Genomic DNA, 72,089 nt, shown 5'->3' with positions numbered 1-72,089 from the left:
ATTTAAAAAATCATCTGTTTTTTTGCTTGAGTTATGCTAAATCATGGTTTCAATGCAAGTTGAAATTTAAATCAGGTTTTTTTTTTGGGTTGGATTGAGGTAGGTTAGTCGGGTTAGTTTTTGATATCTCTAATGTGATGAAAGATTGGAAGGCAATATTGTATTTTTTTTTTTATTTTTTTTTACAAAGGCAATATGTTAGAGATATGAGATATCGAAAATATTTTCCAATATCTCATATCTCTAACACAATACTCTATTTAATTTTAACAACATTATCTAACCTAATTTATTGTCGTAGTACACTAGTACTCTTCTATTAACAAATTAATTTTTATATTTGTGTATTTTATTATTCTAAAAATAAAATCATATGGAGTACAGAGTACGTACGTTATTTGTGTAAAATCTCCTACTTTCTTCAAATTATATGAGTTTCAAGAAATTCATCTTATTCGAATTCCTTACTTTTTCATATTATTTTATAATATATATATATATATATATATATATATATATATATATATATATATATATATATATATATATATATATATGTATATTTGATATTATTTCCAATTCATAAGTCATAATTTAGTACTCCAACCCTTTATTCACAATATTCGTAAAAATTTTCTTAGAAAGAGATACAAAATTAAACAAAATAATGGAGTTTTGCTTGGATGTTTGTCTTCATAAATTACAAGAGAAGGCAAAATCAAATAAGGATAGTAACTCTGATCAAGAAAACATTGCGATTTCGCCTTTCGGAATCTGCGTAATATTTGTTGGCAGATAATTAAGAAACATAAAGAAAAAAAATAAATGGTTATTAAATAACCATGCATTACCATTGAAAATTAAAGGTGTTTCCAAATATAGGGAAAAATAACTAATGGTAATGAATATTGCAGGCTAAATTTTAAATGGCTTAGGTTGTTTTAGGAAAACTATAAATTGAGCATTTCCTTCATTTGTATGTAATAATTTTTAAGAGAAAATCTGAGAGAAGAAAAATAACTCAGAGAAAAGAGGGGTTGTATTTTTTGCACTTTGGTATAAATAGACATTTTGTTTATGTAATTTATTTCTCCCTCAAATTTGATTAAATAGAAAATTTGCATTATTTTCTTAACAATTGGTATCAAGAGCTTGGTTGACAATTAGTCCACATTACGATAAAAATAAAAACGATCCTAAAAGAAAAAGTCAAATTTGAGTGGGAGAAATGGCTGCAGACAAAGGAGAAGTTAAACTTGAAAAATTCGATGGTAAAGATTTCGGATTTTGGAAAATGCAGATTGAAGATTATTTATACCAGAAAAAACTCTATCAACCTCTGGAAGAGAAAAAGCCAGATGGCATGCAAGAAGCAGAATGGAAGCTTTTAGATAGACAAGCACTCAGAGTTATTCGATTGACGTTATCACGCAATGTGGCGTTTAACATTGCAAAGGAAACCACAACGGCAGGTCTTATGAAAGCTCTCTCTAATATGTATGAGAATCCATCAGCCTCCAATAAAGTTCATTTGATGAGGCGGTTGTTTAGTTTGAGGATGTCCGAAGGTGGATCGGTAGCTCAACACCTTAATGAACTCAATTCTGTCACAACCCAATTGAGTTCTGTTGAAATCAAATTTGATGATGAAGTATTAGCGTTAATACTTTTATCTTCCCCGCCAGATAGTTGGAATGCTACAGTCACAACTGTGAGTAGCTCATCGGGAAATAACAAGTTGAAGTTTGATGACGTTCGTGATCTGGTTCTTAGTGAGGAGATTCGACGAAGAGAATCAGGTGAATCTTCATCCTCTTCAGTATTGCATACAGAGTCAAGAGGAAGAAATTTAATCAGAAGGAATGAACGCGGAAGATCAAACTATCGAGGACAATCCAGAGATAGGAGGTCAAAATCCAGGAATCCAAATAATTTCCAAAACTCAAAGACTGTGGAGTGTTGGAATTGTGGAAAGATTGGGCACTATAAAAATCAGTGCAAGGGAACACCAAAAGGCAAAGAAGTGAAGGCAGAGGCAAATGTCACTTCTACCGGAGAAGGTGATGATGCGTTGATATGCTCATTGGAGAGCAAAGAAGAGTCTTGGGTATTAGACTCTGGAGCATCGTTCCATGCTACTTCTAATAAAAACTTTTTTGAGAAGTATGTCCATAGAAACCTTGGACAGGTATACCTTGGTGATGACCAACCTTGTGATATTGTTGGTCAAGGTAATGTCAAAATTAAGTTAAATGGGTCAGCTTGGGAGTTGAAGGATGTCAAACATGTTCCCGACCTAAGAAAGAACTTGATCTCAGTTGGGCAGTTGGCTCGTGAAGGTTACACTATAATCTTTCAAGGTGATAATTGGAAGATTTCAAAGGGAGCAATGATAGTTGCTCATGGTAAAAAGAATGGTACTCTCTATTTGACAGCTGGAGCGTGTTATTCGATTGCATTTGAAACAGAGAATGAAAATTCCAAGTTGTGGCACCAAAGACTTGGTCACATGAGTGAGAAAGGAATGAAGATCATGCATTCAATTGGAAAACTCCCTAGTCTAAAATCTGTGAATTTAGACATGTGTGAAGAATGCATACTTGGAAAGCAGAAGAGGGTAAGCTTTCAGACATATGGAAGAACTCCAATGAAAGAAAAAATGGAGCTTGTTCATTCTGATGTGTGGGGACCAACAACCACCCAGTCTATAGGTGGAAAACAGTACTTTGTGACTTTTATTGATGATCACTCTAGGAAAGTATGGGTTTACTTTCTAAAATACAAGTCCGAAGTGTTTGAAGTTTTCAGGATATGGAAAGCTAGGGTTGAAAATGAAACAGGTTTGAAGATCAAAAGATTCAGGTCCGACAATGGCGGAGAATATGAGGACACCAAATTCAAGAAGTTTTGCTACGAGCATGGTATTAAGATGGAAAGAACTGTGCCAGGTACGCCTCAGCATAATGGCATAGCTGAGCGGATGAACCGAACATTGACAGAAAGAGCCAGAAGCATTCGTATACAGTCAGGTCTACCAAAACAATTCTGGGTAGAAGCAGTCAATACAACAGCTTACTTGATCAATCGAGGACCATCAACCCCATTGGAGTACAAATTACCAGAGGAGGTATGGAGCGGCAAAGAGATCAAATTGTCGCACTTAAAAGTATTTGGTTGTGTAGCTTATGTGCACATTAGTGATCAAGGCAGAAATAAGCTTGATCCTAAATCAAAAGTTTGCACTTTTATCGGTTATGGCGAAGATGAGTTCGGATACGGCATTTGGGATGATGAAAGCAAAAAGATTATTCGTTCAAGAGATGTAATTTTCAATGAGAGAGTCATGTACAAAGATAGGCATAAAATTGAGAGTTATGAAACAAATCAAAAATAATCTACATTCATTGATGAAGATTATGTCCCAGACAGTACGATGCAAGAGTACACTATCATAAGTACTCCGCAACAAGAAGAACAGACTGTACAGGGCAGTACATCGCAATCAAATGACATACAACAACCTTCTTGTCCAACTCCTACACTAAGAAGGAGTACTCGACCACATGTGACTAATAGAAAATATATGAATTATTTGTTATTAACTGATGATGGGGAACCAGAAGATTATTATGAAGCATCCCAGACCAGAGATGCTAGCAAGTGGGGGCTTGCAATGAAAGATGAAATGCAATCCCTGATTTCAAACCAGACATGGGAACTAACTGAGTTACCCATAGGTAAGAAGGCCCTTCATAACAAATGGATATATCGAGCAAAAAAGGAGCACGATGATTCCAAGAGGTATAAGGCTCGACTAGTTGTCAAAGGTTTTCAACAGAAAGAAGGAGTTGATTATAATGAGATATTCGCTCCTGTTGTGAAACTCAATACCATTAGAACAGTGTTGAGTATTGTTGCAATTGAAGATCTTTATCTCGAGCAGTTAGATGTGAAGACTGCATTTCTTCATGGAGATCTTGATGAAGAAATATACATGCACCAGCCAGAAGGTTTTATAAAAAGTGGGAAAGAGCAGATGGTATGCAAACTTAAGAAAAGTTTATACGGGCTAAAACAAGCCCCAAGACAATGGTACAAAAAGTTTGATAACTTCATGCACAAGGAAGATTTCCAGAAGTGCAACGCTGACCACTGTTGCTACTTCAAGAGATATCAATCCAGTTATATCATCCTATTACTTTATGTTGATGATATGTTAATAGCAGGTTCTGATATGAATGATATTATAAAGTTGAAGCATCAATTGTCAAAGGAATTTGACATGAAGGACTTGGGTCCAGCAAAGAAGATTTTAGGAATGCAAATCACAAGAGATAAGCAGAGAGGCACTTTGCAGTTATCACAATCAGAGTACATCAAACGTGTTCTTCAGAGATTTAATATGGGTGATGCTAAGCCTGTTAGTACACCGTTGGCGAGTCATTTTCGTCTATCAAAGGATCAGTCCCCTCAGACAGATGAAGATAAAGAATATATGGCCAAGGTTCCTTATGCCTCGGCTATTGGAAGTTTGATGTATGCAATGGTTTGTACAAGACCAGATATTGGACATGCAGTGGGAGTTGTAAGCAGGTTTATGTCCAATCCAGGAAAAGTCCATTGGGAAGCTGTTAAATGGATTTTGAGGTATTTACGAGGTACAATTAATAAGTGTTTGTACTTTGGTAAAGGTGAATTGAAAATACAAGGTTACGTTGATGCAGACTTTGGCGGTGAAGTCGATAATAGAAAGAGCACAACGGGTTATGTATTTACAGTTGGAAATACAGCCGTAAGTTGGATGTCCCAACTACAAAAGATTGTTGCTTTATCCACTACAGAAGCTGAGTATGTGGCAGTGACCGAAGCTAGTAAAGAGATGATATGGCTTCAAGGTTTGTTAGATGAGCTGGGGTTCAAACAAGTGAATAATATTTTGTATAGCGATAGTCAGAGTGCTATACATTTAGCAAAGAATTCGGCGTTTCACTCAAGAACAAAGCACATCGGTATTCGTTATCACTTTATCAGGTCTCTTCTAGAAGATGAAGTGTTAACTCTTAAGAAGATTCTTGGCAGTAAGAATCCAGCAGACATGTTAACGAAAACAGTGACGATTGACAAGTTGAAATTGTGCTCAACATCAATTGGTCTTAAAATGACAGAAGACTAGTTGAGGTTCTACTCCTTGGTGTGAAGACAGATTGAAATCAGTCTTCAAGTGGGAGATTGTTGGCAGATAATTAAGAAACATAAAGAAAAAAATAAATGGTTATTAAATAACCATGCATTACCATTAAAAATTAAAGGTGTTTCCAAATATAGGGAAAAATAACTAATGGTAATGAATATTGCAGGCTAAATTTTAAATGGCTTAGGTTGTTTTAGGAAAACTATAAATTGAGCATTTCCTTCATTTGTATGTAATAATTTTCAAGAGAAAATCTGAGAGAAGAAAAATAACTCAGAGAAAAGAGGGGTTGTGTTTTTTGCACTTTGGTATAAATAGACATTTTGTTTATGTAATTTATTTCTCCCTCAAATTTGATTAAATAGAAAATTTGCATTATTTTCTTAACAATATTGAACATAATTACTAATGGGGCTTAAGGAGATACCTTACAACAACAACTCCAATTTCTCAAGCTTCAAAGTTTTGATGATTTGGTTTCTCAAGCTAATCAACTTATACAAATCGGCAAATCCTCCAAACATAATGAAAATCCTATCATTTGCAATTTTAATGCTGTTTTGTTGAAGGAATCGATATTCACTCAATAAAAATCATCAGGATTTTCTTGAGAACGTATTCAAGGCTAAACTCAAGTAAGTGGATTTTCTTCGTAAGGTAATTAATTAACCTTAACTTTTTTTATTTTTTTTATTTAGGTTTTTGATTTATTGTATAATGGAGTATACTCTAATTTAACACGTTAGTTCTCTATTGTACATATTATTATTGATCCAATTTTGCTTTACAAGAATTACTCATACCGTCATACTTTTATATGTTTAGTACAATAATTTATAACGAAATCATCGTTTGAACTTAAAACCTAAAGTTACAAATCTTATAATCTTCCGTATTATATTACTCCGTTTCATAATCTTCTTTACCTATACGTATTGAAGTAGTGAATTTATAATTTATTTGCATTGGTTTTTATTCAAAATCAAGTCCTAGTTATATAATTATTAAGTACTTATGGAATTTGATCTTTGATTTTCTTATGTTCTTTTAGAATGAAGCAGTAGTTGAGGTGAATGAATGGATAAAACAAGAGACAAACGGCTATATAGAAAAGTTTTTTCTTGATGGAGCCTTTGATTGTAAGGACGAATCAAGTAATGGTTGTCCATGCAAAGGGCCTCTATTTCAATGGAAAATGGGAAGATGAATTTTAGGAATCAAACACGAAAAGGGAGAAGTTTTACCTTCTCGACGATAGTAAAATGGTTAAAGTGGCCTTTATGAAGGATTATGGAAGGTCGTGTTTTTATGGTACATTTGATGAATATGATGTTCTTAAGGTTTCGTATAAGCTAATAATTATAAAAACTTGAGGAGATTCTCAATGGTCATCATTCTTCCAAAAGAAAGATTAGGGCTACCAAATTTAGTCCAAAAATTCCGAGAGAACCCTAATCTTTTGTCGTAAAGGCATATGGTTTTAAAGAAAGAGGAAATAGCTCGGTTATGGATTTCAAAATTTAAATTCATGTATGATTTGATTCCTTCAGAAGAAATGAAAGAATTGTTAGAAATTAGGTGAGTGGAAGTAGTGGTGGGATAGAAATGTAAGGGCTTTATTGTTGCATGGGTAATTTACATTGCTTAGTTTCTTACATCACAACTACATCATAGCATATTTATAGTTGCATGTATGTCGGTTAATGCATGTTCACCGACTTACATTATAGCTTTCCTATGCATGCTCTAGAATTATCTAGGTTCTAGCTTAGATTAGTTATAGTCTAGATTTTTCTTAGGATAGTTTACTTCTAGATATTTCTTTTGACATAGAATAGGCTTACTCCTAGATTTTTCTAGATTATTAGTATTTTAACAAGAATTAGGGCTAACATTCCCTTTTCCCGAAAATAATGATGAATTCACTTGTATAGTTGAAGGGGGTGTTAGAAGAAACGTTTCGAAGATCCTTCAACGTACACAAATCGAATACAATGAGAGTGGTACAGAAGTATTTTTACTTGGCCAGTTATCAACTTCATTGCTAATCATCCCTTCGTATTTGTGATAAAAGAAGACGTACGTGACACTATATTTTTCCTAGGAGCGGTTTTTAATCCTCTTAACAAAGAGGACATTAATGAAGACGGCGATGAATCTGATGAAGAAGATGTGCCTAACATGACAAGTACAATCTTTCATGAATCCAAAGATGGAGAGTCCAATGAGGATTTATTAAGTCTTTTGTATTAATCGAACTGTTTTTTTTTTTCCTTCCTCTATTTAGTACAACCTAGTTCTATGATTACCAAATGATGAGCACCACCAAGAGGACTTTGACCAATTAAACTAGTTTGTTGATCATATACTATGAATATATTTTTTCTTTAAGTGTATTTGGCTTTTAAGGTTTAATTCTGAGTTAGCGAAAATAATAATAGAATTACCATATAATTTTGACATATTGAAACGCAATTTATTGTTGTTTGTTTTTTTAAATTTTCCTTAGCTTCAGTTTTCAATGATAATTATTATTTTATTTTTGTATTAATAATATGTCCTTTTTCGAGTTTGGGTTTCATGTGAGCTTTGAGATGTCTAACAGACTAACACAGTATGTGAAAAGTAAATTAGAGATATTTAGGAATATAATTGTTATAACATACAAGCACATTAATATTCACCTACATCATTTAAATCAGTATTATTCATGTTATCCGTTCATAGCATATGGCAGTTGGGTCATCTGCAGGAGTTTGGTTACTATTAATATCTTAGTAGTCACCTAATTGCAATTAAGCACGTTAATTTAAAAGTGAAAAATGTTTCAGATTTCTTCTAGCAATTATGGAGCCCAAGACAAAACCTATATGACTTCCCTCAAGGTTCTTTTGTCCATTAGAAACAATGTCTTACAAATTAACACTTCTATGTGTATAATCGTCAATATGAACATATCTTAAATGAGTTAAATCAGATAACTCGTACTGTTAGAGATATGAGATTAAATTATATCAGAAAATATATGTGTGATATATTTTCCATATAATATTGATATTATCATGTGAATAATGTATTTAGGTTTTAAGGATACACATATATTTTCCGATATGATTTAATCTCATATCTCTAACACGTACTTTCAAACAATTTCCTCGAGTTGAAAAAAGATGAGTACCTAATTCTTTTTACACTAGAACAGTAGAGCACAATAACAATATACGGAGTACTTTCTACATATACAAGCGAGAGTGTAGCAAATTGATTCACATTAATGTTTCAAGAGGAAAATTATTTGATGTATTACATACCCTAAATAATACTACTCACTGTAAAAGTATAAAACTCATGCATGTGCTTTCATATCTAAATTTGTTTTACATAGTCAAGTATTTACACAATATAAATGGTACATATTCTTATAATAGTAATAACTTTATTCGTTTCTTATTCTTAACTTAACTCAATAATCATTCAATTTCTATAGTCCAAGTCAAAAAAGCTTAATTTAATTCACCCAAAATAACATAAACATATAGGTAGTCATCATCTAACCACTAAAAACCCTCTTTTAACCATTTTGAGTATATGATAGTTGGGTATACTGCAAGTTTTTACTCGCTATTTTTAACTTTCAAATTTATTAAACTTCATTAAATTATTCTATATAATAAGATATATATAATGAGAGTTCATATAATATATAGTCCAATAATCTTATAAAATTATGGAACAACAAATAGCTGATCAAGAGAAAAATATTAGTAGTGAGTTACAAAGAAGGAGAGGTAGACCAAAGAAATTTAATACAATAATAATGAGCAAGAAAAATATTAATAATAGTGGTGTTATTATTGATGAAGATAAAAAGATTAGGACTTTGGATGATATTGATCAAGATGCTGCTGCTGTATTTGTTGCTGATACTACTCAAGCAGAAGAATCCACTTCCCGAGCTGGCGGCCGTGAGGTGGTTATTGCTATTGGAGATGTCACCAGCAAGCCTAGGACAACCAATGCCGTCCCTAAGGTCGTTGTTCCTACTAGACGACGTCGTAAGAGTAATCCTAGACGTTCACCCTTGGCTTAACTCCTAGATAGAGCATGCATTTTTATTTTATCTAATTATGATTTTAGTCATACTAGCTATTTACATAAACTTACATGAAATAGTTTTGTGTTAAGTTTCTTAGTATGTAACATGTATAACTAAGATTTCAACTCATAATTTAGGGTTGGAAGAGATAATTATTTGTAATTGGGCGATACAATGTAACATGATGGCATATCATCTAGGTGAAATTAACGCGATTTGATAACAAACTTGCTCCGTTAATTAATATTGCGTCGAATATTGGGTGATCAATCGTTGTATCCAAATTGTGAGTTAGTTTGCCTTACTTGTTGTATTGGTTATTTTTGCGTATTATGAATTTCTTAGGTCTTATTAGTAAGCTTGAACATTGTTAGTACAAGTAGTAGTGTAATGCTAATTTGTTTTTCGAATACTCATCCATCATCCCGCAACCATGAGCTAACTCACAATTACTACCTATGTTTCACATTATGCGTATTTTTCTTTTTTATATCTCACAAAGGATACTAATTGTTGCACATAATATAAAAAGGATGTTCACATGATGTGTTAATGAATGCTTCGTATGTAAGGCCAGAATTTTAGAGTTCACTAACTGAATTGCTTTGGCTCCTTTGGCCTGGATTCGATTAGGCTCAAATTTTTTCCTTAGGATAGGAATTAATAAAAAATAAATATCAGAAAATATATTGATGCGAGATACCTACCAAATTTGATATGATGAATTTAGAATATACTACGTATGCAATTTATGCAAACAATAATCTTTAGGCAATAGGTTATGCTAAATTCTGATATTAGAATCATATCTTTTTTTATGAAGATGATTTTTTTAAATTTCCTTCTGATTTCCACATCTTTAACATCACTTCCATTAGTCATATCGTTGGACAGTATCACCTATTGCGGCCTTGCGGGACACTTGATCTTGTTCTCTAAGGGAAGCGCGACAAAGTTCTTGGAAACTTTAATATTTGGAGGTAGGGTGGGTGCTCGAGGAGGGTAAAGGAATCCCTCTTTCATGTAGTCTCATTTAGTAGAATTCGAATCTTAACTTTTAAAATATAAGGTAAGATAATTTATCAAGTGAGGCCTACTTTATTTGCTAGACATTAGTATGTAAAGTTGTGTTTGATTACTTAAAGCATCATATTCATATACAAGTAATACTTTTTACTTTAGTGCAAAGGACATTATTATATCTTTAGGGGACAATTCTCTCCCTCATTTCCACCAACTTCTAATAATATTAAAACACGTGAAACCATCAAAACATAGAGTATTGATATGTTGCCATAAGCTTTTTTTTTTAGTCATAAAAAATCCAGAGAATTCAACAAATCTCGGCTTCTAGTGTCTCCCTTGAATGATTAGAACCAATTTAATCTGATTTGATCCGATCCGATCCTACCAATAATCCTTGTCACAATCACAACTCTTGCCTTGGCTATACTTGCTTGCTACTCTAATAAACTAATTACTACATGCTTAGCATGTACTTTAACAATGGCTGAAAATGTTCCTTTAAGAGCATCAAAGATAGTCCAAGAACTAGCTACTAAAGGAGACGATATACCAGAAGAGTACCTCTACAAAGATGGCTTCCCTAATTCCATTGACGAGTCATTTTCGTCTATCAAAGGATCAGTCCCCTCAGACAGATGAAGATAAAGAATATATGGCCAAGGTTCCTTATGCCTCGGCTATTGGAAGTTTGATGTATGCAATGGTTTGTACAAGACCAGATATTGGACATGCAGTGGGAGTTGTAAGCAGGTTTATGTCCAATCCAGGAAAAGTCCATTGGGAAGCTGTTAAATGGATTTTGAGGTATTTACGAGGTACAATTAATAAGTGTTTGTACTTTGGTAAAGGTGAATTGAAAATACAAGGTTACGTTGATGCAGACTTTGGCGGTGAAGTCGATAATAGAAAGAGCACAACGGGTTATGTATTTACAGTTGGAAATACAGCCGTAAGTTGGATGTCCCAACTACAAAAGATTGTTGCTTTATCCACTACAGAAGCTGAGTATGTGGCAGTGACCGAAGCTAGTAAAGAGATGATATGGCTTCAAGGTTTGTTAGATGAGCTGGGGTTCAAACAAGTGAATAATATTTTGTATAGCGATAGTCAGAGTGCTATACATTTAGCAAAGAATTCGGCGTTTCACTCAAGAACAAAGCACATCGGTATTCGTTATCACTTTATCAGGTCTCTTCTAGAAGATGAAGTGTTAACTCTTAAGAAGATTCTTGGCAGTAAGAATCCAGCAGACATGTTAACGAAAACAGTGACGATTGACAAGTTGAAATTGTGCTCAACATCAATTGGTCTTAAAATGACAGAAGACTAGTTGAGGTTCTACTCCTTGGTGTGAAGACAGATTGAAATCAGTCTTCAAGTGGGAGATTGTTGGCAGATAATTAAGAAACATAAAGAAAAAAATAAATGGTTATTAAATAACCATGCATTACCATTAAAAATTAAAGGTGTTTCCAAATATAGGGAAAAATAACTAATGGTAATGAATATTGCAGGCTAAATTTTAAATGGCTTAGGTTGTTTTAGGAAAACTATAAATTGAGCATTTCCTTCATTTGTATGTAATAATTTTCAAGAGAAAATCTGAGAGAAGAAAAATAACTCAGAGAAAAGAGGGGTTGTGTTTTTTGCACTTTGGTATAAATAGACATTTTGTTTATGTAATTTATTTCTCCCTCAAATTTGATTAAATAGAAAATTTGCATTATTTTCTTAACAATATTGAACATAATTACTAATGGGGCTTAAGGAGATACCTTACAACAACAACTCCAATTTCTCAAGCTTCAAAGTTTTGATGATTTGGTTTCTCAAGCTAATCAACTTATACAAATCGGCAAATCCTCCAAACATAATGAAAATCCTATCATTTGCAATTTTAATGCTGTTTTGTTGAAGGAATCGATATTCACTCAATAAAAATCATCAGGATTTTCTTGAGAACGTATTCAAGGCTAAACTCAAGTAAGTGGATTTTCTTCGTAAGGTAATTAATTAACCTTAACTTTTTTTATTTTTTTTATTTAGGTTTTTGATTTATTGTATAATGGAGTATACTCTAATTTAACACGTTAGTTCTCTATTGTACATATTATTATTGATCCAATTTTGCTTTACAAGAATTACTCATACCGTCATACTTTTATATGTTTAGTACAATAATTTATAACGAAATCATCGTTTGAACTTAAAACCTAAAGTTACAAATCTTATAATCTTCCGTATTATATTACTCCGTTTCATAATCTTCTTTACCTATACGTATTGAAGTAGTGAATTTATAATTTATTTGCATTGGTTTTTATTCAAAATCAAGTCCTAGTTATATAATTATTAAGTACTTATGGAATTTGATCTTTGATTTTCTTATGTTCTTTTAGAATGAAGCAGTAGTTGAGGTGAATGAATGGATAAAACAAGAGACAAACGGCTATATAGAAAAGTTTTTTCTTGATGGAGCCTTTGATTGTAAGGACGAATCAAGTAATGGTTGTCCATGCAAAGGGCCTCTATTTCAATGGAAAATGGGAAGATGAATTTTAGGAATCAAACACGAAAAGGGAGAAGTTTTACCTTCTCGACGATAGTAAAATGGTTAAAGTGGCCTTTATGAAGGATTATGGAAGGTCGTGTTTTTATGGTACATTTGATGAATATGATGTTCTTAAGGTTTCGTATAAGCTAATAATTATAAAAACTTGAGGAGATTCTCAATGGTCATCATTCTTCCAAAAGAAAGATTAGGGCTACCAAATTTAGTCCAAAAATTCCGAGAGAACCCTAATCTTTTGTCGTAAAGGCATATGGTTTTAAAGAAAGAGGAAATAGCTCGGTTATGGATTTCAAAATTTAAATTCATGTATGATTTGATTCCTTCAGAAGAAATGAAAGAATTGTTAGAAATTAGGTGAGTGGAAGTAGTGGTGGGATAGAAATGTAAGGGCTTTATTGTTGCATGGGTAATTTACATTGCTTAGTTTCTTACATCACAACTACATCATAGCATATTTATAGTTGCATGTATGTCGGTTAATGCATGTTCACCGACTTACATTATAGCTTTCCTATGCATGCTCTAGAATTATCTAGGTTCTAGCTTAGATTAGTTATAGTCTAGATTTTTCTTAGGATAGTTTACTTCTAGATATTTCTTTTGACATAGAATAGGCTTACTCCTAGATTTTTCTAGATTATTAGTATTTTAACAAGAATTAGGGCTAACATTCCCTTTTCCCGAAAATAATGATGAATTCACTTGTATAGTTGAAGGGGGTGTTAGAAGAAACGTTTCGAAGATCCTTCAACGTACACAAATCGAATACAATGAGAGTGGTACAGAAGTATTTTTACTTGGCCAGTTATCAACTTCATTGCTAATCATCCCTTCGTATTTGTGATAAAAGAAGACGTACGTGACACTATATTTTTCCTAGGAGCGGTTTTTAATCCTCTTAACAAAGAGGACATTAATGAAGACGGCGATGAATCTGATGAAGAAGATGTGCCTAACATGACAAGTACAATCTTTCATGAATCCAAAGATGGAGAGTCCAATGAGGATTTATTAAGTCTTTTGTATTAATCGAACTGTTTTTTTTTTTCCTTCCTCTATTTAGTACAACCTAGTTCTATGATTACCAAATGATGAGCACCACCAAGAGGACTTTGACCAATTAAACTAGTTTGTTGATCATATACTATGAATATATTTTTTCTTTAAGTGTATTTGGCTTTTAAGGTTTAATTCTGAGTTAGCGAAAATAATAATAGAATTACCATATAATTTTGACATATTGAAACGCAATTTATTGTTGTTTGTTTTTTTAAATTTTCCTTAGCTTCAGTTTTCAATGATAATTATTATTTTATTTTTGTATTAATAATATGTCCTTTTTCGAGTTTGGGTTTCATGTGAGCTTTGAGATGTCTAACAGACTAACACAGTATGTGAAAAGTAAATTAGAGATATTTAGGAATATAATTGTTATAACATACAAGCACATTAATATTCACCTACATCATTTAAATCAGTATTATTCATGTTATCCGTTCATAGCATATGGCAGTTGGGTCATCTGCAGGAGTTTGGTTACTATTAATATCTTAGTAGTCACCTAATTGCAATTAAGCACGTTAATTTAAAAGTGAAAAATGTTTCAGATTTCTTCTAGCAATTATGGAGCCCAAGACAAAACCTATATGACTTCCCTCAAGGTTCTTTTGTCCATTAGAAACAATGTCTTACAAATTAACACTTCTATGTGTATAATCGTCAATATGAACATATCTTAAATGAGTTAAATCAGATAACTCGTACTGTTAGAGATATGAGATTAAATTATATCAGAAAATATATGTGTGATATATTTTCCATATAATATTGATATTATCATGTGAATAATGTATTTAGGTTTTAAGGATACACATATATTTTCCGATATGATTTAATCTCATATCTCTAACACGTACTTTCAAACAATTTCCTCGAGTTGAAAAAAGATGAGTACCTAATTCTTTTTACACTAGAACAGTAGAGCACAATAACAATATACGGAGTACTTTCTACATATACAAGCGAGAGTGTAGCAAATTGATTCACATTAATGTTTCAAGAGGAAAATTATTTGATGTATTACATACCCTAAATAATACTACTCACTGTAAAAGTATAAAACTCATGCATGTGCTTTCATATCTAAATTTGTTTTACATAGTCAAGTATTTACACAATATAAATGGTACATATTCTTATAATAGTAATAACTTTATTCGTTTCTTATTCTTAACTTAACTCAATAATCATTCAATTTCTATAGTCCAAGTCAAAAAAGCTTAATTTAATTCACCCAAAATAACATAAACATATAGGTAGTCATCATCTAACCACTAAAAACCCTCTTTTAACCATTTTGAGTATATGATAGTTGGGTATACTGCAAGTTTTTACTCGCTATTTTTAACTTTCAAATTTATTAAACTTCATTAAATTATTCTATATAATAAGATATATATAATGAGAGTTCATATAATATATAGTCCAATAATCTTATAAAATTATGGAACAACAAATAGCTGATCAAGAGAAAAATATTAGTAGTGAGTTACAAAGAAGGAGAGGTAGACCAAAGAAATTTAATACAATAATAATGAGCAAGAAAAATATTAATAATAGTGGTGTTATTATTGATGAAGATAAAAAGATTAGGACTTTGGATGATATTGATCAAGATGCTGCTGCTGTATTTGTTGCTGATACTACTCAAGCAGAAGAATCCACTTCCCGAGCTGGCGGCCGTGAGGTGGTTATTGCTATTGGAGATGTCACCAGCAAGCCTAGGACAACCAATGCCGTCCCTAAGGTCGTTGTTCCTACTAGACGACGTCGTAAGAGTAATCCTAGACGTTCACCCTTGGCTTAACTCCTAGATAGAGCATGCATTTTTATTTTATCTAATTATGATTTTAGTCATACTAGCTATTTACATAAACTTACATGAAATAGTTTTGTGTTAAGTTTCTTAGTATGTAACATGTATAACTAAGATTTCAACTCATAATTTAGGGTTGGAAGAGATAATTATTTGTAATTGGGCGATACAATGTAACATGATGGCATATCATCTAGGTGAAATTAACGCGATTTGATAACAAACTTGCTCCGTTAATTAATATTGCGTCGAATATTGGGTGATCAATCGTTGTATCCAAATTGTGAGTTAGTTTGCCTTACTTGTTGTATTGGTTATTTTTGCGTATTATGAATTTCTTAGGTCTTATTAGTAAGCTTGAACATTGTTAGTACAAGTAGTAGTGTAATGCTAATTTGTTTTTCGAATACTCATCCATCATCCCGCAACCATGAGCTAACTCACAATTACTACCTATGTTTCACATTATGCGTATTTTTCTTTTTTATATCTCACAAAGGATACTAATTGTTGCACATAATATAAAAAGGATGTTCACATGATGTGTTAATGAATGCTTCGTATGTAAGGCCAGAATTTTAGAGTTCACTAACTGAATTGCTTTGGCTCCTTTGGCCTGGATTCGATTAGGCTCAAATTTTTTCCTTAGGATAGGAATTAATAAAAAATAAATATCAGAAAATATATTGATGCGAGATACCTACCAAATTTGATATGATGAATTTAGAATATACTACGTATGCAATTTATGCAAACAATAATCTTTAGGCAATAGGTTATGCTAAATTCTGATATTAGAATCATATCTTTTTTTATGAAGATGATTTTTTTAAATTTCCTTCTGATTTCCACATCTTTAACATCACTTCCATTAGTCATATCGTTGGACAGTATCACCTATTGCGGCCTTGCGGGACACTTGATCTTGTTCTCTAAGGGAAGCGCGACAAAGTTCTTGGAAACTTTAATATTTGGAGGTAGGGTGGGTGCTCGAGGAGGGTAAAGGAATCCCTCTTTCATGTAGTCTCATTTAGTAGAATTCGAATCTTAACTTTTAAAATATAAGGTAAGATAATTTATCAAGTGAGGCCTACTTTATTTGCTAGACATTAGTATGTAAAGTTGTGTTTGATTACTTAAAGCATCATATTCATATACAAGTAATACTTTTTACTTTAGTGCAAAGGACATTATTATATCTTTAGGGGACAATTCTCTCCCTCATTTCCACCAACTTCTAATAATATTAAAACACGTGAAACCATCAAAACATAGAGTATTGATATGTTGCCATAAGCTTTTTTTTTTAGTCATAAAAAATCCAGAGAATTCAACAAATCTCGGCTTCTAGTGTCTCCCTTGAATGATTAGAACCAATTTAATCTGATTTGATCCGATCCGATCCTACCAATAATCCTTGTCACAATCACAACTCTTGCCTTGGCTATACTTGCTTGCTACTCTAATAAACTAATTACTACATGCTTAGCATGTACTTTAACAATGGCTGAAAATGTTCCTTTAAGAGCATCAAAGATAGTCCAAGAACTAGCTACTAAAGGAGACGATATACCAGAAGAGTACCTCTACAAAGATGGCTTCCCTAATTCCATTGACGCTCCTGATGATCTATGGAGAGATGATCTTCTCATTGATTTCTCTCTTCTCTCCTCTTCCTCAGCACCAGAACTCGAAAAGCTCCGATCAACTCTTTCTCAATGGGGTTGCTTTTCTCCTAGCTCAAACGTGTGATTTTAGATTATACAAAGCACTACTACATTGAATAATCCCATAAAAAATACAAAAGCCTAGAAGTTGACTAAAAATTGTCTTATATATACTACTAGTCTATTACTACAGTAGCAATGACAGAAGTTCTTCCTTAAACAAGAATTAGAATCAATGCTAGTTCAAGAGATAGCTAAAAAGGCGATAAAATGGGAGAGGAATACCTTTGCAAAGATGGTCTTCCTGAAGCCGTTGATGCCCCTGATTTGTAGCGAGAGAATCTGGTCATTGATCTAAGCATGAGTTAGTTGTAATCCAAGCTGAAATGCTGGATCAAGAAACCTATAAGGGGAACCCAAGCATATAACTAAAATAGGCATAGATCTAAGCATGAGTTAGTAGTAATCCAAGCTGAAATTCTGGATCAAGAGGGAGGCAGAATGAGTGATGACATACCAGAGAACTTCCTGCACAAAGGTGGTTTTGATGAAACCATTGTTCATGCCCTTAACTTCTGATTTTATGAATAGCAGATTACATAGTACGCTCTTTGAAATCTACTTTTATTCCACAGCACCTGCTGCTGGAGCTGAACTCGTAGAGCTCTGATAAAAAAAAAAAATGAAATCAGTGGTTTTATAATACCCTACTCAAATTTATGTTATTCATAACCATAAATAATGCTTGCACTCTACATTGCAACCCAAACTCAGTAAATCAAATCTATAATGAATATCCAATTAAAAAAGCCTGATTAAAATGAAATCCTGGCAGTTTTGCAGTTTTTGTTTTTAAAGTGCCCCTCAAAAGTTATTTAATGATCAATGAGATGATCAGCGTGACTCTATTCATTCAAATTGTTAGAAAAGGGCGTAGACCTTGTAGAGTACTTGATGCATTCAAAATGGCGAATCTTCTACTTTTAAGGGTAAAACTAGTTTGCGTTTGACTGTCAAGCATGTTTGTAGTCTTGCAGAATAGAACTTCAGATAGAGTAAATCAATTTGATTCTGAGTTCAGTTAGCATTGTACACCTTTACACTTAAAAAGCTAAAGCCTACAAATCATAAAATATTAGCAATGTCTTAGCTACTACTAAGAGGGAAAAATCACAACGTGAATCACTTGGACATTATCATATGGTTTCGAAAAAATGAAATGACTGCATAAAAAATCAACAAGATTAAACAACCACCAAAGACAATATAATCTCTAAGAAAGCACGAGATACTGTCATGAAATCATTATAGTTGGATCACAATTATTGGCCAAGGCTCCAAAACTTAGGCCTACCTAATGCAGTAAAATATTAGGCCTCTCCAAAATATGCAATTAAATATTACCATTCAAATTTAAAAAGTACAAAGTTTTATACTTAAATTTCTTATGACAAATTCATAATAACATGCTTGTTTGAAATCAACCAATAATAATTAAAAAAAAATAAATAAAAAAATCATACGAATTGTTTTTGTTAAAAAAACTTCAAGCTATATAACTGCCAAGAAAACACACATAATTGATTTCAGTCCTCTGTCCATGGTAAATTGGTATCTGTCATAAAATCAGCAATGGCCACAAAAATCCAACCATCCTGATTTTTTAAAGTAATCATTCAATTTTATAAATGCATCGAAAACACCGTCACAGACACCAAGTTGAATTCCCATATATATTAGTGTTTGTATTTGGCATGCAAGTGAATGACAAAAGAAAAACATTGATTGTTTTACCTACCAATATTAAAAATAATCAAGAATTGATTTGCTAATCAGTTAGCTTAGTGATAATTGATTTGCTTTGTCAGCTAGTATTAAAAGTAACCAACAATTGATTTGTTTTATCAGCAAGTTACTAATACAGAGTTTATTTATTCTCTTATTTTTAGTTGTTCAACTGCAACTAGCAAAATTGCCGACATACATTTTTGACTATTAATGTCTTCGATAATCTTTTATGATCAGCTTATAGAAGTTTGATTTAAAAAATAAAATTAAGATGAATCCAATAACATTTTTACATCATAATATGTGTAAAACTAACTCTGCTTCATATTATTTGCAAATTTTGCCAAAAATAGATGCTACACATTATTTGCAACAAATATTTTCTTTCCTTTATAAGTTGTTATTTCTCTCGATCTCTCTCCTTATCTCATGAATTCATATTTCTCTCTCTCTCTACTTTACACTCACAAACAAATTTTAACTAGGAGACCATGCGACCTCCAAAGTTACAAATTATATGAAACAAAGTTGGTATAACAAAAAAAAAAAATACGGTCAAAGCAAAATTCATAAATAGCGCCAAAAGTCAAATTCGACAACTATAAAAACGGAGAGTATCAAAATTTAAAACCGGCAACTAAATAAATTCTGCATCAAAATGATACGAGTAATCAGACTAATCACATAAATTACAAAAGGCCAGAAAATTCATTCTTCAAGCATATAATATGAACATATATATATATATATATATATATATATATATATATATATATATATATATATATATAGGCAGCAGCTAATACAACTATTACTATATATATATATATATAGAGGAAGGCTCATGTAAGAACCCAATCTTATATAAGAACCAAACTCAGCCGTTTATTAGGTTTGATCCAACAATCTAAAATGATAATTTAGTAATGACATTTCTGTAATTCTTCTTTTATATATAGGCAGCAGCTAATACAACTATTACTATTTTACTATCATTACATAATAAGTAGTACTATTGGTTTACAAAAATGGCAATGACAATGGCAGGAGTTGCTCCCTTGACCAAACAAGAACTAGCATCAAAGTTAGTTCAGGAGATAGCTAAAAAAGGAGATGAAATACCAGAGGACTTTTTCCGCAAAGATGGTTTCCCTGAAGCCATTGATGCCCCTGATCTGTGGAGAGGTGATTTGCTCATTGATTTTTCCCTCCTCTCGTCGTACTCTGAAACGGAACTCACAAAGCTCCGATTGGCTCTCTCCAAATGGGGTTGCTTTCAGGTAAGCTTAATTTCTTCCCGCCTCTCTCGTTCATTCTATCTTTCTACAAAACATGAAGTAAATCACTGTTTCTTTTGCTAACACCCTAATTTTGACAAGCATATGAGAAAATATTAGTAAATTGATCTTTGGCACGTTAGTAAAAAGAATATTTAAACCAATCATAAAAGTACACTAAATGAACAATGAGAATCAATAAAGTATCAAAATTATAGATTATTGTACTTTGATTCAAAATATAAAGCTTGCGCTTTTTTTTTTCAACACTTCCTATTTTATATTTATTAAATAGGTCATAAATCATGGGATAGAAGTCTCATTCCTTGAAGATTTGTTTGAAGTTTCCAAACAATTCTTCGCACTTCCCTTAGAGGAGAAACTGAATTACTCCGCAGTAGACGACATCGTTCAAGGGTATGGCACAGATTCAGCTTATTCAGGTTCTCAAACACGAAATTGGAATGATAGGCTTTTTCTTTTTCTCCATCCAAAGGAAAGACTCAGGCTTGAATGCTGGCCACAGAAGCCAGAGAAATTCAGGTAATCAACTTTAGATTCCTAACATCATTCCAATATCAGTACTGAGACTCTAAGAGTAAGATCACAAATATTGGCAGGGAAATGATAGAGGAGTATGCAAAAAACATATCGACGGTCAATAAGGTTCTCTGCAAAGCAATGTCAAGGTCACTTGGCTTACAAGAAAACTGCCTAGAGTTCGGGAAACATGGACCAGCAATAGCAAGGTTCAACCTTTATCCTCGTTGCCCATGTCCTGAACGTATTCTGGGAACAAAAGCACACTCAGACCACATGATGATGACGTATCTCTTGCCAGAGGTAGAAGGTCTCCAAATCTTGAATGATGGTAAATGGTACAAGGTCCCTCTCATCCCAGGAGCACTGTTTATCAACTTCGGCGAGTTAGGAGAGGTAAGTGTGCTCTCTGCACATTCACAGCAACCCATAATAATAACTAACTAACCATTTTCCACTTAAAAGTTACTTATCAGTTGTCATACAATGAAACCAAAGGATTGTTATGTTTTCACTTTGCAGGCTTTTACTAATGGAGTATTTAAGAGTGCAGTGCACAGGGTAAGTGCGAATTCTGCAAAAGATAGGATATCTGTGGTCATGTTTTTCAACTCGGACAATGATGAAGTTGAACCCCTAAGCGAATTGATTAGTGCTGACCAGCCCCAACTCTACAGGAAGTTTAACATGAAAGAATATAGGCCAAAAATCTATGAGAGTTTTAGTCTAGGCTTAAGAGCACTTGATGCATTCAAAGTTTAGTATCTACTCTTCATTAGAGTATAACTCATTTCCAATCTATTTCATGGGTGCTTCACTTTTTCAGAAGAGTAGCGTATTCAGCAGAACTTTTCTTCTGAGTTTGATAAGAATTGTTCATTAGTACTCGATGATACTTGGACTTGGGTATTCAATATGTTCCTATAATTGAGAGTTGCTTACGTATGAAAATTTCCCATTTTCTTGGTCCAAATAGAAGTGCCATATGTTGTTGTACCAATGTGGATATGTGTGAGTATCCAGGAAACGACATGGCACTTGAAGTGAAATGAAGAGTATGTGTAACATAGCTTGTGATTGTATGCGTCCTCTCCAAATACTTCCCAAGCCAAGTGTACTCTCTCCATCCTGAAATAGATGTTTTTATTATTTTTCATTTCTACACTTAATAAAAGTATTTGTCTATATACCACTTGTGTCCAGTACTAATATACTGTTTTCTGTAATTTGCAACAAACCCTTACGTCACATACTTGAGATTAGATGATGTAAATGGATAAACTAATCAAAATAACTTATACATGTAATAACTGACCCTTCCCTATTCCATCTGTTAAAATTATTTTGATAAATTCATTCGTTTACCTACTCTAATCACCTCTTGAAAAAACGTGTCCTAGAGGCTGTGTTGCAAATAAAAGAAAACAAAGGAAGTATTGTCCTATCGCTTTATTGAGAATTGTCATATTGTAAGAGAATAAAAGCAGTACACAAATATCGATTAAATATCAAGCCAGAATACCATTTGTACTTATAGCCATCATTGAACACACTATCAAATTCTAGAATGGTACTCCCCCTCCAACACCCCCCCCCCCCAACCACCCTTGGCCCACCCCTCCCCTTTTTATTAAGCTACACATTTAAATCGGCCATTTTTTTAAAGTGCTACACTTCTATACATGATAAGCTTCTACATTTTGGTATATATATTACTACTAGCATATGTTTTCAACCAGAAATTTCAACAATACTATGAACTACAATGGCAGAACCTGCTCCACTAGCCAAACAAGAAGTAGCAGCAAAGCTAGTTCAAGAGATAGCCACTAAAGGTGATGAAATACCAGAAAAATACCTCCACAAAGATGGTTTCCCTGAAGCCATTGATGCCCCTGATTTGTAGAGGGATGGTTTGCTTATTGATCTATCTCTTCTCTCTTCAAACTCAACACTGGAACTCGAAAAAATCCGATCAGCTCTCCCTCAATGGGGTTGCTTTCAGTATGCTTATACAATCTGATAAACCAAAGACAAGTTAGTTAGAGCTTAGTCACCCCAAAAAAAATGAGGGAATTCAGAGAAAAATCAGTAGCTATATAATATCAGCCAATTTCACCTTGATCATCATCATAACTAACTATATTTGACTCAATTCTTTTATATACAATGTGTCATACAGATGTATTATGTCTTATGCATGTGCTTGCCTGTTTGTTGGGATCATTCAATCATATTTTTGGCACTTCAAAGGACACCAACATTATAAGAAAACTTGCATAAAAGATAGTGCTTTAAATCAATGCCTAAGATAGGTGTCTCAGTTTAATACCAACTTTTTTAAATTAAAAAAAAAAAAGGAAAAAAAAAAAGAAGAAGAAGAAGTCAATATATTACACCATTTGCATAATAGGCAGTGCTTTTTATATCACAAAATAAGCATTTATTGTATAACAATTAGAGCCAACAAGAGCTTTACTTCTTTCTACAGGTCATAAACCATGGGATAGATAGCTCCTTTCTAAACAGCTTGATTGAAGTTTCAAGGCAATTCTTCGCGCTTCCCCTAGAGGAAAAGATCAAGAGCTCTGGATCAGATGACATCTTCCAAGGTTATGGGAATGATTCAATTTATGGAGATATTAAGAATATAGCCAGCTGGAATGATAGGTTATTTCTTACACTTCACCCTGAAGAAGACCAAAAGCTTCAATTCTGGCCTCAGAAACCAGAAAAATTCAGGTAACTCACAAGCTATTACCCCCCCCCCCCCCCTTTAACTTTATTTCCCCTTAAAATAGATCACAACCCATTCTAAGCATATACTATAATGGCAGAGGATTGTTAGATGACTACTCGAAAAGAATTGTAAGCATACAGGAGACTATTTACAGGGCGATGGCGAGGTCCTTGAACTTAGAAGAGGATTGCTTCTTAAACTCTCAAGGGAAAAAAGGACTTGTAGTAGGAAAGTTCAGCTTCTACCCACGTTGCTCAAGCCCTAAACATGTTCTTGGGTTCCTACCACATACAGATGGAACAACTATGTCGATTATCTTACCACAGAAAGGTGTTGAAGGCCTCCAAGTTCAGAAAGATGATATTTGGTACAAAGTTCCAACCTCTCCTGGAGCCTTGTTTGTCAACCTTGGTGATTTAGGAGAGGTATTTCAAACCCAATTTCTTTGCACTCAGATATGTTCATGTCATGATATCAACCCACACAGTAGGAAAAAAATATGATTCTTTATACATATATACATCTAGCTGTCATGATACCAATTTTGAGGATAAATAGAATGATCCTGAGCCATTAGAAATACCGTTCCACCACCATTATCCAACATCAATAATCATGTACACCGCAAATCTTAATATTAAACCATAAAAAGTGAATGTAACACCAAAAAAATTGGTATTGGAATGATAATGTTGTTTCTCAAGCATAATCAGCGCTCCTCACCAAATACAATTTAGTGATAATTAGTTTATATAATACTAACTTCTAAATAAGTATTATTGACGTATGCAGGTAATGACTAACGGGGTGTTTAAGAGTGCCATGCATAGGGTGGTCACAAGTTCTTTAAGTGAGAGGATATCAGTGGCTGCATTCTTCCACCCAGATAAGGATCAGGAAATTGGACCTTTCAGCAAGCTAATCAGTGTCCACAAGCCTCAACTCTACAAGAAGTTTAACATCTACGAGTTTCAGCGGACATTCTTCAAGAGCCATGCACTAGACCATAGGCCACTTGATGCATTTAAGCTTTAGTATGTTGATGATTTCATCTTTGACTACAACTACAACCTAGCTCAAAATAAGCCTTCATGACTTTTCTAAGGAGAGAATTCCTGTTCATAGAAATTCTCATTGAGGGGGTCAGATTGGTTCTAAGGTTGCTTGGCCTTGTAGTTTCCATCTTTAAATAAAACCTAGACTAGAAGTCTGGAGCATACTTAATAATCGGATCGTTTAAGTAATACTCTAATGTCAGTCTTGTATTATTTTTTGATATTTAGAAAAATTGTCACATTTTCTAAAAATATAATGTCATCAGATTTCCAAATACCCTCACTATAATGAAGTGGGAGAAGGGAAGGATATGACTAACTAAAATGATAATTTAGTGAAACAATGGTAAAAGTTTTATTGTAAGACGTTGGAACTTGGAACAATAGGAAAATCAATTAAGACAGAGCACCATGTTGAGCTGCTACCAAGAGTAAAACCAAGTAACATAAACCACAGAGAGAAATGTTACTAATATATGCATTTGGGCTATTTTTCAAAAGTGTACCCAACCAAATTGGGCCAGCATCATTTCTTGAATATCAGGGAAGCTAGGATGAGGCCATATATTGAGGCCCATTCCCACAATATACTCGGCCCATTTAAAAATGAACCAAACAAGAACCCACCAAAAAAAAAATGTAGGGTCTTTATTAATAAAATAAATTGGTAGGATCTTGGACAGAACTTTCTGACATGAAAATGAATTTACCTCAAATTCGACCCAAAACAAACTTGACAGACTAATAATTATGTGCAAATTAAGTCATATAAAATCAGTATATGCATTAATAATATTTAAACAAAAACAAACTTCAAACTTCAATGCAGATATTAAAAAAATGGGAGGAGTAATAACAGTGACAGAAGATAGAAGCAAAGAAATACATGTGTTGGCTTGTGCAACAATTAATGCACATGTAAAATTATCAAACATTGTGGCAAATTTGCAGACCAAGATGGTTGATTCGTTGGCTACAGGGCACTTCCTTATTTGAGCAAACTGGCATTACTTATTTAGTTATTTGTGAGTGTGAGTCACTTGTGAGCTGTGAACAGTGATGATAAATCTTATTCAAGCTAGTATAGAGTACAATTATTTTATTTTTCTATAAAAAAAACGTACCAATGAACTTGACAAAATTCACTTGTACCTGATTACTTGATCTAGACCTAAACAAAACCTGAATTACGTGACCTGATTTTGTTTAGAACCAAAGTTGGCTCAATGAAAAGATGAATGAGATCAATATAACTAAAACCGACCCAAAGTAAGCCAAAATACGTATCACCCAAACATGACATGAACAGTATTGAGCTCAATCAAACTTCATTCGGAGGACTCGTTTGCCAGCGCCAGACTATTATTCCAATTATAAAGATGGTCACAATAAACAAAAAAAATTACTACATGTTCCTGTTGACTTCTTTTTTTGTCCTTTAATAAATAAAAAGATCCAGACAAAAAATACTCACAGTTAGTATTTTCTAAGTTATTACATAGAACTTGAAGTCTTGAACAGTAGGATCATTCTTCTGGGGCAGGTAATACCTCTTTTCCTATAGGAAACATAGAGAAATATGTGCCAAATTCATTTGGGAAAAATTAAACAGTGGAGTACTATCCTTGTTTCTCTTTAAATAATTTATACCCAATATGGAACTCTAAATTAATTGAGAAAAATTAAAGTTCAGTCCAGATTTGGTTAAAAAGGAAAGGACCACAAACTTAATTGTCGAGCTCAATCAATAATCAAAATGTTTGAAACTATTATGTTTCGATAAAGGAAGTTCAACTTCTTAAAAATATGCAATTTACAAAGTCACAATTCTTTATAAAAAGTTTTACATTGTTTTTTTGGGCAGTAGTAAATAAGTTTTATTTACCAAGCATAGTTATGTCTTATGTATGTTACACTTTCAGAAAATACATGAATCGTATTTCTTACGGTCAACGTAACTAAGTCATTTTTCAATTTCTTATAAAGTACAACTTTTGTATTTTTACATGTCAATCAAACAACCACTAAACGATTATCCAATACCAATAAAATTTTAATTTTAGTAATAAGTACTCAAAACCGAACCCATGCACAGATTAAAGAAGGGAAAGCATGTTTAATGCAAAATTTCACTTAAAGTTTTAAAAACTAGCAAACCATTTAAAACAAAATCATTAATATTATTATACATCATCTTTACAAGGAGAAACCAAAGTCAAAAGTCTAATGCTCTAAAGAAGGGAAAGCCAGCTTCATCTACTGCTAGGATATGGCAAGGGACACTGAAATATTTATATAAAAATAACCCATCTTTGTCATTGTCTTACCTGCTGATATTAATTAACTTGATAAATAGACTACCCAGCTAATCTGATACTGCAAATCAAATTTCACAAAAACACAGAGTAGCCCAGAAAATAAGTTCCCCAACCACAAGCTTTTCAATTGGTAATACTACTAATTCTACTACTGCTACAATGCCAGAACCAGCTTCCATAACAAAAGAAGAATTAACATCAAAGCTAGTTCAAGAACTGACAAAAAATGGTGATGAAATACCAGAGATATACCTCCACAAAGATGGTTTCCCTGAAGCCATTGATGCCCCTGAATTGTGGAGGGATAATCTGCTCATTGATTTTTCACTCCTCTCTTCCTCGACACAGGAACTCGCAAAGCTTCAGTCAGCCCTTTCTGAATGGGGTTGCTTTCAGGTACGCTACGACCACAACTGGAGAAAGATCCAAATTCAAGTAGGAACAATCAAAAGTCAAAACATTGTCTTCAACATCTTTTTCATTCTTTTATCTGTGGGGGGGTGGGGGTGAATTATCATTACTTGCAGCATGACAAATTGATAGCAAAATTGAGTACATTTGAAGCTCTCTAGACCCTATCTGAACTGGATTAATTATAGGCTTTTGCTGTTGTTGACCTTTATGTAACTTGAATTTCTTTTGTACAACCCAAAATAACTTGATAGGAGTTTCATTCTTAAACCATTAAAAATTAAAATTGAGATAACTGATGATCATGATCCATGCAGTAGTATACAAATGATTATTTGAATCATAAGATTAAATATTATGTAATTTGCAAGAGTTGATGCAAATTAGAAATTTGTATTTATAGGTCATAAATCATGGGATGGACACCTCATTCCTTGAAGAGTTGATTGAAGTTTCTAAACAATTCTTCGCGCTTCCCCTAGAAGAGAAGCTCAAGTGCTCTGCAGCAGATGATGTTTTCCAAGGGTATGGAAGTGATTCAGTTTTTGCAGGGGCTCAAACTATCAATTGGAATGACAGGCTATTTCTTACACTTTACCCAGAGAAAAAGCGGAAGCTCCAATTCAGGCCAACAAAGCCGGAGAAATTTGGGTAAATTCTTAAGATAATTCATACTTTTGTTGAGCAAAATGTACAGAAATTCTGAGCAATGTCATCTCAAGGATCAACATTGACAGATTGTGACTTTTGTTGTGAATTTGACAGGGGAATGATAGATGAGTACTCAAATAAGCTGGCAGCAATGACTGAGGGTTTCTATAAGGCAATGGCAAGGTCACTGAACTTAGAAGAAGACTGCTTCTTAAAACATCAAGGGAAGCAAGGACCAATAACCGGAAGAATCACCCTGTATCCTCGTTGCCCATGCCCTGAGCGTGTTCTTGGGCTCAAACCACATTCAGATGGTGCAACAATGACATTTCTCTTACCAGATAAAGAGGTTGAAGGTCTACAAGTCTTGAAAGACAATCTCTGGTATAGGGTACCAGTCATTCCAGGAGCCTTGTTCGTCAACTTTGGTGACTTAGGAGAGGTAACTCTAGTTTTTGCAAATCGACCTTAGTCCCATGAAACCAAAAACAGATAATTTAATCATTTTATTAATCTAGAAGATAAGAATAAAATATGTCAGAATTATATAATGTTCAAGAATGTTCTCTTTTCAGGTTATGACTAACGGGGAATTCAAGAGCGTAATACATAGGGTGGTAACAAACGCTGCGAAAGACAGGATATCAGTGGCCGCATTTTGCACTCCAGAAGATGAAAAGGAAATTGGACCAGTCAATGAATTGGTCAGTATTCATCAGCAACAAAACTATAAAAGGTTCAACATCCATGAGTTTAGGCAGATTTTCTTTGAGAGCTATGCGCAAGGGCGCAGAACAATAGATGCGCTGAAGCTTTAGTATCAAAACGATTGTTTCTGAGGAAAAACAAATAATTATGGAATGTATTTTATATTGAATCGATTCAGTTTTGGAATTGATATTTATAGACATCTGTATGGTCACGCTTTTAAAAGTTAAATTCCAATTCATGTCAGTATTTGATAATTGTGTGTGTTTGCTTTTATGATACAAAAATTGATGTGATAAGACTGTGCCACTTAAGCTTCTAAGTTACCAGACACAAGAACTCATGTCAAATGCTTGATATTCACATGGATGTGATTACTAGAAACTTTAGCAAAAACGTTCGAAATTTTCGTAACTTTGTCGAGTTTGACACAGAGACACACACAGGAATATAATCCAACACTAATAGCCAAGTCACAAGACTCACAACATATAATCCTCGCTATCAATCAAGATTTAGGTGAAACTCAAACATTTATAATAGAAATACTATATCAAATCATTCTAATCTAGTCAACTGAGCCATAAATTGAGCCATTAGACATTAGAAAACAAAAGCATAGATAGAGAAAACTAAACACAGGGTGCAGATGCCGCTCCTGATAATAGTTGTTAGACTTTAAAACTGATAAACTGAACAGATTTTGACATATAAAACATACAGCGAGCTAAGTAGTAAACATACCAGACGATGAACTTGGTCAGGAATGAAAATAACACCAGTTCAACAGATGGCTTTTTGTACAGTTCTTAGTTCTTCAAATTCAAGGGCTCATCCAAACATGATCAAAGAGAGTGATGTTGCTTTCACCCTGCAGACAACGCTTTTACAATGATACCTACAAGCCACAACAAGAACGCATGGTCGCCAAACATCAAGTTTCTTCCAACTCCAACAATATTCACAGATAAACTGCAATCTGATTGATACACATAAGCTAGTCATTTGCACCAACGATTGACCCTAAGCCATCAAGAGTGCAAAACATAGACAGTGTTCACTTGAAATTAAGCACTTCGCCACTAGTATGGGTTAAGTAACCAATGTTCAATCATCCACTTTCGTGATAGTAAAAAAAATCATATTATGCTTGTGTTAGAAAGCCATTTAACAGCACATATTTAGTCAATTAGACTAACAAAATCACAAACATATTCATTACATTCCAAAGAAAGTCCATCTCAACAAATTAATGCATCCAGTCCATAGGGCATACTTGCCTGGTGAAAGAAAAGCAAGATTAAGTAAGCCAAAGAAAAAATTGATGGAATTGTAAACTCTTAGAACATTCATAAAAGTAACATACACATGCACTGCACACACACAAACACAGCCCAACCAAACTCACCTAAGCATAAAAACCTATCAACATCATCCCAACACCTATACAGAGAATCCCGCCTTGCGCGGGGTCAAATGGGTCCAAATGTACGCAACCTTATCCCTACGATAACAAAAAGGTTGTTCCAATTCACCGTACATCCAATCAACAAATGACATTCAATGAAGTGTATTTAACACACCAATGTATTGCTAGGTTTTTTATAGGGCGTCCACAAAAGGCAAGGAATTGTCCCAAAGACACTATCTTCCTCTCAATTTTCATTACAAGTCAAATGACTCAAATCCCACTCTAATTAATGCTCCTCCATTTTTTCAAATTTCTGACATTATAATCTTAACAGTTTTGTGGGGAATTCACATTGAATAATAGCAACTAACCAAGTCTTGGCTCGGCAACAAAGACTTGAGGGCTTGTGTATACGGGTTCGAATCCCCACTCCCCCAATTGTAATTTATAATGTCCTTGTGGTTCATTCGGATCAAAGGAAAAGCATATAAAGAAACCATAGCATTGGCAGAAGTGCAAATTAAAATATTACCAACATATTTAACCCCAAACAATAAAATTAATATATAAATAATCCCAAGAATTAGATAATAAAGCACATAAATTGAAATTTTAACAGCTAACGAGGAGCAATTGAACAAAAGCTTGGATTTTTATATATAATTATTGCTGGGGAGTTGTGGTGAACTGGTGATCAAGCTGGGAAAGAAAACAATAGAAAAAATTGAAGAAAAAATAAAAATTGGAACATTACATACCAGTAAAAATTAAAATTGGGGTAAATTGAAATATTTTCAATGTAAATCTTCAATACTATTCTTGTCAACATTGTAAAAGGAATAAAGCTGATGATTTTCGAGAGAGATCACATATTAACACCTTTCTATTTTCAATTTTTTGTTAATCAAAGAAGTTTGATGGTTAAACAAAAAAAAAAGAAAAAAAAAAAAACCAAAAGGTTTGATGGAGTTGTTTAACTTGGAGTAACTATGGCCCAATACCTGGTATGGACCGTCACGCCTAAGAATAAAAAAAAATACATAATACTAAATGCAATATAAAATTATTGCAGAAATTTATTGATATTAAAATAATAAAGGCAAATTCTACATGGTGGCCTTAAGGATTCAATTTTTCTATGTGAAAGACAAACTTTTTTCCAACTCTCTTAAGTGGCACCAAGATTTTAAAAAATTAAGCATAGTGCCTAATTTTTGATTTTTTGGCTAACTTTTTTAATTTTTGGTTAACCATAAGTAATTAAAAAAATTTATTTCAAAAAATTATTTTTTTAAAGAAAAAATAAAAAAAAGTGATTAATTAAAAAACTACCCCTACCAGCCCAACCACCTTCCACGGCTACGCAGCCCCACCAGCCCGACCCCCCTGCCTGCCCCCAGCTGGAGCGCCGCACCAACCACCATTCCCCTCCCCTTGAACCGCCGACTCCCCTCCCCATCACCCTGAAACCATCAACCACCCCCAAAATCCCCCTCCCCGTCCCGATCTTAGCCCCCTCCCCTTCCCCCGTTCAAATTCCGGCCCCTCCTCCCCTTCCCCGTTCCGATTCCAACCCCCTTCCCCTTTCCCGATACCGATTTCCACTCTCCCCTTCCCGTCGCGATTCTGGCCTCCCTCTCCTTCCCCCGCATCGATTTCGACCTCCCTCCCCTTCCCCCGTCTCGATTTCGGCCCAACTCACCGTCCCCGTCAACAATTTCGGCCGCCCGGTTAGCGGCATCTTATCTCATTCTTTATTTTCGGTTAGGGGGAAGGGGAGGGTGGTCGAATCGGGGAAGGGAAAGGGAGTGGCTGGGGTAGGGCTGGTCGGCCGGCCGGCGTGAGGGAGAGGGACAGGTCTGGGGCGGTGGCTGGCCTGTGGGATTAGAGTTTCGGCGAGTTGGTGGTGGCTGGGTTGGTGATTGGGGTTTTTTTTTTTTAATTTTATTGTTTATAAAATAATTTTTTAATAAAAAAAAATAAAAATTAACCATTTTAACCATAAAGGTTAACCATTAAACCTTAAAAAAGGCACCATGCTTGATTTTTCAAAGCCTTGGTGTCACTTAAGAGAGTTGGAAAAAAGTTCGTCTTCCACGTAGAAAAACTGAATCCTTAAGGCCATCATGTAGAATTTCTCAATTAATTTTATCATTGAAGAAATCCTTCCTCAAAATCGTCTAATTGACTGATTAAAGAGGCTAGCAGGTGTGTGTATGAAAAAATTGGTAAAACAAGAAAATAAATGAGAAACTACAATACCGGGAATAGGAAGGTTTTTCAATTTTGGGAATTGCAATATAAAAGGAATTGATTGGGGTAATATAAAAAATTGTATTAATGATTCTTACATCTCCCTCATCCCAAAATGTGACATTCCTTCTTCTATGAAAGATTTTAGACCCATTGGCCTATGCAACTCTATTTACAAAATCATATCTAAATGTATCTCCAACCGCCTAAAACCTTTCATGAATACCCTTATTAGTCCTTTTCAATCAAGCTTCATTCTTAATAGAAGTATTGAGGAAAATGTTATTATCATCAAGGAAGTTTGCCACCATTTCAACAAGGCTTCCAAGCAAGCTAATCTTATGGCTTTAAAAGTCGATCTTTCCAAAGCTTTTGATAGCTTAGAATGGGATTTCATAAGAGATACTCTTATGAGCATTAATCTTCCCTCAAACTTGGTGAATCTTATTCTAAGCTGCATTTGTTCTCCTACCAATTCTCTTCTTTGGAACGGGGAAATCACAGAGTCTTTTAAGCCTTCTAGGGGTATTCGTCAAGGAGATCCCTTATCTCCTTATATTTTTGTTCTTTGCCTTGACAGATTATCTTCTATTATTCAACAGAAGGTTGATCAAGGTGCTTGGAAACCTATGAAAATTGCTAAAGATGTGAACATTTATCATCTTTTCTATGCGGATGATGTTTTCCTTTTTGGAAGGGCTTCATCTTCTAATATTAAAGTCATGATGGAAACTCTTGATCAATTTAAAAGCATTTCTGGATTATTTATCAACATTATGAAATCTTCTGCAATTTTCCCAAAGAAGATGAATCATAATGTAAGGAAATCCATATGTGACATATGTAATATCACTAATTCTACTAGCTTTGGGAAATATCTAGGCGTTATCATTTCTCATAAACGCTTAAATGGAAAAGATTTTTTCCCTCTTTTAGATAAAAGTTGCTTAAGAATCAGAAACTGGCAAGCTAAACTTTTAAATATGGCAAGAAGATGTACCTTAATCAAATCTGTCTTGAATTCTTATCCTGTTTACATCATGCAAACTAATGTTATTCCTTGTGGTGTTCTTAATGATCTTCAGAAAAAATGTAAGCAATTTCTTTGGAATAGAGTAAACCGTTCGAGATATGTTCCTAGAACTAGTTGGAAGGTTATATGTGACCCCATGGGTAAAGGTGGTTTAGGCATAAGAGATCTTAAAAGATGGAATCTTTCTTTTATGGCTAAATTAGGATGGAAGATCCTCACCCAGCCCCATAAATTGTGGATTCAAATCCTAACCTCCAAGTATTTAAAATATGCCAATTTCATTGACTACTCCCCTAAACCTTCTGATTCCATTATTTGGAAGGATATCCTTGCAGGAAGATCGGTTCTTAAAGAGGGTATTATCATTAATATTGGAAATGGGGAAGACACTTGTTTATGGTTCCACCACTGGATTGGGGAATGTCCTATTTACCTCCTCCCTAATATAAAGATTCCAGACTCCAAGGGACATTGGAGAGTTTCTGATATTATCAGAAATAGGAAGTGGCACCTGAAAGAAATCTCTCATATCATTCCCCCCTCCTTAGTTACTTTAATTTTGGCATATCTCTTCCTTCTCTAGTTCATGTTCCAGATGGAATTAAGTGGACTAAGGATAAAATGGGGAGCTTTACTATTAAATCTGCTTACAACTCGACTAACCCCATTTACAATCTCAACTCTAATTTTCTATCTACTTTTTCTTGGAAAAGTCTGTGGAAAATAACAGTTCCCTTCAAATATAAAATGCTTCTTTGGAATGTTGTTAGGGATATTATACCAGTTGGTTCTTCCCTCATAAAAAAAATTCCTTTTTTCGATCCAACATGTGTTAGGTGTGAAGCCCCTCTTGAAAATGCCATTCATGTCTTTAGAGATTGTCCAAACTCTTCTGCCTTTTGGTCCTTAGTCTTTCAACACTTTGCTTCTCCTGTTTTTGATTATGCCAACTTTTACAACTGCAGTTTGTCGGAGTGGTTAACCTTTAATTTAAGCAAAGACACCAACTGGAAAATCATTTTTGTAGTGGCAGTTTGGCATCTGTGGAACTCAAGAAATATGACTGTTTTTGAGAAAAAAATGGTGTTTTTAAAATCGACTTTTAACAAATTTTTGGTGGACTATCATTACACTTTAAATATGAAACAGGATCACTTGACTACCAATGCATCTTCAAGCTCAACCATCAGGAAATGGGCTCCTCCTCATAAGGGTTATTCAAAGCTGAACTCAGATGGCTCGTGGATGGGTTTAGATAATGCTGGTGGTGGTGGCGTTCTCAGATGTGATAAGGGCCTTTGGAAAATTGGATACGCTGTCAACTTCAATGCCATGACTCCGGCGGCTGCGGAGCTTCTAGCCATTAAGGAAGGCTTACTCATTGCTTGGGACAGAGGTATCCGTCTTCTGGAACTGGAAACTGATGCTGAAGCTTTGAAAAAAATGTTGCAGGATCCGGAATCTTTCAAGGATCATGATTTGGGAAATGTAATCAAAGATGTTGCTTCTATCATTGAAAGAGACTGGCAAGTCAGTATCTTTCATGTTCATAGGGGTATAAATGGCGTTGCAGACAAGCTTGCTAACATGGGAAGAACCAAAGTAAGGAGAGGTGAAATAACTCTCTTCCACTACCCCCCTGCTGATCTATTCGAGGACTATGCCAATGACCTACCAGAAATGGTGGCCATCTAGTACCTTTTCAGTGCTCTTGGTCATGCCTTTTGTCAATCAGCAACATCCCAGAATACTTTTGTCTATCTTCCTCTGTTTTTCTTTGTTTTATATTTAGCAACTGTTAGGCTAAATTCTGGGAATCATTTTGTTGTTAACACTTGGAATGTTTTATCTTTTGGTAATGTGGCTTATGCCACTTTAATTTAATAAAGATTTGGAAGTCATGCTGTTTTTGTTAACATGTGAAGCGTGCAGCGAGAGAAAGAAGAATCAGCGAGATATTGGATTTTTTCTTTTGGGCTTCCTCAAAATTGGGCCCTTATTTTTTACGGGGCCTGTGCTAAGGGCCTGTGTTGCACAGGCCCTTAGCCGGCCCTGATTATAATGTACAATATGTAATAATGTGCAATTAGGTTAAATAAGTTTAAATTCAGATAAGTACAATGTAGGTGAAAATAATACAATCTTACCATGCTAAATCGACCACCATTCATCTATGCACAAAAGTGAAAGAATTGTTTTTTGTCCGGATTAAAATTGACATAAATACATATTAATTCTATTAAATCCAAACCGATATAAGGATTTATGTGATTGATTTATATGGATTATAGTATAGTTGAACCTGATACCAATATAATCATCATTTCTATTGATTAGCTAATCATTTATTTATTGATTAGCTACTTCATATAAATAAACTGAATATTTAGTATTCCATTTGTTTTTTTTTTTCCCCTAAATCTTTTTAAGGAAAATGATCGAAAGGAGTTAACGATAATATATAAGGATCTTAAAATAACAATGTTGAGAGAATATAGCCAATGATAAATCAACCTCTATCTAGGTATAGTTTTCATCCTCATTCTAGCTCACCACCTGACCAACCTAAACTCATCCTGATTCCCTGCCCCCATTGAATATGGGATGGGAAGTATTTCTTATTTGACCCGCCCTATTGTCATATATAGATATTTTGTTGCATTCAGATGGACTGGATAATTGATATGAGTCAAACGGTCTAAATTGAGGTGTAAAATTGGATTTTCAGGTCAGGTTAGGTCGGGTTTGGTTAAAATCACGTCAAATTTCGACCTCTCGGGTTAAATTCGAGTCAAGTTATGTTAGGTCATGTTATGTTAGACTAGCCTTAAAGTCGAGTTCAAGTTTGAGTTAGGACATATACGTTTAGGGTTATGTCGTTTACTCTTTTGGGGTTTCAAGTCAAATTCAAATTAGGTTTAAATTCATGTTCATGTTATTAGGTTTAATTTATGAATTACTTTATACTCGGCTTTATGCTATAATTAATAGTCAATTTGTCGTAGTTATCGAGTAGAGATAGATCGAAAAGACAATAATAAAATAGTACGTGTATGTAAAAGTATATACTCCGTAATTAATAAAAGTATCAACATCAACATAGAAGCTTAACGAATATTATTTCTTCTTACCTTTCAAAAAAAAAAAGAAAAAAAAAGGCATTAGGAATTCCCCTCGTGAGGAGTGTTTCCTAATATTATTTCTTCTTACCTTTCAAAAAAAAAAAAAAAAAAAAAAACATAGAAGCTTAATAAAGCTTGGATTTGGGACACGTACAAGTTGAGACGTCCACATTTTTTATGGAAATCGAACGGATAGCAATTTACATACGTGTTCTCAAAAATTTGTTATGGGCCATACTATAATAATACAATGTACAAATACAAAACATGAATAGTTGTTGTTTTCTTGGTACTCTAGGTTGGAATGAATAGTCTATAAAATCATAAGTTTGTGTTCAACAATAATTGAAGCTGCTATTTCTCCAATCCAATTAATAATGGCTAAGGAAGAATTCCATGAAAAAGATGAACAAAAGAGTGAAGTAATGATGGGAGAAAAATATATTGTTTGTAAAGATAGTTATTATCAACCAGTTGATAAGTGTGTTACATATATGGATCCTATTCTTATTGATTATTCATTCCTTACTTCATCCTCTTCATCACAAAAAACAATACAAGAGCTTCAAAAGTTCAAATCAGCTCTTTCTTCATGGGGTTGCTTTCAGGTTAGCTTTCTTATTTCTATGTATATACTTTGTGTATGTTTTATTCAATTCAGGCATCCTTTATTATGCATATTGATATACGAGTATCTAATAGAGCTTCTTCTCCTTCGAGGCTGTGAAGGTATTTTTATTTAGCCAATTTAATTAGGTGAGTGAATAGGTTATTCTATAAGAGAGCGTTGTTGTGCTTTACATTATTATCATTACTTTATGTCTATTGTATGTACCAATTTAATAACTTTCCAAGTAAACAAAAGTGCATATGTGCCAAGATGAACTACTTTTTAGAAAATGGCGATATGTGTATCGGCTTGAATGGCTCTATAGTCGTGACCAATTTTCATATTGTATCCAATAATACAAGCATGGACCCTATATAACGCTGGGGTCATCGTCTAATAACCAGATCTATGTATCGGCTTGAATGGCTCTATAGTCGTGACCAATTTTCATGTTGTACCCAATAATACAAGCATGGGCCCTATATAACGCTGGGGTCATCGTCTAATAACCAGATCTAGCCTACCTCGAGCGATTATGTATTAAAACTAATATATATAATTAATTATTTTTTTTATCTAATTTTTTTTTTTTTTGTGGAATCTATCAGCTCATAAACCATGGTATACCAACAACATTACTTGATGAGACAAAAAAAGTTTCAAGGCAATATTTTGGTCTTCCAATGGAGGAGAAACAGAAATATGCAATGTTACCAAATGATACAAGTGGGCATGGCTACCAAGTTGGGAACGTTGCTAGTCCTAGTGCTACCAACAAGGTTCTTGATTGGAATGAAGGGTTTAATCTTGTACTTTTCCCAGAAGATCGACGTAAACCCGAATATTGGCCTGATTTTCCTCCTAGTTTCAAGTAATTTGCTCACCTAACTAATCTTCTATAGTATTATTTGCATTATTGTCTAGTACATAGCTGTCATTTGTAGCTAATTAGTGGCACATGTTTTTGTACGCCTTATGCATAATGGTGGATATTTTTGTTTACTAAGATTTAAGTCTAGGCGCGGCCCGGAGTGGTGGGTCTCGTGCTCAATGAGGTTGATATGGAAGTAGTCAAGAAAAAGTTGTCTTGTCATGCTAATCTTTTATAAACAATGTTATGCACGAATCGACTCATGTATTGTGTCATGTTAGACTGGTAATAAACTCCTTTATAATTAAAATCGAAGTTTGGTGTTGTTTACATGCACGTACGTGTCTATAGATTCAAATTGATTTTTATTGAATGCTTACATTATATATGTTGAAGGGTGATAGCTTTAATTGTCTATCATTGTTTTAAAATGCTCCAAATTCTAATAATCAAGTGTAATTTGTATCAGGGGTGTGTTCCATGAATACGCGGCGAGGTTAGAAACCTTATTTGATGCCCTCTTCAAGTTGGTAGTTCAATCGCTGAACGTGGATGAAGAGAGATTTGCAAAACAATATGATAAAAATAGAGAAACAAACATTTGATTGAATTTCTACCCAAAATGTGAAGGCCTTAAACAAGTTCTTGGGTTGAAGCCCCTGACATTGCTCTTACAAGATGAGGAAGGACTTCATGTCCTGAAAGATGAACAATGGTTCATGGTTCCCGTCATTCCTAATGCTCTTTTTTTTAACCTCGGTGATCCAGTTGAGGTAATTGCTCGAAAACATGCGCCATCTTTAGCTTTTGCTATGCTAATATAGGTATTATAACGATATACACTAGTGTACTTTGGCATGATAACAAAACCAAACGAGTAATGAGATGGACGGATGATTAGTCCCTCCATCTCAGCAACCCCCACCCAACGGGTTGGGGTTCGATTTCTCACCCAGCCCTCCATTCCTGTGATATGGTGGGAGGCCCATCCCGTATCTTACCATATAAAAAAAAAAAAAAAAAAAAAAAATGATAACAAAACCAAAAATGATCGCATTAGAAAAAATAAATCATGATCGCCTTTTTGATTTAGAGCTTTTAGCGATTCATTATGATGTTGTTATGTAACAAACACAATGTAATTCTTGTATGCTGAAGCAGATAATGAGCAATGGTATCTTCAAGAGTGCGGTGCATAGAGTGGTGACAAATACAGAAAAAGAGAGGCTATCAGTTGTTGCATTTTGGGACAGTGATAGGAATAGTGAAATTGGACCATTAGATGAACTTATTACAGATGATCGTCCTCAAATTTACCAAAGGATTTCACTCGAAGAATATATCCCTACATTTTCGAATTGCTATCAATCAGGGAAGAGACCAATCAATGATTTTAAAATTTAAATTTTTTACTTGTTTACTTGTAATATGAACTTGATTTTAAATTCTGAATGTGTAATTACTAATTAGTAATAACCTTTTTTTAACAACATATAAATAAAGAGTAATTTATTACCGCTTGAGGAAATAAGGATGTGTCATAGCCAAAAGTTTAGCATGTGTACAAGCTTTCATTATGATCGGCCAATTAATCAAATTGGTATAACTTATCACCTCTTGCCATGGTATAAAAGCTCACACTGATTTCGTTTTAGCACATGGTTTCATTATAATGATATGAAAAGTTTACCACTAACAAAGCCTATAATAGAATTATAGAATAAATGTAAACTAATTTGAAACGGAAAAAGTACGAAGTATACTTTCTTTTTTCTTACCATTATAATTTTTTTACAAAAAAATACGAGTACTTTTTTTTTCTAAAAAATACGAGCACTAAGTAATAAGTATGTGCCATGTAATTTCAATCTTAAAAAAAAAAAAAAAAAAAACAGTATGTGCCATATAATTATACTCTGTTTATGAGCTTAAGGTAGTGGAGTAGTGATATCGTCTCCCACCACCTCGTAGTCTGGCTTCCAATTCCACCAGCACCGCCGCAGTTTGCCGGCGAGCTACTTCGGCAGAAGTGGGCCCACCGTAGCATTTTTCAAAGATCAAGGTCAATTATTCAGCAAGTCTCTTTTAATTGCAATTTTAATTGATTGTTTATGTTCATGTTCTTCATACCAATTGATTTTAATTTTAGAAATTAAATATAATTTGGTTTGACGTTCATGTTATTCGCACCAAATATGTTGATTTGATGAAATTTGGTTTGTTAGTCACGATTTTTTTGAAAAATTGGAATGAAATTTACCATTTTAGCATGATTGCCTTAACAGTAATGAATTTAACCTATAAATTACTATTCCTAAAGGGCAAGTAAAAGAATCTGGGATTTTTTTTTTTTTTTTTTTTTGTTTAATTCAATGACATTGAGTTGGGTTGAAGCTTGAAGCCTATAAAATTTCGAAATTCAAATTAAATGATAATCTTCTTAGCAATGCATTATCACATAATGCACAAATAGGAATATAGGGTGAAGGCTTAGTTACATTGATGACTAAGGTCGCCTTTCTCGCTTCATTCGCTACGATTATCTAGTAAATGGTTATGTGAACTGTATTTCCCGGAAGACAGTAGGAATGGTGAAGAATCTGCAAATTTGCAGCAAATTGATGCATGAGTCTTGAGTTAGAGTCTGTTGATTGGGTAGATTCACACAATTTTTGCTATCCAAAATGATAACTTATGTTAAAAGTCCCTTGTCTCTCATAATCTAGAGTACCCTTTTAATGCTTAGAAGTTAGGTAAAAAGTGTTTAGTTATATTTGTTATCCCACAATCCATAAACCCATAGAGTTACAAACTACAGGAACTAACAAGCTAAGCAGATTGGGAGGGATTTCTGGCTTTCTTTGATATTTGGTGGGCTAGGTCATATTTTTATTGTAAAATACTACTCCATATGTTTCTTATTAATCTCAACATTAGCCTTGGCATAGAGTTATCGTAGGGGTGGGGACTGGGGACCAAACACCTATGTGGGAATTAATAAAATAAAGTATGATAAGTAGGGGTATATTTAATTGTTAGAGCATCTTTAAGGGTGAACATTTTAATAGTTCACAATGAGTGAACAAATAAGGTGGTGGCTTAATGGCAAACTCTTTAATTGTTCATGTTGAGTGGTCATGGGTTCGATTGCAGGAGCAAGCACTTGCATGAATTAATTCGCTGTGGGCCCCACCAATATTTTGGACTGATATTCATGCAAAACGACGTCGTTTTGCTGTTAAAGGTCAGAAAAAAATAGAAATCAGCGGCTGGGAGCGCGCTACTTGGCCCAGCCGCTGCTTGACACGTGTGTACTGTTTTAAATATATCCGTTGTAATTTTACAACGGATATATTTTACAAAATACAAATAAAAAAAAATAAAAATTACCAACGACTCTATTTTTTTCCCCTCTATAAATAGACACCCATATTGATATACTTTTTTCAACTTTGAAAATTCATTTTTTTCTACTATATTTTTCTCTTCAAAAATCCCCTCTATAATTACCAACTAGATTATAGTTGTAGAACTGTAATCACGATTTGTACCTCTTTTTTTTTTGTTAATTAAAATTAGCTGCGTTGTTGTTTAAAAAATATTAATCACAAGAATTAGTTTTTTAAAAAGCTGATAAAAAAATGCGATAATTTCTTAATTAGTAATCACGATTAAAATATTAAATACGTCAATTAATTATATTGACATCGGGTTAATAAATTATAATTATGAAACAAAAAAGATTATATTTACAAAAATAAAATAAGGTGGGGTAGGGAGTATTGATGATGAACCATTGTTTAGTGTTCATTGTTAAGAGTGAATATTGTAAATGGTTTGTTGGGTTGATGTGGATGAGAGAGAAATGGTGATAGTGACCCATGAACCATTTTTTTGTGTTCACCAATAATGATGCTCTTAGTGAGAGAAAAAAAATAATATAACTGGAATTGGTAGAAAAGAGATAATAAAATTGTACTCCGTAGTGAATTTGGGGTTAGTGAGAGAGAAAAATAAATGTATACATACAATTTCATGTAATTTGTTAATACATAAATAATATTTAATAAAATTTGTTTCATGTTAATTGAACTTACTAATAAAAAATGCTAGATTCGCCAATGGGAACATGTTCTCTAATTACCCCTTTGAATCGGAGTTTGAAGTTGTCATTAATGTGATTAATCTTGCCTTAACCATGCAAATAAGAAAACTCCAAATCTATACTGACTGTTTAGATCTTGTTGAGAATGTGAATGGTAGAGCTTTTCCACACGATATTTTGGGTGTTTGTTTGGATAAGAAATCTTTCAAAAAATTAAGTAATTTTTATGATTTTTATTTTCAATTTCATTATGTACGTAGTATATCTTTTAATTTAATAATATATATATATATATATATATATATATATATATATATTGTACAGTAATTTGTTGATGATATTAACAGGAGTTTGAAAATTGGGAAGTGAAATACATTCCTCGGGAGGGTAATGAACTACCGGATTTTATAGCTAAAAGCCGGGAAAAGATGAGAAGTTGTCTGGAGGATCAATGCTGTGAAATCTATCCTCGACAAGAGACTCCTTTTGTCTTAGAAGAGAAATGGAAATTATGGCGGGGAGTTCCGGCTTTTCGAATTGAATAGCTTCAAACAAATCAACAGAAAAGGTAAGGTTATTAACATGGTAAAAAAAATTATGTATGGTAATTTTAAATATATATTTATATAAGTTTTTCCTGTAATAATGGCAGGGCTGCTCTGAGAAAAAAAAAATTACTTAAAGTTGCATGATGCTGATGGGGATGATGATTGATGACCAGGATGAGTTACCTGATATAATTTGATTAGTTAAGAGGTTATTTTGGTCTGTATATTTTGAAAGCTTTAGTATATTTGTATTGTTGGCTAATTATACTCCGTAGATTAACCAAATGGGACTATGGGAGAGTGACTCTGAACAAAATTTCAAGTGGTTAGGCGACATCTGTCCCCTTGTCTAAGACTGCAAGAAGGGTTATTAGGATGTGATTTAATTTTGTATGATACATGCTATTATGGCCTGCAAATTTTATAACTAACACTGATGAAATTCTGATATTCCATATTATGCAAAAACTAGGATTAATTGCTTAACTACGGTCAACGAACAGTGGGTTGACAATTATAGCTGAAGGTAGAACACTAGAACATCCAACTATCAAAACTGATTCAACTCGAAAATTACCCAATCATACGGAGTAGTATAATATTGGCTTATTTGAACTCTGCAACTTTCATTCAATCTGGACGCCCAGGTTGGTATTCATCAGGATAAAACACCGTGACTCGGCTTAACATTTCAACAGCATCTGAAAAATTTAGTGGCAATTGACATACTCCTTGTACGTAATTGGCAACAGTGAGTCTTGACTCAAATTCACACATCGAATGGGGAGCTTGAAGATGAGGATTATTTGATTGCGTTACTAAGTCATCAACCAAGTTGGTGACTCCTCTAAAATCATCATAATCTAAGCACGAAATTCAAGGCAGATATGCAATATGTATAAACTCTGTTGGATTATCATACCATTTGTAACTTATGTTTCCAACTTTGTCTGTGGACCCTGAAGGGTGGTTATTAATCTGTTGGCTGCAATTTAAATTCGTTAATTTTCAAAATAAAGATATATGCCATGAATAATCTTAAACATAGGAAAGGCATTTTGGAGCAGGGACGACAACGAAAATGCACATATATTAGAGCTCTTGTTACCACATTTAAACTAAGAATCAATTATTTTACATGTTATTACTTTTGTTCTTGGTATGTTATTGCAAGATTAACTAATATCTTACTGCATAAGAAACATACAATTAAAAAGAAATATCCTAAAATAGAATAAATGTAAACTAATTTGAAACGGAGAAAGCACGAAGTATACTTTCTTTTTTCTTACAATTATAAATTTTTTTACAAAAAATACGAGTACTTTTTTTTCTAAAAATACGAGCACTAAGTAATAAGTATGTGCCATATAATTTCAATCTAAAAAAAAAAAACAGTATGTGCCATATAATTATGCTCTGTGTATGTGCCATATAATTTCATGTAATTTGTTAATACATAAATAATTTTAATATAATTTGTTTCATGTTAATTGACATTGGGAACATGTTCTCTAATTACCCCTTTGAATCGAAGTTTAAAGTTGTCATTAATGTGGTTAATCTTGTCTTAATAACCATACAAATAAGAAAACTCCAAATCTATACTGACTGTTTAGATCTTGTTGAGATTGTGAATGGTAGGGCTTTCCCACAAGATATCTTGGGTGATTTGTTTGGAGGGAAAGGGAGAAAGTGGGACCCACTCACCGGAGATTCTTGCCGGAAATTTAAGAGTGGTAGTGCTACTCTAACGTAATACAAGTTTGTGGTAGTTGTTTAAAATATTTTTTTAAAAGGGTAATTGTTTTCAAAACAGAGACTTAAATTGGTAATTATTGACAAAATTTCCTATTATTAAACTTATAGCAGGTAAGTTTAATTTGTACTCCCTCTGTTTTTAAATACTTGCTCCATTTTCTTATTTGGAAAACCTTTACAATATTTAAATCGTTTTTCTCAACTAGTAAATTCAACATAAATCACATTTTATTAATTTCATGTTCTCTCTCCTCCAATTCTCTCAACTACTTTTATTGTTTATAATTTTTTATTCTTCTATCTACCCCACTACCTCCATATTTTATTACTTTCTCCATTTTCTCCTAAAACTTCGTGCATGGAGAAATGGAGCAAGTATTTTAAAATAGAGGGCGTATAATGCAAAAGGAAATTGTATACTGTAAATTTTCAATTGGCTAATAAACGTGCCATACTACAAAACTTCCAAACATGTCCAAATCTTTGGACAAGATCAAATTAAACCCAATATTCTTGACTCGATCTCAAATTAGACAAAACCAGATGAATTCGGATCGAACTAACACCAATATTCCACAATAAAACAAATTAAAATACTAGAATTCGAGATAACCGTAGTGCATGCGTGCCTTAGGAAGGACCAATACCATCAAGTAAACAGAATACACATATACTATTGATGGAAGAAATTAAATAATTCAAGAAAATCAATATTCATCATAGATTTATAGACTTAAAGATTGTTACATGAAATACCTAAAGATAATGAACAATTAGTTAATCCAGTGGAATAATATATATTCAAGTATGTCTATACCAAACTATTGCATGCGTAACATAAAGATTGGGATTATATCTATCGTACATTAAACTCCAAACTAAACAAAGTACAGCATATAACTTCTTGAATCTTGATCACCTTCACCTTCAATTGGCATCGAATAAGAAAGAGTAATCTCGGTTGTGTCTCATCTTCTCAGTAAGGTTACTTGGTAGTGTAGCGCGCCTAGTAGCCTTAGTGACGATATCTTTATCCCCGGCAGCCTTAGTAACAACATATTTACGCAACGACGATGAAGTACCGGAATCGCTAATCAAATGCGTAGTATCATTAGTGCTCCTTGCGTTTGCTCCTTTAACGAATTCGAAATAGGTTTTACAAGAGTGTTTGGCTTGACCAAAGGTTTTGTAGTATTCTTTCTAGTTGCTAATGTATTTGTTTTTGAGGATTGAGTAGTTTTGAGGGTGTTTGTCTTGCAAGAAACCAAAGATTTTGATGTAACATTAATGTCTTTGGACTTGGTAAAGTAAGATCTTGGTAATTTGACAAATTTTACAGCTCGAATCACCTTCCCGGGTTCATTCAAAGATGGGTAAAGTAGGGTAATTTTAGCCAACTTCTTTGAAGAATTCATCCTTAGTTCTTCTAAATGTACGTAAGTTGAAGAAAATAAAAGGGATGGAAAAAATATTAGGGCAAAGAATCGACAAAATTGGAAGGAAATAGTTTTTTATTATTGTTTGTTGATGGGATGGCCTCATTAATTGATAAGCTTATATTTATAGAAAAATTAGGTAATAATGATGCTTGTTTCCTACGCAATATGTACTGTAATGGGATATGTAATTAGATATTTAGATGGGGGGTCAAAGTTTAGGAAGTTTATTCCTTTTTCTAGATTTTTTTCACCTTAGAAATTAATTTTTTTTTATTTTTGATTTTTATGGTGTCCCAACATAATTTTATATCCTCACTTTTCCCAAAAAAAAAATTGTACTTACATTGATAATGGATTTTTATTTTCTTTCGAATGCAAAGTACGTTATGTACTACAAAAGCATATATAATTTTATGATTTTATCTTCATCAACATTAAATTATGTAATTTTCCATAAAAATGTAACTATACAATTACAAATGTAATTTGGTAATTCTATATTCCTCAATTTCTTGTGAAAAGTATATTGAAGTATGGAGCAGAGGAAAAACAATTTAGAAGCTCGGTTCCAATTCCAATTAATTAGATTAAATATAATTTGTACCTTTAAAAGCTACATACATATGATCATTATCCAATTATTTTTATTGATATATTAAACTAGATAATTTTCGAATCATGGTCAGTTTTTAAAATTAATGGTAATTAAAATTCAAAAATAGAAGTCCCTAGAAAAATGTAACTACTAATTATAATAATAAAATAATTATATAATAAAGTTTCTAGGCAAACTAATAATTCTACAAAAATCTGTAAAAAAAAAATATATATACATATTTGTAAAGTTAAGGAGGCAAATTTATTTTGTCAAAAAAACTATGCTTTAGTATAATACAGTGTATAGATTGATAATATGAAATTTTGGCTCCCTTTAATGGCTTTAAAGGTGTTCAAAGATTACAATGGCATGATATAGCTAGATGAAGCTCTAAAGTTCACCCCCCATGTCCTATAGGCGCGGCGGTAAACTTGATGTGCTTAGGTAATGTTGAGTTTATTAAGCCTCTAAAGAATGATGATACATATATGTGCACGAAATTGCTAGTGTAATGATGCATAGCTAGCTAGACAAATAAAGTTATCACTTGTCAACGTGATAGAATCTATATAGGCATATATATAGCTTCTCAGGCTGTTAACCGGTCACCGGCGAAGGATCCGAGTTGATTGAAGATCTGGTCGCTTCACTTGTCTAGTCTCTGGTCACTTCAATTTGAAAAGTGAGAAGATGACCTAATCTTGCTGTCCAAGTAAGTATATTAGGCCCTTTTTTTAATTGGGCTGGGCTCAAGCCTCGTGACTAGATTTCTTATGACATTGAAAAACTTTTGTAACACTTGTTTTGGGATAGAGAGAATAAATAAATCTCCGTCGATTGTTATATAAACAACATATCCAATTTGCACCTAATCTCTTCTACCTTTTCTCACTATTGTCATTTTAGTATCACCAAGTAAGATGGCTGTATCATCTTTTCCTCCTACGAATCTTGAACTACCGTCAAAACCAGTTCAAGAATTAATCAAATCTACAGACAAAGAAGTCCCAGAAAGATACAGAGTCCAACTTCCAAACAAATCAGATGATAATCACTCTGATATTGAATACATGGACAGTCCAATAATTGATCTTAGCCTACTTTCATCTGGATCATCAAGCCAACACGAACAAGAACTGCAAAAACTTCGATCCGTTCTTAATTCCTGGGGATGCTTACAGGTTTGTTTTGAACACTATTTGCCATAAAAAAAACTCTGGAGTACTTGCTGTCACAGATCATTAGACTGATTATTTTGCAACTTTGCTGATGTTTTTTCAGCTTATTAATCATGGGTTGTCGAGTTCGTTACTTGATCAAATCCGTGAAGTCGGTAAGGAATTCTTTGCTCTGCCATTAGAAGATAAACAGAAGCATAGCAGAACATTGGACTGGTTTGAAGGTTATGGAGGCGATACAGCTACTGAGGGTCAGAGTTATAACTGGAATGATAGACTGCATCTCAAAGTTTACCCTCTTGAACACGGAATTTTAAGCTTTGGCCTGAACATTTACCAGATTTCAGGTGAGACTTTTCTGCATACAATCATTTACTGTATGATTAACTCCTCAAAACTATAACTCTCTTTATTTATCCCAAAGTTGATAAATACGAGCTTATATTACAGGGAAACATTGGAAGAGTACGCCATGGAAGTGAGGAGAGTTATGAAAACCATTTTAAAAGAGATTGCAAAATCACTTGAGTTAGACGAAAACAGCTTTCTGAGAGAGTGTGGAGGAGTGGAAGCTATAAACATGTTCACTAGATTCAACTATTATCCGCCATGTTCAAAACCAGAACAAGTTATAGGCCTTAAACCACATTCTGATGGTACAGCAGTTACCATTCTCCTGCAGGACAAACAAGTTGAAGGTTTACAAGTTCAAAAAGATGGCAAATGGTTTAAAGTTCCGATTGTTCCAAACGCCCTTTTTATCAATATTGGTGACCAGTTGGAGGTACTTTGAAAGGAAGTTTATTACTATTACTGCAGTAATAGACCTTTTGTTTTGTTTTTGGCCGGGTCACATATTGCTAATTGATAAAGAAAATGTGATGTATGCAGATTATGAGCAATGGCATATTAAAGAGTGCAGTGCACAAGGTAGTGATAGACAAGGAGAAAGAAAGGATTTCTGTGGCTACGGTATGTTCTCCACCCTTCGACAAAGAAATAGGACCATTAAGTGAGCTAATTGGTGAGGAAAGACCGCAACTATACAAGAAGATCAAGAACTATGTTAGTGTTTTCTTCCAATATTATTCAAGGGGAGAAAGAGCCATCAATGCAATGAAAATCTGAATTTCTGGCTATGATACTCCAAGTTGTACCTTGTTTTATAAGGGCGTTTCAGGAAAAGAAAAACCTATCATAAGACTAGAGAATAGTTCGCGATAAGGCTGTGTATACATTCAAATGTCTATAAATCTTGCTGTAGCAAGATTATGATAAATGGTTGTTAACTTGTTCTTGGTACTTAAAATAGCTTCAGAAGGAACCTTGCTTTCTGTTGTCATATTCTGTACATACTTATGGGCAGTCTCATTAAGTCCCTCTGCTTTATGTAATGTTAGCATATAATAAGATTATTGACAAAAGTTTATGATAATCAGGAGTTGGGATTTTGTTCTTTTCACCTTTTGGTACATTGAGGTAAGTTTAGATGAAGTTTGATACCAAGTTCAATTTACGCATCAAATATTGCAAGGTTAAATTCAAATAAGAGCCAATAAGTTTAGTTCAGAATAAAATAACCAAACTCAAGTAAATTTAAGTTGCTTAAGAATGATTTCCTATGAATTTTGAGATCTGAATTTAATGTACTTCAGTAATTTTCACAATAGCAGTCTTATATACTGTCATGTATAACATACATAAACACTTAACACATTAGTCAATACTAAAGCATCGTATAAACTTGTTTGAAGTCAACACCACCAGCTCATACAATGACGCATACCAGTGCTCAAGAGTGCAATTCTCATTAGATCTTTTCTCAGAATTACCATCACAAACCGTTCAAAAGTTGATTATACTACAGGAAAGAAGATACCAGAAAAGTGCATTTACCAGCTTATCAAATAAATCCTGTTTACGTCTTAAACCGCATTCTGATGGTATGTCAATCACCACTCCTGCAAGACAAACAAGTTCAAGGCGTTTGAATTCAATAAAGATAACCACTGGTTCAATTTTCCCGTCATGATTCCCCTTTCAATAACCTTAATGACCAGTTAGTGAAACTGACGGAAAAAAAATCTGAATGTATGCTTATTATGGCATATTGAAGAGTGTTGTGCATACGGCCACGGTAGTGGTAGGTAAGGAGAAAGAAAGGTGACTGATGTGTTCCACACACAAAGAAATAGGACCACCAAGTGATTTAATCAACAAGGAAAGGCCACAAATGTACAAAAAGATCAGGAATTAGACAAGGGTGGAAAAAAGTGTTACTGATAAAAATTTAAAACAATTATACTCCGGTAAGTTGCAATTCCATCAGCATATAGGTTTTCCGGAAACAATCTATCAAATGACCTTCGAACAGTTAGCGCCTTAGTCCTTACCAGTAAGTTATCATATCTAAGCATTGTGCAAGAAATCGCAATATATACTTCAATACTTTTCGGACATCACAACCAATTCATTAGCAATGATTGACCTTGGTTGTACAATAAATTGCGGTTTATCCTCAGCTAATGCTATAAAAATCAGGGCTGCTTAAATCTGATGCAAGTAATTTGTTCTAATGATATTCTCATCACCAAGGTTATAAATCATAAAAAGTCATATAGTCCTATATAATATCCAAAAGGCAAAGGCACAAATCACTAATGATATCATCAAATACCTGCTACGAGTATAAATTACTCCCTCCGATCCTGAATGTCTTTTAAGTTTACACGAATAGACAAAAGTATGTTAATCATTGCATTGGTATTCAAAGCTGACCGCCTAAATTATACCAAATTACCAAGTGCTCCATATTGATGATCTCAGTGATATAATATGTATATTGAAATAATGCAAGTAGTCTGGTAACATGAAATGGAGAGAACACACAGCCATAATAATACAAAACATAATGCCCCACCAACAATAAAGAAAGACTCCATTTAAATGCTCAACTCAAAAACTTCAAAACCAAAAGCATCTGATCCAGTCTTTCATATACTTTATTTTGGAAAAAAAAAAAGATTAAAAAACAATTTCTGCTTCTGTCCACCCCAATAGTCAATAATTGATAATTCATCAGAATATTTTTGAGTGAAAGCTACAAAGACCACAGAATTGAACAATTAGCAAATTCAATATATATACATCTAATCTCCTTGTTTTCCTGTTGGATTCACCAAGTAAAATGGCTGCATCATCTCATTCATCTGTCCCTCTCATGAAGCTAGAATTACCACCAAAACCAATTCAAGAGATGATTAAAACTATAGGCAATCAAATCCCAAAAAGATACATTTACCAGCCTTCAGACAAAGCACCTGATACATCTGCGATTGGATATATGGATAGTCCCATAATTGATCTCAACCTTCTTTCATCTTCATCATTGCACCAACACGAAGAAGAACTGCGAAAACTGCAATCCACTCTGAGTTCCTGGGGTTGTTTTCAGGTTAGTTTAGCTTTGACACACTTAAAGAGTTCAGAGTTTCAGTATCCATAATGTTTTGTTTGATACTTGCAGTGTTAGTAGAAAACTTATTTCATAATTTTTCTTTGATGTTTTTCAGCTTACAAATCATGGTTTGACAAGCTCGTTACTTAACCAAATCCAAAAGGTTGATAAGGACTTCTTTGCTTTGCCACAAGAAGTGAAACAGAAGTATTCTAGAACTTTACAATGGGTTGAGGGATATGGAAATGATACGGTTACTGAGGATCAAAGTTATAGCTGGAGTGATAGACTGGTACTCAAAGTTTATCCTATTGATCAGCGAAACTTCAAGCTTTGGCCTGAGGAATTACCAAATTTTAGGTAATAATTCAATACATAAAATTATGTACAATATGAAAGCTTCCAAAATATTTTTCCTCTTACATTTATTTATGTATATGAGAAGAGTGGAAGACTTTACCCAAATGGGAAGTTTTAAGAAATAATCTTCAGAAGCATTTTTGGTATAACACCCAAATTTGGAATTCATTTTGTCAAGTTATGAGCACTTGCAGGGAAACATTAGATGAGTACACCAAGGAAGTGAGGCGGGTGCTAGAAATGATCCTAAAGGCCATCTCAAAATCACTCAATTTAGAAGAAGATAGGTTCTTCAGAGAGTGTGAAGCAGAGCAGAACATATATATGCTAGCAAGATTCAACTATTACCCTCCATGTTCATCCTCAGATCATGTTTTCGGCCTCAAACCACATTCTGATGCTTCAGCAGTTACCATTCTCTTACAAGACAAAGAAGTTGAAGGTCTTCAAGTACAGAAAGATAACCAGTGGTTTAAAGTTCCCATTGTTCCTGATACCCTTTTCATCAATATTGGAGACCAATTAGAGGTAATTTCATAGGAAAACTATTTGTTGAATACAAACATAATAGACCATTTTTGTCAGGAAAAAAAAAAAAAAAACATAGTAGACCATATTTTTGTATTACTTGTATGGAAAACTTGATTTTCCATGTCATCTTTTATACTCCGTATAAACATTAACTAAGATTATCTTTTTGGCATGACAGTAACTCGTAATTTTAACAGGTGAAGCACAGTATTTGCACATCAATTCAATCTTTAAAAATTAAAAATAAACTCCCATAAAATGTAACATTTTATTTGAGGAAAGAGTACAAAAGGTCAAACATGTGTACTGTTATATAAAGGATTGTATCAAATATTTTTTACAGGTTACAATTTATCAAATATTTGATTAAGTGAAAATTTGATCATGTAGTGGGGGGCTGATAAACTGATGGAAGTGAGTTTGGTTGTATGCAGATAATGAGTAATGGTTTATTGAAGAGTGCAGTGCACAAGGTAGTGATAGATAAGGAGAGAGAAAGGACATCTGTGGCTATTGCATGTTTTCCGCATACAGAAAAAGAGATAGGGCCTTTAAGTGATCTGATAAACAAAGAGAGACCACAGCTTTACCAGAAGGTCAAAAACTACGTTAAAACGTACCTCCAATACTCTCCAACAGCAGAAAGAGCCATCAATGCAATGAAAATTTAAGCATTGCAGACTCTGGATCGGGGATCATGAGCGTCTTTCAGAATTTGACATTTCTTATAGTCTTTATATACGTAGTAGTTAGGAATAAAGCTGCAGATATTTGGATCCCCCAAACTTTATATTAATGGATATAGTACTGAATAATTGCTGTAACCTAAGTTCCAATTCAGTGCTGAAGTTCTTATTAGTAGCTTCTAAAAGTCAATATGCTCTTATCTAAAGCTTTTGATTAGTATTTATGGGCAGTCTTATTGCTTTTCTTTATGTAATTATACACTCAAAAGGTGCAGAACTAGAAATTCAAGGCAAGATTAAAAGAACAATACATTGGAAGAAAAGAGGAGGGTGCAACTTCAAGTCTTCAACTCCTTCACCTTCCCAATTCCCAATATGTTCAATACACCCAAACAGCTGGTTCCTTAACAACCCATGCAAATGCCCAAACAACTAATTAACCTCTCCAACAGATCCATAGCATTCTGATTGTACAGAATTACAGAATTAAGGCAATAATGACACTGGTCCTAAGGCAAAAATGCATGCTAATGATCTATTTTATTTCTGTGTAATTTATAGTCAAACTACAGAATTAAGAGTCATTGAAGGACTATGACGAATAGCCTAAAATGCAAGTGCTAAAAGAACATCATATGATAGACTTACCAATTGATATAACTCATTGCAATTGCTTTATGGAATCCATAACAGCAGCAAAAGGTACAGAAAACGATTGAATGTGGTATCTGCAGAAATGAGCAATACCACTGTCAAGAACACACTTCATAGAGTAGTGAAACTGATAAGTTCTGAAATAAAGAAAATTCAAAAAAAAAAAAAAATCTCTGATAGTATTCTGCTTACCAGAACCTAAAAAATGAGATACAGCCAGGGCAGGAACGACTCTCCAACAAAAGACATAAACATCACAGGCCTGTCAGAAACTATGCTACTAAAGGCACAAATGATGGATTCGAACAATACTACAACTTCGGCATAAACCATCACACATTTTCGAATACCACTGTACAAGCACAATTATTTGACAATCAACACATTTGAATAAGTACCAGCAAAATTTGATGAAATTTTTCAACATTATAAATTCCCAGAAAAATGCTGGAGCAAAAGATGTGCCTTGACCAGGCTTCAAGAAATGCATACAAAATTCAGTAATTCAACTTCAAATAAATCAGTCTCCTTTACATGTAACTTTGCTCAACAACAACGCATTTAACTCAAAAAAAAACCTGAAAAGATAGATAACCCAACATAACAGTATCTGGTCAAGCTTTCATTTTAGTCTTATCTGTCAACCTTGAAAACTACCAACAGGCACTTAAGTGTTTTTCGTCCAACCACATAAATATGCAATTCTCTATGGTCCCATGGAAAACAGGAAAAGTAAATTATCAACAAAGTCAATTAAACTGGATGAAAAGAATACACATTTGAACTAGACCTGTGTGCTGATATACAAACAGCAGGAATACATTCTGAGCAAGGACACTACAAGAAATCAGATACATCCGTCTCATAAGAAATTAAATACGTTACTTTCATAAAAAATCAGATACGTCAGGCGATACACCAGTATCACAAGAAATCTCATCACAGTGTGACAAGGGACTGCAGCATCACACGGAACATTAAAGCTTCGAGAGCTTCATAGATTATCATCCTTTTTATGCCATACCACGCAGCATAAGATTGACGTACTGCTAACCATCAAAATTTAAAACTTGTGTGCTCAACAATGGCACCACAGCAGAAATATTCAGACCCAGGGGGTTCAGAACCAGATGTCTCAAGGCAAGATAACCAGAAGTAGAAAGGAGATAGCAACATAGATCTACATTATCACTGAAGAAATTTGAATATATGTAGGCTAGTTAGACACAAATTGACCTTGCATACATTTGAAAAATATTTGAGCCACTTAGTATATTGCTCAAATTTCTTTGGGATTTCTTCTGCTTGTGTAACTTTTAAGAATACCGAACCATTTTAAGCCACTCCTGTGAAGGATACTACATCATTTTCAATGAAGTAGCTTTCCTTCATTTTGTGGAAAAAAAATTTAAAAAAAACTTGTCTTTCTTTCTTTCTTCTTCTTTTTTTATTTTTTATTTTTTTGAAGACAAGGAACAGAGCAATTCAAATTTCAACTGATGACCAGTCGATGTTTCCTTACTTGATCAATGAAGTTTTTACTTATAAAAGACAAATTGCATTCTCCCTTGCCACACCATTCTGTATTCACCATGTATATTCTCAATAAATAAAAACTTAATTTAACAGAAGAAATATGAGAATTGAACAACAGATGAACTCCAGTAATCATAATCATACATACATTGCAAAAACTCTGCTCCTGTATTGTACAAAATATCATTTGCTTTGCAAAATAAAGAAGAGAATTCTAAAAAGCAATTTATTCCATAAACAGAGATAGGTAAACACCTAAACTCAAAATCAACAAAGGAAAAGAATTTTACAGGAAGTCCACAGTCAAACTTGGAACACATCAGATCAGTTCTCCTAGCTCGCTAAAGCACCTGCCATAGAATTACTTCGAGTGACCATGTTAGAAACATCTTCATTCCAAAGCAATTCTACTTTCCAAACAGAGAAGCCTTGATAAACCAGTTTCCCACTTGAAAACAATTGAGTCAGCAATATCAGTAAAAGTGTGGTGCACTAGAACATCCCATCCGCAACAATGCCTTCATAGCGACTTCAATTAAATCCAACTTCAACATCCTAGGATGACAGTTGCTCAACATTGATTGCTACAAAATTCACGTCCAATAGCCACACCAACGAATTGAAGAGCCGGGCTACAAAAATTTCAATTAATTTCTGAATTTGCATTTTCCCTAGGAGTCGAGCTCGAGGCAATACCATTTTGTGCTGCAGCATCAGAAAGCAACTTCAACTCCTTCGCCTTCCCAATGCGTTCATCAAGCTCAGTACACCCAAACAACTGATTTCTCAACAACCCATGCAAATGCCCAAACAACTGCTTCTTAACCAACTCGAACGCCCAATCTAACCTCTCCAATTGCTCCATAGCATTCTGATTGTACAAAAACAACCCATAAAACAGCTCAAAACTATCTTTCGACGTATTATCCACCAAATTCAACAAACTCTCATAACCTTTGGTATTAATCGGCGTATCATCCAAATCAAGCTTCTCCAACACCCTCCCTAAGAAATGTGTAATAAACTGAGACCCGGCCGCGTACTTATCGTGCTCAGCACAAGTCATCTCCTCAACCCTACACCCAGCTCTCCTAAAAACATCCAAAAAATTCTCACACCTCCTAATTCTACCCTCTGAACTCCCAATCCTAACCTTATCATAAACAAATGGCAAACCTCCCCACCCATTTTTCCCAGATTCAGGTCCAAACATAGGATGAGTACATAATATATCAAAATCAGGAGGTAAAATCTGAAGAAACAAATTACGAGGAAACTCTTTCACTGATAAAACATCAACAAAAAGCGTCGATCTCTTAAGACGTTGCAATGGAAGTGAATTCAACATATATTCAGTTGATAAAATCGAAGTACACAACAAAATTACCTCAGGATGTTCTTCGCACAAATCATGAGGATCAGAAAAGTACGAAACACCGAGATTTGACGCAATTTTCGAGTAATCTGACCTAGAATACGCAAGAACAGTATGACCTTGCAAAACTAGGGTTTTCGCCAGAAATTGGCCGTAATTTCCGAACCCAACGATTGCAACCTTGAGCTTCGGGTAATCCGATGATGGTGATGATGAATTGCCATTAATGGCGGCGAGTTTGGATTCATAGTCGTAAGGTTGAGCTGCATCGATGCTGCGAATAGTTAGGGTTTTGACGCCGCCATGAAATCTCCGGCGAAGAGAAGGGAGGTTGCCGGAGATTTTGGTGAGAGAAGAGTTGTTCGCCGGGAAAACCGCCGGCGCCGGAGAGGGTTTGACGGTGGTTGTGGAGGAGAGAGAAAGCATTTGGATGTGTTTGGTCGGAAAATTCGAGGGAGAATTGGGGAATTTTTTTTTGGTGGTGGGAAATTAATTTGGTGTATCTGAATAATATGGGAAACTATATTTTATTTTTTATTTTTTATGTTTTTTTCCTTACTTCAGTCACTCGTTAGTTAGACTACCAAACATTTCAAACATCATACATGCAGGGTTTGACTAGTATAGTCAGGGTGTTGATCGAGTTGAGCAACTCGCGATCAACTTGAACTCGAATTTGAATTTAACTAAGTCAAAACTCGACTCGATTTGAGATGTTAATGAGCACGAATTGAGCAAGCTTTAACACGATCCGATAAGGTTATGAGCAACTCGATAATATATTTTATTAATATAGAATTTACAAAAAAAGTTATCATGTTTAAACAAATTTGACACTTAATAAGTGTTAATTTATATTATCAAAAATGAAAAAATAAATCTTTAATAATAAATATATATAAAAAAAAAACAATAATGTAAAGTGAAAAAAAAAAAAAGCATATAATTATAGAAAGACCAAAACTTTAACGAGCATATCGTGAGCTACTAAATTCGACTCGAAACTTTAACGAGCACGAGTCGAGCAGGTATTATTGACTCGAAACTTTAGCAATCACAAGTTGAGCACATGTAAAAAAATTTCTAGTCGAGTCGAGCACCCCTCAACTTGCTCGATTAGCACCTCTAAGTATCGTTCAAAAAATCATGTCCGAACCCGCAAAATCAGTCCGGGTTTTTTAGGCGGGTTTGAGGTTTGGCCTATAAAATACTCCATACTACATGTCCACGCATAAGTGAAAATGTAGAGTGGATCATATAACTTGTTCAAAGAAGAAGAAGAAGAAAATAAAAAAAATAAAAATAAAAAACCCTATATTACTCTTAGGGCTTGTTTGGAATCGTTTTTTGTTTTCGGTTTTCTTTTTTTTATATATATATATATAACCAAAAAATAAGAAACAAGAAAAAGGTATTTCCACTTTTCTGTTGTCAGTTTTCAAAGTTATCATGATTTTAATAAATTTGACTAATTTTCTATTCATTATATGAAATATATCATATGATTTTGAAAAACAAAAAAAAAAAAAAAAAAAAAAAAAAAAAAAAAAAAACCACAACAATGCCAAACAAATCCTTAGTATTTAGATTTTGGAATAAAAAATCAAACAAGTCTAATAAAAGCCACTCGAATAGTCGAATTTGCTTTTCCTTATAAAAAATCCTATCAAAAATAGAGATTACATGTGTAGTGAAACTGTAAATAGTATAAATTTAGTGATTTAGCTAAAATGCGAAGGAAATATGATACGAAGTACTAGTATTAACTAGTTGAGTACTCCTTACATGAGTCGAGTCTATCGACTTAGAAGCAAATGGATCGATCAGGCAAAAAATCTTGTGTGGATCTGATACACAATAATATTATTGTGGATCTGAGGCTATACGCACACAACTGATATTATATTAAACATAGTGACCCTTATTTTTATATAGTAACCTTTATGAAAACTTGTGTGATCTTTAATATTACTGTGAATTTGAAGTACAATGTTACGTTGAACATAATAACCTTAAGTTTAACATAGTGATGACCTTTATTACTCATATTGACCAGTATACAAAAACTTCATTTAATAAATAAATAAATAAAATAAAAAAAATTATAATGTCAAAATGACTTTTATTTCAATATAATACCTTTATTTTAAAATAGTGACCTTTTTTTTATTAATAAAACAACCATGATATCTCTAATGTTAGTGATCCACAATAAATTAACGTGAACCAGGTTCATTAAAAGTTTGTAATGGACCAGGTGGATCAAATACCGTACAAGCATGTTTATCCTCAACTAATACAGTAATATGTACTCCCTTCGTTTTTAAATACTTGTTCCACTTTTTATTTCCGATCGTTTTTAATACTTGCTCCATTTCCTTATTTGGAAAGTTTTTACAATATTTAATTCATTTCTCTCAACTAGTGGACCCAACATAAATCATAATTTGTTAAGTACATATTTTCTCTCCTCCAATTCTCTCTACTTTTGCTTTTTACAATTTTTTATTTTTCCACCTACCCCACTACCTCCATATTTTATTACTTTTTTCAATTTCTCCTAAATCCGCGCATGAAGAAATGGAGCAAATATTTAAAAACGGAGGGAGTAACATCCATGTTTAAGATTAGGTTAGATTAGATTGTACTAGTATATGAATGTATGCGTTGACTGACTTTTGTCTATTTAGTTGCTTTGGTGAGATGCGAAGATTAGGTCAGAATAGATTGTATGTGTGTTTGACTGTCGAGTAGTAGCTTTGGTGAGATGCGATTAATGCATTACATATTTTTATAATTGTGTGATAATGATGCAAACAAGTTAAACACCAAAATCTAATCTAATATAATATATTATATAAATAAAGTAGACATTTTTTTAGAGCATTCGGAGCGCCACGTAAGAAATATACTTATTTCGACCAATAAGAACAAAGATTTATATTTTATTTTTGAATTAAAAAATTAACGCCACGTAAATTATAATCCACGAATTAAATTATTTTAATGAAAAAAATAAAGTAAAAGTAAAGGAAAAAATAAATTTATTTATTCAATACTATGAGTATAAGAAATCCAAAAAAAATATACTAAAAAATATTTAAATGATAAACGCTTATAATAAAGTTTAATACCTATCATTATAAGATAAATTTTGATAGTATTTATAATAAGAAATACAAATTGTTCGTTAATTATAATTAAATTAAAATTTGTAATACCTACCATTATAAATTGACACATCATACGACACAAACAAAATTTCGTATCAATAAAAAAACTCCATCAAGCAAATTTTGTGTTAGTAATTTTGTGTTAATTTTTTGTCATCAATGGTTGGGTAAGTTTTAGCTTAATGTTTTAAAATTCTATGTTTAAATTAGTATTTCTAATTATTACTTGCATTGTATTAATTTGGGATACTCAACGGTTATATGTTTATGTTTTGTTTACTAAATATTTTTTTTACATGCAGATCTAACACATCATACGACACAAATAAAACTTCGTATCAATACAAAACCCCATCAAGCGAATTTTGTGTTAGTTTTAGGTCATCAATGTCCGGCTAATTTTTGAAATCCTATGTTTAATTTTACATTTGTAATTATTAATTACATCGTATTTATTTAGGATACTCAACGATTATTTGTTTATGTAATGGCATACGGTTAGATGTTTTATACTTAATATATGGATGACTTTGGTTATTTTTGGAGATGATGAAAAAATTCCAATGCATAGATTTGATTTTATATAGCAACAATTTTTCATTTATTGGTAAATATATTGATTTATTTTATATAAATGTAAATATTTAATTTATATCAATTTCAGTTTGGCTAACATTGCACGGTTCAAATTATTTATTGATGTAGTTGGTTGGTTATGGACGAGGTTGGTGATTTTATCGAAATAAAAGATATTTTAAAACAATAAATAATGATTTAGGATTTATATTATTAAAAATTTATCATTTCACATTAAAAGTTTTATATAACGGAAAAAAAAAAATATCATATATACAATTTATTTATATTTATTAAATTCATTATAAATTATAGTAAAAATAAATAAATATTAAACTTTTGTAATTTTGTATGAAATTATTAAATACAATAAATAAAATAATTAAAAAACTTAGATGAAAATTTTTTGGAGAGCATTCGGAGCGCCACGTAAGAAATATACTTATTTCGACCAATAAGAAGAAAGATTTGTATTTTATTTTTGAATTAAAAAATTATGTCGCCACCTAGATAAATTAACGAATTAGATTTGATATATCTAAAAATTTTAATGCCACGTAGATTATAATCCACGAATTAAATTATTTTAATGAAAAAAAATAGAGTAAAAATATAGGAAAAGATAAATTTATTAATTCAATACTACGAGTGTAAGAAATCCAAAAACAAAAAATATACGAAAAAAATATTTAAATGATAAAAGCATATAATAATGTTTGATATCTATCATTATAAGATAAATTTTGATTGTATTTATGATAAGAAATACAAATTGTTCGCTAATTATAATTAAATTAAAATTTGTGATACCTACCATTATAAATTGACACATCATATGACACAAATAAAATTTCGTATCAATAAAAAACCCATCAAGCGAATTTTGTGTTAATTTTTGGTCATCAATGGCCGGGTAATTTTTAGCTTAATTTTTAAAATCTTATGTTTAAATTAGTATTTCTAATTATTACTTACATTGTATTAATTTAGGATACTCAACGATTATATGTTTTTATTTTATTTACTAAATATTTTTTTACATGCAGATCTAACACATCATACGACACAAATAAAATTTTGTATCAATACAAAACCCCATCAAGAGAATTTTGTGTTAGTAATTTTGTGTTAGTTTTAGGTCATCAATGTCCGGATAATTTTTAAAATCTTATGTTTAAATTTATATTTGTAATTATTAGTTACATTGTATTTATTTAGGATACTTAATGATTATTTGTTTATGTAATGGCATACGATTAGATGTTGTATACTTAATATATGGATGGCTTTGGTTATTTTTGGAGATGATGAAAAAATTCCAATGCATAGATTTGATTTTATATCGCAACAATTTTTCATTTATTGGTAAATATATTGATTTATTTTATATAAATGTAAAGATTTAATTTATATCAATTTTTGGCTAACATTTCACGGTTCAATTTATCCATTGATGTAGTAGGTTGGTTGTGGATGGGGTTGGTGATTCCATCGAAATAAAAGATATGGTAAAACAATTAATAATGATTTAGGATTTAAATTATTAAAAATTTATCATTTCACATAAAAGATTTTATATAACGGAAAAAATATCATATTTACAATTTATTTATATTTAATAAATTCATTATAAATCATAGCAAAAAAAATAAATATTAAACTTTTTTAATTTTGTCTGAAATTATTAAATACAATAAATCAAATAATTAAAAATCTTAGATGAAAAAACCGTGCATCACACGGGCTTTCATCTAGTTTTAAATTATTAGGAGGAAATTAAGTAGGTATTCTATGATTATTATAGAAATTAAGCTAAGTGTATGAAGTTGGTAGAGTGTTTTTTTGGACTTTAATTTATATATATAATGTGAACAAATGGATATTCGTTGCAATAATTCTACCAGTACGGTTTTCTAAAATTATAACCAACTAAGCTAGTTAACATTCAAAAAAAAAAAAGATTTATTAATAGAGACATGTAATTAAATTTATGGGATCCTTAAATTAAAGGAAGTTTTTTATTATAACAAAACTCCCATAAAACTCACAGTTGATACTTAAAACTGTAAAATAATATGCTATATACTCACTCACTTCAATTAATTTGTCCTCAATTCCGACTTATTGTATCAACAAAATCGAGAAATAAAAATCTTTTTGTGAAAACTGAATCCGTTTGTTAACTTGCTAGAAGGGAAAAAGAATGTTGTCTAAAGACACACGAATACACTTAAAGTATACAACTAATACAAGTGTATGAAATGTATTTATTTCTCATTATGGAGTAAAAGAAATACTAGTACTTTATTTTGTCATTGAGAGAGTGAGGGATAGCTCAAGTAGTTAAAGTTTTCCTCACGATTTCAAGAGATTTTGGAATCAATTCTCATTATTCACCGTCGGCTTTCTAAAAACGAAAAAAAAATAATAAAAAACAAAACTATTAGGTAGGTAAGAGAACGATAGATGTACAAATTAAAGTCACGATGACTTAGACCACTTGTCAAAAAGATATAGTGACATACTAATGCGTAGGTGCTAGTTGGTGATTTTCGTATTCTTTCAATCATTTAAGTAGTCTTAAGAGTCTTAAATTATATTATGTCATGCTGATTTTCTTTACAAAGATCAAAGATAGTAAGATACATATTGAAACTTTGTCTGTATAGAACCCATAATTAATCATTTGTATGTCCATAGTCTTCTAGGACAAAATAACATCTAATTTTATTAAAAAAACAAAAGATATATTGTGAGGTTTACATACGATGTGTGGTTTTTGTTAAAAGAAAAATATGAGTCGAAAATATTACTGCAAATCAAATATAAGACCCACAATTAATTATTTGTATATCCATGGTCTTCTAGGTTGAAATAAAATTCATGATTATATTTTTTAAAAATACATATATTGTGAGGTTTAAAAGTGATGTGTGTTTTTTTGTTGAAGAAAAACGTGAGCCATAATATTACTACAAATCAAATACATTATACGGAGTATGAGGTTTACATGTGACGTATGGCTTTGATAAGCTAGAAAAATTAATGTATTGGCATCATATATAATACAGAGTATATATATAATTTTACAGAAAAAAATGATTAACTACTATCATTCATGCCTCATAAGAGTATAGATGTTTTTCATGTAATTAATTAAATGAGGCACCACCCGGACCCAATAAACTAGTTTTATGTTAGGATATATATTAATAAATATACTTGTACATACATCATTTTATTATGAGATATATATGTGAGACAATCATCTATAGCTAAATTAATGAATAAAATGATAGATTTGATTCCAAAAATAACAACTCCTATGGAATAATCTAATAGATCAGATCACAATACATTAGGATATGGATGCACAATCTCTACTGCATGAGATTGTTAGGATGAACATCTGTTTCACTCAATAATACATGCAGTGTACCATTATAAATTTATAATAATATTTAATTTGTTAATATCAATAAAAATTTGTGCAATAAGTAATAATTTCATGATAATTGTGCATGACCTCTACAAGAAGTTTACATGGTATGATGGGAATGCATGGAGGGATTAATTAGATGCTCATTGGAATAATTAATTACTTTAATTTGTATTGAGGTTAGCTGTCTATATTTAATTTGGATCTTTTACTAATGTTTGATGCAATTAAGTAAAATATGCCACCCAAAGTTGGCTTTGCATCGACATGGGTAGGTCAAATATTTATGCTTTCTACTTTAATTGTTAGACTTTGTATAAGAAATGTTTGGCTTTACTTTGGTAGGTAAGTGCAAGACTTTGAACTTGAAGTTTTACTTAGTCTTTGACATGAGGTCATATACTCATATTCATATATATATTGGAGGCTTGGAGCGTTTACATTGTGATACAAATTAAAGGTAGGTAGGTAAATAGCTAATGTAACACATCTTGTACATTCTAATATGTATGCGGCAATAATAATTGTTGTAATAGCATGCATGCAGAGGATAAATAGGTAAGGGAAGATAGGTCGTAGAAGTTTTCTTCACTCTGTCCATTTTTATTTGCCATGTTTTCTTGTTTAAGACGCTCGTGCTATTATATATGACAGACTATATTATTATTATTATACTTTATATATATTACTTGCACATCCACAAAAAATAATCAAATCTTTACAAGTTAGACAAAAAGAAACGAAGAGAATATTCATGTTTAATTCCACATACCAAGCATAGGTTTGGACTTTGGAGTATGTAACTTGCAAATAGAATAATAAAAAGAAGTACAGTGAATTAATTGATGAGGTGCCTTAACAATAATACAACACGTAATTTTTTTTTTTTCCCTTTCTATCTGAAGAAGATACAACAACACGTAGTTTTGCAGACAAAATTAGAAGAAGAGTATGAACACAATACCTACATAATTGATTTTTTGCAACCAACTTAAATTAAAGTAATTTTATCAAATTGACACCTACCTTATCTCACTCTTTTCTTGGGATGTTTGAAAATATAGAAAACTAATCAGTTCATTTAATTTGTACTTACTTAGCTCAGAACATGCAATATATTACATTATAACTTATAATCTTTGTATTTTGTCATTTGGATCATTTATAGGTGTCCGTTGTAGTATGTACCACGTTGAACCTCAAATCAACTTCCATTTATTTGATCATACTCTTATGATGAATCATTTATCAACCTGATCATCTCTTTTAAAATTTATTAATCGCAATAAGATTCGCAACATATTTCTGTTTGAAAAGTTGTTAAATCATTATTATATGTGTACCCCTCGTGATACGACTTATTTATATGCTGTATAAAAATAGGCATACATCTTCTACATCTTGTTGAAAATATTTGCAAGGTACTAATATGAAATCTATATGAAAACTTTAAGCAGAACATATATGTATTGCTATTTAGAGACATGTATTATTCCATTTTTAATATTGTCTTTCGGTGATACTTGGACCAACAACCTTTTTGCTAGGTACTCAACTTTGACTTGATCAAACACCAACTATTGATCAAAATCAACCAATAGTTTTAATGATTTGAGTCGACCTAAACTGTTCGTCTAACAAATGTTGTATTTCTACTCCATTTTAATAATTATACCCTACTTGATGAAAATTCTTATAATTAAGATTTAAAATTATTGAAAACAATACCAATAATAAGTTATCTTTTACTTAAATTCTTGATGCCATGTTCGTTGCAACTTAATTATTTAAGATCTGAGACGAGGTGAGTTATGTTCAACCTTTAATTTCAAGCCAAGCCACGTTAAGGTAAGCCAAATATATATAAGCTTGATTTTTTATTTTTGTGATTTTGTTCGGATCTCTAATAGTACAAACTCCATAGTACATTATTAATTAATTAATTAATTAATTATTTAGTATGTACAAAGTATAATGCAACGCGATACTCATATTATGAATTTAATCGTTATTATTACAGACGAGGATAACCATTAATCAATACCGTAAGCTATTTAGAATTGGCAAACATGCAATTAATTCGGTGATTTTTACTCTGAGAATTAAACTTGCAAATTGGGACTTGATTGAGAAAGAATATTATAACGAGCGCTCCTCATTAATAGGAAGTTAGCATGCATGAAACGCACTTCTCGTTTAGACAGCCACATGCACTCTACTACGAGTATCAATTTGTACGCAATATAATTGTTTTGATAGATAATTCATGACAATCGATCGAGGAGAGTGATGGATCGACCAATAATGATTTCGTATCTTTGATACGTATGTAAATGGAGAGATACAAGTTAAAATTAGGACAAAACAAAATTAATAGAAGGGTTACGTTTCAAATAATCTAATTAAAGGAGTGAGGATATAGATTTTGAGGAAAACTTTATATATAGACGACTTTACAACATATAAAAGACGGGTGAATCATTAACAAATGGTGTTAGTTGGATGTCTACGTAGACAACGTGGTACAATATATACTTTGTAAAGAATGTTTCATGTCAATATTTATTGGTATTATCAAACCATCTTATACCCTCCAAAATTTAAAATAATTGTAAAGTAAATGTAAAATATATAGTATAAACTATTTATTTTATCGTCCTCACTTATATATAATACAAATGAAATTTTGCACCTACTATGAATCGATGATAATGTCACACCATATGAACAATAAAACACGGGTATAGTAATTCAATGTGTTCAATTATTATCTTAGTAATACGCAAAAATTCTATAGTTCTAATCTTTATTTCTCATCTTCAACCATAGACACTGAAATGATGAGTTTGGCATAATAATAAGGATTGTACTTTTTAACTTTAATAATGTTGGGGATTCAACCCCTACTACGAGCATTTTAAAAGTGACTGGGAATGGACATTCTTTATTTTAAAAGTATCTAGCTTGCTAATCCACGCCACTTCCAACTTGACAGGGCAGTTTTTTGTTCCCGTTCAGAGTTTCGGTTTATTATCATGCCAAATCCGATCCTATTAAAAACACAAATAGTAGTTTGTTTGATTTCCTAGTTTGATTTGAAGTTTAAAAAATACGCTTAAAAGACTAATTTAAAAAATTATCTCCTAATTAACTACCTCAGTGGGGCAGCTATATTTAGAAGGGATAAAAAATGAGCCTATGTAAACGTCAACTTATTAAAGTATATGTATGTAATATGTATTAGGTGGAAATTGCTACTCGCACAAATTTGGTACTAGAACACAACCACAATAATGAGCTAATTGATGTTGCTAAGCTAGCTGTATTACTCAATTATTGTATTTTTTACAGATTGAGTACAAATTAAATGTGGAAATTAATTGTACAAAAGTATCTCATTCTAAACATGTAAATATGATGGTTGTTGAAATCAAATACGAGTATACTTATTTAGCATTGTTAATTTCGCACGCATTTCATTCAATTGTGTTTCTCATCAAATAACTAAACTTGCGTATTTAGCATGTTTCTTAAATAGGAACATCCGGTAGCTAACCTAGCAGATCTAGCATATAAGGAGTTTGAAGTAATCTATTCATCTTTCTTTAATTTTAGGGAGCTTGTATATATACTAAGATACTCCACAATTAAGCGTGCTATGCATGGCACATGAGCATTTAGTATTGCGCCTTGGTGGTCGGGGTGTTACAATTTCTCCCTCTAATCTATTTGTAAAGATTGATGATATGCTAATTAGCTTATAAAAGTATGTCAACAGTAAAAGCAGAGTCCCACCATGATCTTGTTTCAAGCGTCATTTTATTAATCAACACATGAAAAAATAAGTTAACTTTCATGATTTGTACATTTATTTATCATCTCATGAACCTTACTTTCACTTAGCTATAATTTGCTTTGATTAATATTATACATGCTTAATAACCTAATTATACTACTTGAGCAAAAAAAACATAGATACATAACCATCAGTAACAAAAAAAAATGCAGTTAATGAGGCTGCAATGGATTCAGGAACCCTCAATATATCCTGTATCCCCTCTCTAGCACCAACGGCTCAATAAGTACGTGCTCGACTATTGTTGTTGTCGTTATTGCTGCTGTTGTCGTCGATTTCTTTGTTAACACTACCTTGTCTACCTAGTACCATTGACCACCACAAAATCGGCCTTCTTCTCTGGAATCTCAGCCGAGGGAGGTATTTGAAGACGATCATCACTAGGAGAAGGAAGCATGAATGTTTGATCAACCCCATTTTGTTCATTATTAGTCTCAAGCATCAATTGTTTTCTAACAAGATCATGCAAATAACCAGAAAGTTGCTTCTTTACCATCTCAAAAGCCCAATCCATTCTATCCAACTGTTCCATTGCATTTTTGTTGTATAAAAACAATCCATAAAACAACTCAAAGCTATCTCTTGCTGTATTATCCACCAAATTCAACAAACTTTCATACCCTTTTGTGTTAATTGGTGTGTTTTCTAGGGCCAACTTCTCCAAAACCCGGCCCATCATGTGGGTTATAAATTGTGACCCGGCCGCGTGCTTGTCATGGTCGGCACAGGTCATCTCCACCATCCTACACCCGGCATTCCTGAAGACGTCGAGGAATGCCTCGGCCCGAGAGGTCCGGGTTGGGTCTGACCCTACCCGGACCTTGTCAAAGACAAACGGGAGCCCACCCCACCCGTTCTTGCCCGAGTCAGGGCCGAACATTGGGTGGGTGCAAAGGATGTCAAAGTCCTTAGGTAGGACTTGTAGGAAGAGGGAGCGAGGGAACTCCTTCACCGAGAGGACATCCGCAAAGAGGGTGGACCGACGAAGGCGATGGAGGGGGAACGAGCGGAGGACTTTCTCCGTTGAGAGGATGGAGGTGCATAGAAGGATCACCTGAAAAAAGGATGACAATAGTGTACACAAATTAGAATTGGTCAAGAAAAAAGGATAACAATAATGTACTAAAACTAGTATTGGTCAAGCTAGTACTTCGTACCCCCCATATTTCCTACCAAATCCAATTAATTAATGAGCAATAATAATGTTGTAATAATGAAAATAACTACTAGTGCTACAAAACCACGTGAACATAACCAACTTGATACGTGAAATATTTCACTAGGATGACTATAGGAGACCAATGGGGAATGAAATTCATTATCGTACCATGTATGTCAATTTTAATTCGGTTCACTACATGATAATATTAAATAGTTTTAGCATAGGAGAATAAGTCGCACTTGATTTTGAAATTCGATCGCGTTTACAACACTATCCTTTACGTCTCTCGAGTTTCTACATACCAAATTGTCTATCATCGAAATGTCACAGCCTCAATAGTTAAATAAAAGGAGCGTTTTAGATTTTACTTTTAGAAAGTGATGGATTACAAAATAAATAATTGACCTTCTTGTGTCTTTTTTAAATAAACACGACGTGGTCAAAGAAAAACGGTTCGAAATTTTGCATATGGCTACTTTATGTCATTTTAACATCCCACTTTCTAACTTTTTTTATTTTTATTTTTTTGGTAGCTCTATTTTCTCTATAAAAGATGCGAAGTACTTGAATAGACCAATAAATTAAAAATCAAAGTACACACTATAATTGTCATTTTGCTACAATTTCATAAACCGGCTAAACTAAGTGATATAATATTAAATATTTTCACAATGGATAATTGGCATGTTAATAATGTTACAAGCCATAAAATAATCAAGTTTATGGACTTCATTAGTACTCCTTATTTATTTTAAGTTATCAATAATGATTTCAACACTTTAAAAATTTATACTTAAAAGACATGTTTAATTGTTAGGCTAGGTAATTTATTATGGACCAACGAATAAAAAGCTACTTGAATTATCTATGCAAGTTGTCTATTCATTTTAAAAAGTTTCAACCAAAATAATTCCCACTCTTTCAAAATTATTGTCCCAGTCCCATTATCTCAACCTATCACAATAACCATAATAACGACAGAATGAAACGACTAACAAGTATTTTTGAGCAACCACACCTTATATTGATTATGACAAAAACATCGTAAAATAGTAAACGTGACTAAATAAAAAGCTCACCTCAGGATGCTCCTCACATAAATCATCGGCGTCAGAGAAATACTCGACGCCGATTTCCTTAGCAGCACGGGAGTAATCCGACCTAGAATAAGCCAAAACTCTATGACCTTGTTGAGCAATAGTCTTAGCCAAAAACTGACCAAAGTTACCAAACCCAATAATAGCAATCTTAAGCTTAACATCTCTATTAGCAACTTCAAGGGGATCACTACAAACCCGAGTTGATGACGATGAACTCGTGTGCACAACAAATTCATTAGACTCCGAGCTACCGCCGCAACGAAGGTTGATGCGGCGGTGGCGGAGAGGAAGAGCGAGGTGAGTAGGAGGAGAAAAAACGGCGGAGCATTGTTGTGAGTGGTGGTTGGCGGCGGCGGCGGCGGTGATGGAAGGGTGGAATGATGAGATAGAAAGCATGTTTAGGGAATAAAAATGAGAATGAGAAGCGGAGATTAGAGAATGAGGTAGGTGGCCAAAGTTGGGGGGCTAGGAGTTAGGACTAAGCTAGATATTGGCAACGAGTTATTGGGAAGAGAAATGGTTGGATTTTATAGAAGTTAGTAGTAATAGAAGTAGTAGAGGACACCACCTTCCTCTCTTTAGACTTTTTTGGGGGTGATTTTGACACATGTCAAGTTGTAGTGGTGGGTGGTGTTTTTAGGTGGGACCTACTTTTTCATATTACTCATCATTTTTTTTCTAAGATATTCTTGATTTATTTATATTATAGGTCTTGTTAGAGATTCCTGTGAGTTATTTTGACCAGCTGTTATCTGGTAGATTTTTACATTAATTGTTTTGATTAGCTGATCGAAATTAGTTGTGTGTGCAAAAAAAAAAATGTTTGATAAATAATTGTTAGCTATTAGTTGTTTTTAATGTGTAAACAACAACAACAACAACAACAAAAAAAAAAAAAAAAAAAAAAAAAAATTCTTTCAAAAAACTCCTCATATACCCTTTTGAACCGAAAAAGCTCTTTAAAATAATACTCTTTATCAAACATCCCAAATACAAGTAGCTTTTTAAAATGATAAAATAACTCTTTTTGCTTCAAAAAGCTTTTAACCAATCACCCCTAGTGATCTGGATTGATTTAGTATACATTCAATTCACTTAAAAAACATTAAGTAATAATTAGGTTTAATCATGTACACATAAGATGAAACTAGATTTGATTGGATTTTTATTATATCCAAGTGTAAAGAACGGTAATACATGAACTTAGGATAGGAGATTAAAGGTTAATCTTATTATATATACTTGTTGTTAATCAAGTTTTATTCGTATTGCTTTCTCTAAGTTGTTTATGTCCAATCGTATATCGGGTGAAAATTCTATTGAAGTATTTAGGTTAATAAAATTTGATAAGTTGACCAATCATGCTAAGCTACTTCTTATTACAAATATGGATTAACTTGCCGTACTAAATATACTTTGAATTGTGATGCACAATAATCGTGAGATAAGAAATTGGTCATTATGACATGCGATAAACCGATCTCCAAATGCAATAAACTAAATCTTAATTACAATATAAGCCGCACCAATTAATTGTATGTCTTACAATTCAGATATCAGAGTTAATATTTTATACTTCGTTAAGGTTTTAATCAATCATTATGTGGTCATATATAATAATAAAATATTCCGAGTATCACTCAATATCATTATATGGTCATATAACCATGTCAAATCGATCTTATTACACCAAAATAATAAATTAATTCAAGAAAATCTCCTCAAAGCTATTTGGACATTATACATGTATTAGGTATGGTATGTATGAGACTATGATCGAGTTAGATAAGGCGACAAATACATTAATTTGTTTGGTTTTCTTGGGGAAATATCTAAGTACAATAGTTAATTAATTTGACTCAAACATTTTAGAAAAATAGGAAATTTAAATGTTTGACCTACCTAGCCATTATATTACAGAAGTAAATTAAAGGTTAAAATAAACTAGGAAATTAAAAGGTGTAACAAATATAGCAAAGTCGGCTTTCTACTTGTTGGTGAAAGTTATACTAGCTAAGCTATATATAGTATGAGACATTATTATGACTTGTATTTGTGACCAAAATTAGGATGAATACTCAGGAAAAATGACCAAAGTGAGCTTTATTAAGAAACTATGTTATATAGTAGACGCGTGGCAAAACTATTTACCAAACAAAGCTTTCAGGGTAAAACGTCATTCAGGTTGGCGTTTTTACCCTGGCCAACTTTTTAAAATTTCAGTCAGGGCAAAAACGCCAGCCTGGTTGGCGTTTTACCCTGACTGACATTTTTTAAAAAAAATTGGCCAGGGTAAACACGCCAACCTGGATGGCGTTTTACAGTTGCACTAAAAACGCC

The 72,089-nt window shown here is 33.0% G+C and overlaps 4 protein-coding genes, 2 long non-coding RNA genes and 3 pseudogenes across 6 annotated transcripts; 6 read left to right on the top strand and 3 right to left on the bottom strand.

Moving 5' to 3' along the window:
• Positions 1-16,874: 16,874 nt before the first annotated feature.
• On the bottom strand, positions 16,875-18,266 carry LOC110707656. The gene is made up of 3 exons (XR_002508577.1): positions 17,945-18,266; positions 17,713-17,781; positions 16,875-17,495 (listed from the first exon to the last, which is right to left on the bottom strand). It is a non-coding gene; the product is annotated as an uncharacterized LOC110707656 (long non-coding RNA).
• Positions 18,267-20,097: 1,831 nt separating this feature from the next.
• On the top strand, positions 20,098-22,221 carry LOC110708033 (probable 2-oxoglutarate-dependent dioxygenase ANS). The gene is made up of 4 exons (XM_021886132.1): positions 20,098-20,495; positions 20,788-21,035; positions 21,113-21,428; positions 21,555-22,221. The coding sequence occupies exons 1-4, from the start codon at positions 20,244-20,246 to the stop codon at positions 21,792-21,794; spliced, it is 1,056 nt and encodes a 351-aa protein (XP_021741824.1). The 5' UTR covers positions 20,098-20,243; the 3' UTR covers positions 21,795-22,221.
• LOC110708036 lies at positions 22,078-30,394 on the bottom strand. The gene is made up of 4 exons (XR_002508632.1): positions 29,660-30,394; positions 27,398-27,558; positions 22,891-23,051; positions 22,078-22,160 (listed from the first exon to the last, which is right to left on the bottom strand). It is a non-coding gene; the product is annotated as an uncharacterized LOC110708036 (long non-coding RNA).
• On the top strand, positions 22,665-25,084 carry LOC110708035 (annotated as a pseudogene).
• LOC110708034 (protein SRG1-like) lies at positions 27,095-29,172 on the top strand. The gene is made up of 4 exons (XM_021886133.1): positions 27,095-27,541; positions 27,960-28,207; positions 28,322-28,649; positions 28,783-29,172. The coding sequence occupies exons 1-4, from the start codon at positions 27,305-27,307 to the stop codon at positions 29,023-29,025; spliced, it is 1,056 nt and encodes a 351-aa protein (XP_021741825.1). The 5' UTR covers positions 27,095-27,304; the 3' UTR covers positions 29,026-29,172.
• A 6,613-nt stretch (positions 30,395-37,007) lies between the features above and the next one.
• On the top strand, positions 37,008-40,361 carry LOC110708032 (annotated as a pseudogene).
• Positions 40,362-47,514: 7,153 nt separating this feature from the next.
• LOC110708030 lies at positions 47,515-49,306 on the top strand (annotated as a pseudogene).
• A 1,338-nt stretch (positions 49,307-50,644) lies between these two features.
• On the top strand, positions 50,645-53,050 carry LOC110708028 (probable 2-oxoglutarate-dependent dioxygenase ANS). Its single transcript, XM_021886130.1, has 4 exons — positions 50,645-51,298; positions 51,417-51,661; positions 51,856-52,189; positions 52,627-53,050. Exons 1-4 carry the CDS (start codon positions 51,032-51,034, stop codon positions 52,861-52,863), a joined length of 1,083 nt encoding a protein of 360 aa, XP_021741822.1. The 5' UTR covers positions 50,645-51,031; the 3' UTR covers positions 52,864-53,050.
• Positions 53,051-55,169: 2,119 nt separating this feature from the next.
• LOC110708031 (arogenate dehydrogenase 1, chloroplastic-like) lies at positions 55,170-70,734 on the bottom strand. Its single transcript, XM_021886131.1, has 4 exons — positions 69,729-70,734; positions 67,928-68,541; positions 64,503-64,526; positions 55,170-56,753 (listed from the first exon to the last, which is right to left on the bottom strand). Exons 1-4 carry the CDS (start codon positions 70,143-70,145, stop codon positions 55,712-55,714), a joined length of 2,097 nt encoding a protein of 698 aa, XP_021741823.1. The 5' UTR covers positions 70,146-70,734; the 3' UTR covers positions 55,170-55,711.
• Between the last annotated feature and the right edge of the window lie 1,355 nt (positions 70,735-72,089).

Source organism: Chenopodium quinoa, unplaced genomic scaffold, assembly GCF_001683475.1.
Source record: "Chenopodium quinoa cultivar QQ74 unplaced genomic scaffold, ASM168347v1, whole genome shotgun sequence".
NCBI lineage: Eukaryota > Viridiplantae > Streptophyta > Magnoliopsida > Caryophyllales > Amaranthaceae > Chenopodium > Chenopodium quinoa.
The sequence above is the reverse complement of the archived record's forward strand: the minus strand, read 5'-3'. Positions and strand labels throughout refer to the sequence as shown.

Excerpts from the sequence above, each read along its gene's own strand:
- LOC110708033 (XM_021886132.1), top strand. The coding sequence starts at position 20,244 with ATGGCAATGACAATGGCAGGAGTTGCTCCCTTGACCAAACAAGAACTA. Across the intron at positions 20,496-20,787 it reads CCAAATGGGGTTGCTTTCAG|GTCATAAATCATGGGATAGA; the intron begins GTAAGCTTAATT and ends TTTATTAAATAG. Across the intron at positions 21,036-21,112 it reads CAGAAGCCAGAGAAATTCAG|GGAAATGATAGAGGAGTATG; the intron begins GTAATCAACTTT and ends AAATATTGGCAG.
- LOC110708034 (XM_021886133.1), top strand. The coding sequence starts at position 27,305 with ATGCCAGAACCAGCTTCCATAACAAAAGAAGAATTAACATCAAAGCTA. Across the intron at positions 27,542-27,959 it reads CTGAATGGGGTTGCTTTCAG|GTCATAAATCATGGGATGGA; the intron begins GTACGCTACGAC and ends TTGTATTTATAG. Across the intron at positions 28,650-28,782 it reads ACTTTGGTGACTTAGGAGAG|GTTATGACTAACGGGGAATT; the intron begins GTAACTCTAGTT and ends TTCTCTTTTCAG.
- LOC110708028 (XM_021886130.1), top strand. The coding sequence starts at position 51,032 with ATGGCTGCATCATCTCATTCATCTGTCCCTCTCATGAAGCTAGAATTA. Across the intron at positions 51,662-51,855 it reads GAGGAATTACCAAATTTTAG|GGAAACATTAGATGAGTACA; the intron begins GTAATAATTCAA and ends GAGCACTTGCAG. Across the intron at positions 52,190-52,626 it reads ATATTGGAGACCAATTAGAG|ATAATGAGTAATGGTTTATT; the intron begins GTAATTTCATAG and ends GGTTGTATGCAG.
- LOC110708031 (XM_021886131.1), bottom strand. The coding sequence starts at position 70,145 with ATGCTTTCTATCTCATCATTCCACCCTTCCATCACCGCCGCCGCCGCC. Across the intron at positions 68,542-69,728 it reads TATGTGAGGAGCATCCTGAG|GTGATCCTTCTATGCACCTC; the intron begins GTGAGCTTTTTA and ends TCCTTTTTTCAG. Across the intron at positions 64,527-67,927 it reads CTTGTTAGAAAACAATTGAT|AAAGGGAAAAAAAAAAAATT; the intron begins GCTTGAGACTAA and ends TTCTTCAGATAG.